This window comes from Ambystoma mexicanum, chromosome 1p (assembly GCF_040938575.1).
Source record: "Ambystoma mexicanum isolate Mex_15411 chromosome 1p, UKY_AmexF1_1, whole genome shotgun sequence".
NCBI lineage: Eukaryota > Metazoa > Chordata > Amphibia > Caudata > Ambystomatidae > Ambystoma > Ambystoma mexicanum.
Genome location: NC_090921.1, coordinates 609,848,405 through 609,920,493, shown reverse-complemented (window position 1 = coordinate 609,920,493; position 72,089 = coordinate 609,848,405).

Sequence of the window (72,089 nt, the reverse complement as noted above, 5' to 3'; positions counted from 1 at the left end):
CATCTAGATCAAGGGGGGTGGCCATTCTGATTCGCATAAGCTTCCGATTAAAATCCTGAGAAAATGTGCTGACAAAGACGGAAGAATGATAGCTTTATTGGTTGAGATCAGGGGGAGTAGATGACTCTTTGTAATATATATGCTCCCACAGTGGATAATGGCTCTTTTTTTAGCATGGAATCCCAGACTCCCTTGGATCTGAATTCTCCTAACATCTTTTTTGGAGGGGATTTCAATACTATCATTGATCCATTGTTAGATAGGAATAGTGTCAGGAAATTAAATCGATGTGATTTACATCAGCAGGCTCTCTTGTCATTGTTGGAAGAGCACAATTTAAAAGATAATTGGTGCCTTGTCCATCCAGATAGTTGTGAATATAGTTTTTTTTTCTGGTGCTCATAATATGTATTCGCGTTTGGATATGTTACTGACGGGCGGGGCAGTGACGGAAAGTTTTGTAGTTGTGATAAAGGGAACATTTCAGTGAGTGATCATGGCCCGGTGACGATGCACTTGAAATTCAAACATCATTTTCAAAGATCATTGTCTTGGAAATTAAATACTTCCATTTTGATGAATGATGATATTTTGGAGAAGATTAAATCTGAGGCTAGTTTTTTTATTGTGGAGTACCAATCTTATGAGGTTAGTATACAGAACACATAGGAGGCTTTCAAGTGTTGTATACATGGGATTTGTTTGGGGTTATCGAGTGGGAAAAAAAGAAAGAGGAGAGTATTCGATTGGAACTTGAAAGGAAAAGTAATGCGATTTCCAGAGAATTGATGATTGACTCGTCGAATTCAGCTAAGTTGACACTATTAAAGAAGCTTAAAAGAGAAATGAATGATATGTTATCATTACGGGCGGAACGTAGCTTATTTTATTCTCATTGTACTTACTTTGAGAAAGGTGAGAAGTGCGATAGATGGTTTGCATACAGGTTGAAACAGAAAATGCCAGAGGCTGCTATTGCTTCCATCACAGATACTGATGGTGAGATTACATTTGACCCACATAAAATAAATTTGGTTTTCTTTGACTTCTATGTGGATTCATATTGCAATGAAGCAGGAATTACTGGTATTGGGAGAGATTCTTTTGGTAATCTTGATCTTCCTAAAATTTCTGATGTTGAACGTCAGCTCCTTGCAGCAGACCTTACAGTCGATGAAGTGTAAAAAGCAATTTTTAAATTGAACATTGGTAAATCTCCTGGTCCTGACGGACTTCATCGTGAATTTTATAAGATTCTTCCAGAATCAGCCCTCAAACGTTTACGGGATATGTTCATTGCTAGTAAATCGTCAGGGATGCTGCCTAACTGCAACAGACATGCCTCTGTATCTGAGTTTTTGAAGAAGGGGAAAGATGACAACTCTCCGACGAACTACCGCCCAATCAGTCTCATCAATACTGATAGTAAAGTATTGGCTAAAGTTTTGGCTTTGCGATTGGAAACATTTCTTCCAAAATTGATAGGTATAGAACAATCTGGTTTTATGAGGAATAGACGCACGTCGGGTAATATTAGACAATTGTTTCACACTTTGGAGAGAGCTACTGAGATGGATTGTGATGCAGCTGTCTTCTCCCTTTGACGCAGATAAAGCGTTTGATCGGCTTAATTGGAATTATTTGTTTTCGTTTTGAAAGAAATTAATCTGGCGGTGGAGTTTATCTCGTGGATTGAGCTTTTATACTCCAATCCGACGTCTGATATCAATACAAATGGGATTAAGTCTGAAAGCTTTGTTTTTGGAAAGGGGAACTCGCCAGGGATGTCAATTTTCTCTGCTTTTATTTATTCTGGCAATTGATCAATTGTCTGTCTCTCTGAAAAATGATCCTGGTTTGGATGGAGTGAGTTGTTGGGGTTTATTACACAGAAAACATGGTTTTACGCGGATGATCTTTTGTTGGTTCTTAGGAATTTTTATGATTCCCTCCCATGTTTGATGCGTATTTTGCGGAAGTTGTATGCATCCTCTGGATTCAAAGTAAACTCGCTAAAATCCGAGGTTTTGTCACTTTCATTTTGTTGTAATAAATCTTTGGTGACCAGATTAGGATTTAAGTGGTGTGATTTATGGCTGCGGTATTTAGGCATTAGGTTGACATCCTCAGATGTGAGTGTTGTTGATGAAAATATGTGTGAAATTACTCGAGAATGTAGGATGACACTTGAAAGGTGGACTCTTCTTAATTTGTCATTATGGGGGAAGGTTAACGCCCTTAAGATGAATTTGGCTCCTAAGGTTAATTATGTGACTAATATGCTGCTTTTGAAAATCAGTAATCGCTATTGGAAAGATTTAGACCGTCTCATACAAAAGTTTGTGTGGGACAAGAAACCCCCGAGACTTAGCATTTGGAAACTAAAACTTCCAGTTCAAGAAGGTGGATTGGGGGTTCCAAATTTCAAGGCTTATCATTTAGCCTTTTCTTCACATTCATTCATTCCCTTTTTGAGTGCAAACCCTGATCGCTGGGCTTTGGCAGAATATAATGCCTTCGGTCCACTTGGACTGGAGGCGTTGTTGACCACCAATTCTAAAGATAAAGGTTACTGATCATTTGTAACAGCATCTTTACGCTCGGCTTGGAGTGAGCTGTTGGCGCTTTTGGGTAGGGATGCTTTCAACTGCTTATGAGCATCCGTTTGGCTGAATCCTAGGATTAGGGAAAACAACAAACCCATTTTTTGGCCTGATTGGTTTTATGCTGGTATTAAAATGATTGGTGATCTTGGGAAGGATGGTAGATGGATGTCTGCAAATGAGTTGAGGGAGAAATGGGATTTTTGCGACCTGACGCATTCGGCCTATAGACGTTTGAAGAGGTCAATAGGCGACGTTGATTGGACTAGTACATTAGAATTGGATATTTTTCTTGAAAAGCCTGAGAAGAATGGAGGTGGTATGGCGAGTAGAATGTATAAATTGATTGTGTCAAACTATCATAATAATGATGCACTGCTGAGTGTTTGGAGTTTGAGAATTGGCTCTGAAATATTTGTAGGAATATTTTCCTGTGCTCTTTGAACTTAGGCGAAAGGACACGTCAACTCAAAATTCTTAATCGTGTTTATTGGTGCCCAGAGTAGCTAAAAATGAGAGGTATGGTGGATAGTGATGAATGTTGGGGTTGTATGCAGGCAGCTGGTTCATTGGAACATATGTTGTGGAGTTGTGTCAGGGTTTCTGGATTCTGGTCTGAAGTGACGCTTGTATTAGGATTTCCGGTGGGGATCCAAATTTGGATTTCAAGACAATGATATTAGGTGATGACTCCGAGATTTGTGATGTCAGCTCTTCCCAAAAAAATATTCTATTTAGGGGAGCCATCATTGCCAAACGCTTGATATTGCGGGGGTGGAACATCAGGATTCCTCCTTCATTTGATGATTGGACAGAAGAAATGCACAAACCCTCTAGAACTGAAAAGTTGATTTATAAACTGAAATGCAAATTGTCTTTTTATGACAAGATATGGGGAAAGTTTAATGATCTTTTTTGAACGTGTTGGTTTATTTTATTTTTTAATTTTTTTTCTCTCTTTTTCATTTGTTTTCATTGAGTGAACTTGTATATATGCAGTAATGAATTTATGTGATGTTTTTTGTAAATTGTAAATATTCTGTAAATAAATATTTTTTTAAAAAACTTTTTAAAATCTTAACCATAACTACACGGCCGCTCCGCGGGCCATGTAATATATATATATATATGTATACATGTATATATATATGTATATCTTCTTCCCACCAGTGTCTTCGCACAGGAAATCGAGTTGCACTCCCAGCCAGAAGGCTGTATCTATCCTATATATATTCACCACAGTCCAGTTAAACATTAAAACATACATCATTATTTGCTTTTCATAAAATCTGCAATCGCAGAATTTCACCAGAAGTTATGGCGGCATGAAATTGTTTGAGTTAAAGTGCGTTGTACGATGCTAATTCGTGGCAATAGATGTGATCAGCGAAGGCCTTGTTCTTCAACAAATTAATCCGCTGAGCAAGGTGCAAAGTCTTTAAACTTGCATAGCTGGGAACATTCCCTAGCAGCATCAGTTCTGGCTGATAAGTATTGTGTACTGTACTATCCAAATATCTGCCTTCAGTATGATGTGCAAAAGTGCCAGAAACTGCAAAGTGCTGTAAGCTCAGTTACGGCGGATGAATCCCTACCAGCATATGTCCCGGTAAACAAGGTGCAAAGTGCTGTAAGCTTACACATGGGGAAAATACCCTACAAGCATTAGTTCTAGCTGGTCTGTATAGCATACTGTCCTATGCAAATACCTGTCTGCAGTATAAAGTGCAAGAGTGCCTGGAACTGCAAAGTGCTGTAAACTCAATTAAGGGGTGGTAGGTATATATCCTATTACCTGCCAATGTACCCACTGATGCAAATACCTGTCCTTTGCAAATATCTGTCTGCTGTATAAAGTCCCGGGAACTGAAAAGTGCTGTAAATTCAATTAATGCGGATATGTCCATAACAGCATATATCCTATTACCTGCTGACATACTCACCGATAGTTGAGATGTTTTGCTATTCATGTACATAAATGTGGGTAATGCTATATGCTCAGTTTTATTGAGAAAGTACCTAGCAACTAATAGCCTGCTGCTAAATCATGTTCTGCTGGGCAAATGGCAGTACTGGGTGCTGTGCAGGTGCAGAGCACTCAACAAATACTATTGAAGACCATGCACATAATAAGTGTATCCACTAAATAAAGTGTAAAGTGCTGCAAGCTTGCAAAGGTGTCAGTCCATGGCAGCTTCAAGTCTCAAACATACTGTGGAGTGTGGATATCACATATACCTTGCGGCAGCTCGGCAATGGACCACTAATGCTAGCTGTAAATAGGTCCTATGTGTGAATAACTGGACACTGTCCTTTGACCTGCACCAATCAATAACAATCATAACCAAATCACGATATCACAACCGTATTCGCAACTAAAGTGCATATAATAAAATATTATCTGTAAAGAACATATAGAAAAGAACACATTAAAATCACATAGAAAAGAAAAACATTGAAAGAAAGTGAGAAGAACAAAACAAATACAGTAATGTGAAATGCAAAGAACGAAACGTAGAATAAGACGTTGGTCTACTAACTGCAAAGGTGTTTCAGTAAACAATAGTATAGAAGCATAATGTCTCATTTATTACAGAGCAATGGCAAGCACCTTAGAGTGGCTGGAAGAAAATTCCCCTCATGATGCAATGACTTACACCAATAACCCCATTGGAACGCACAGTACTGTGAAGCGTACATTATGTAATACATATTGCTATATGTACAGCAAACACATTTTCTTTTCTGTGAGAGAACATATTGGAAAGGAAAGCAAGGCAGCACAAGTGGCAACCCTTCCACAACAGCATACGGCCATATCAAAGAAAAGAAACTCTGTGCATAGCAAAAAGGACAGGCTGGAAGCCAAAGTGGAAAAATTGGTGAACAATTGTGCTGGCTGAAAGGTTGCGTACAAAGATGCATTATTGATGAAATGAAACAGCTCTAGCAGACCTGCATGTGTACCCCTTCCCCATGTCAAAGGGTGCCATCCTCTCAAAATCAGTATGATGGGAGACGGTAAGGTGATACATCAATGTCTTCCTCCCCTCACACCCAACTTGAGGAAATCCTCAATTCCCCACAATAGGTATCCACTTATGCTACCCCTTCCCTTTGCTAATGGTGTGTATGAATGTTTACAAGTAAACGTTAATAAGTGAAAGGTATTTGCGTGTATATGTAATATGTTTTTTTTTGTTGAAATGCCGTTCTCACTCAGCGGCACACAGTCCTCATTGGAATGACCGCAATTAAGGAAAAGGTAAGTGACCCATGGACACCGTAGTTGCCCAGTCTATCCACAATGACAATGGAGCATCCGAATGACGGCAGGATGCTCTGCATGTACGCATGTTGTCCTCCACCTACGATGACGTGTGGGAGGGGACATTTGGTCATTGGGCAAGTACACGCATGTGTATCTGTTCCTCTGTGTCCTGGTAACACTGCCACTGTGCAGCATATGCAAACAAATTTTAATTAGTTCGCTGCGCCCACCCACGTCCTACAGGAACCTACACAGATAAACATCGCACCTGCTATACCCTATAAAAAGCCAGCATCTCCCAAAATGCTCAGCACACGTATGGCACCCTATTATTCAGTATAGAAGTGGCAACGGTATGCACATGCACACAACATATTCTGCCCAAAACGCGTCCTGCGGACAGCAGTTCGAAAGCAGAACAGTGGCAACGTCACCATGCGACTGCACCCACCCTGTGTGGGCCCTTAATTCGGTGGCACGATCCAGACCCATGGATAGTGGCAAAGTACAGTGTTGAGGAACATAGGGAGTGTTTTCGGAACGAACATGCTTACAAACACACCATAATGGGCCGTTGTACATGTATGTAGGTTTTTGAACATTGTATACTTTTTGACAATTCTGTTGACCACTGTGATTATATGTCATACATGTAACGTTCGACTAACATATGCGCCCGGGTGCCCTTGGGCCTGGTCTGCGCTATACAAATAAAACAAATACAAATACAAATACAAATGTAGGCCTGTTTTCTGGGTGCAAGTTTTCTACAGCAGCCCTACAAAAGGCCGCACCCCAGACCTGCTCTGCAATCTATTTGCAGCTTTTCAGAACACAGTAGTAGGCCACATAGGTTTGGCGTGTGAGTGATGTTGGACCAAATGGGCTGTGCTACATTGCATTTGCAAGGAATTGCAACCATGTCAGTCCAGCTCAGTGTGTACAATAATGTAGAAAATTAGGAACGGCTCTTCCTATTACCCACACCCGCAGGTGTGATAGTCCCCACTATCCCAATGTCATGAGTAGCAAGCTGAAACTGGGAGTATGTGCATGTGTGTTTCCCCATGGAGAGCAAGGGCTGTGCCCCAATAAAGCAGAAGCATTCCTTCTTCCCTTTCTACTGTCTTCTTTCCAGCACGCTGTCATTGTGTACTGTTAAAAAGTTCCACACACTTCCACCAATAACATTGAAGAGCTCCCCATGTAACAGTATCAGTTCTGTTCAACATTCCTCTGCGTACACACCACACCCAGAAACGTTATTGTGCAAACCCTCTGCCTCCACAGTCCCATTTCCATTAACGCCATCCTGAAAGTCCCAGGATGTGGATTTCATGGTGCGTGTGGGCATTTGGGAATACATTGTAACAAGGGTAGGTGGAATTTGTTGTAAGGGGCAGCTCTGAAAAGAGCTTTTTTTTGGTAGATTCTTCTAGAGAAACAACTTTTTTCCGTTTTAATTAATTTTGTTTTTTTTATGCTCACATTATTACAGTAAACTCTTCGGCGCATCCTGTAGACGAGCAAAGAAAACTGCATTACCTACGGACGACAACAAAATGCCATTTGCGTGGAACAACTCTGCAACAACTGATGGCGTCATTGTTGCAGAGGAACATCCCACAAATGGACAAAAAAGTATACATGCTTCTGTTGATGCGACCCCTTCTGACCGCTAGCTGGTGACAGCAATAATTGGAATAGGTGCATAGTAATCTTGGTGGTATTCATGAGAAAAGCACCTTGGCAGCAATATAAAGCTGGGTAGAGGATTGGGTCGTCCACCGTAGATGTATAAAGTTTTTTTTTTTTTAAGTGCGTGCGAGCAACTTTTTTTGTTTTTTCTCTTTATAGGCATTTCTGTTAACCTCTCCTCACATTTTTACCACATTCTGGTCAATGTTTATTGCACAGTGTAAGAGAAAAACGGCATTGCCAATGGCGCTCAGATAAATGCCATTTTTTTGGAACCACAGCATATTCTGCGACCTCTCCATCTCGACCAACCTCACGACACAGTATTGGGAAGCAATGGCAACGCCCCTTCTGTCAACCACACCTAATTGCCTATTTTCCCACAATTCTATTTCCATGGCCACCATGCTCATAATGGCAGGATGTGGCACGTGTGCTTTCCCATCTATAGTGAGGGCAACAGCCCAGTAAAGCAGACAACATACTTCTTTCCTTTGCACTGGCATTTTTGCTGCACTCCCTCATTGGGTGCTGTCAAATTTTCAAACACGCATGCAGCAATCACATACAAAACCGTTGCATTGCACATTATCATTTCTGTACACCACTCAATATATACTGTTAAACAGTGCGCGGTCCATTTCATTCCAAAGCCCCTCCAACAAAAACTTCTGCTAAAGAATGCACGATTGCAACATCCACAAAAATCCTGAGGTGCACCCAGCACACCCTTGGCCTTGCACACAACAGTGCAGCCCTTGCCCACACCCACCACAACACTATGGATCAATGCATGCGACCATGTGGGCAGCTAACATTATGCACAAACGTAATATACGTAGCTGCACTTCAACCCAATTCCCCCACACCATAAATCACATATTCATGAAAACGTGTCACAATTAGCAGAATCCACAAACATACCACACCCTGCACCACTCCTACCCACTGCCCTTCACAAAATATTGTGTCACTGGCAACCTAAGCACAACATCTTCACAACATTGGGCCTACTTCAATAAATCTGCACACAGCAGAGTAACCAAGCTTCTATAAGCTGCACTTCAACCATACCCTCTTAAATACTCACATTATGTAAACATTGCAACGTGTGGCCACACTGCACAACTTCTCACTGCATCATCTACTGCCGTACACCAAATACTGTAGCATGCTGCAACTGTCACCACAACCATGGTACGCACAATACATGCTTTTCAACACACTTGTGCTGCTGTAGCACATCTACAATGTGATCCACACCAATTCTCCAAAGATCACCACCCTCTTACTATAAGCTGCACTTCAACCATACCTTCTTCCATACTGACATTATATAAACACTGCACCCTGTGGTCACACTGCACAACTTCTCACTGCACCATCTCCTGCCGTACACCAAATACTGTAGCATGTTGGAACTATCACCACAACCATGGAACGCACAAGACACACTTTTGAACTCACTTGTGCTGCTGTAGCAAGTCTGCAATGTGCTCCACACCCATTCTCCAAATATCACTAACCCTGTGCCTGATGCACTGTCAAACCTGCATTGCTGCAGTGGGTGTGCTCCTTGCACACATTCCCCACACCGTAATGCAACCATGCATGTCAGCATATCACCAATTGCCACTGTGCACATACGCACCACTGGCACCAGCACTCCGACCCAACCTCTGCACTACAATGGAGCTATACAGAGTAAAATGCAACAGTTACCATAATCTACAAACATTACATTGTCTCCAGCAACTCTATGCACTTTCATTCACATGACTTGCCCACTTCCACTCAGAAAGTTTTGCATCACTGACAACCTAACCACAAAATGTTCACAACATTGCCCCTACTCCAAGCAATCTGCACACAGCACACTATCCAAGCTCACCTCTGCTGCTCTATTGGATCTAAAATGTGCTCCACAACCATTCTGTACAAGTCACCATCCTCTAACTTATGCAGAGTCAAAAAAGCATTACTACCGTGGGTGTGCTGAAGCCCTAGGCTCTTGAGGGCATGGCCTACGGCCTACGGCCTTTGGCCATGCACCCAATAGTCTAGGCTTTGAACACACCCACTGCATTGTAGAGCCACCATGTCACCAACTACAACAATTCACATACACACCACTGCCACCAGCACTCCTACCCAACCTGCACACTGTCATGGAGCTGTGCAGAAATAAATTACAACAATTACCATACTTGGTGCAAAAAGTCAGACCCGGCCATATACTTTTTTTTGCAAAGTTTGGTGACAATTCCTCCAGTGTGGAAGTTATAAGCTGCCGAAAAAAGCGGTCTTCCTATGAGTTTAGCAACTTAACCATAACTACAGATTTTCTTTTTTATGTTTATCTTACATTCACTAGGCTGAATGGTCTGTATGGTTTTGACCGTTCTATCATTGGTTTCATTATTTTTGTTTTTTGTTTTTCATTTGTGTTTATGTTTTTCACACTGATTGTGACATGATGGCCTTAAAGACAACTGGTATGGCTAATGAGAACTTTTGTGTCGTTTCTTGGAATGTCAATGGGATTAATATAAGAAAGAAAGTGTTTGCAATTCTGAATGATTTGAAAACTGATTTTTGTTTCATGCAAGAAACACATTTTCTGTCTGATGAAATCTCGAAGTTAGAGAAGGAGTGGGTTGGTTTGGCATTTGGCTCATCATTCTCATCTAGATCAAGGGGGGTGGCCATTCTGATTCGCATAAGCTTCTGATTAAAATACTGAGAAAATGTGCTGACAAAGACGGAAGAATGATAGCTTTATTGGTTGAGATCGGGGGAGCAGATGACTCTTTGTAATATATATGCAGCCACAGTGGATAATGGCTCTTTTTTTAGCATGGAATCCCAGACTCCCTTGGAACCATCTTTCTTGGAGGGGATTTCAATACTATCATTGATCCATTGTTAGATAGGAATAGTGTCAGGAAATTAAATCGATGTGATTTACATCATCAGGCTCTCTTGTCATTGTTGGAAGAGCACAATTTGAAAGATAATTGGTGCCTTGTCCATCCAGATAGTTGTGAATATAGTTTTTTTTTCTGGTGCTCATAATATGTATTCGCGTTTGGATATGTTACTGACGGGCGGGGCAGTCAGGGAAAGTTTTGTAGTCTGTGATATAGGGAACATTTCAGTGAGTGATCATGGCCCAGTGACGATGCACTTGAGATTCAAACATCATTTTCAAAGATCATTGTCTTGGAAATTAAATACTTCCATTTTGATGAATGATGATATTTTGGAGAAGATTAAATCTGAGGCTAGTTTTTTTATTGTGGAGTACCAATCTTATGAGGTTAGTATACAGAATACATAGGAGGCTTTCAAGTGTTGTATACATGGGATTTGTTTGGGGTTATCGAGTGGGAAAAAAAAGAAAGAGGAGAGTATTCGATTGGAACTTGAAAGGAAAAGTAATGCGATTTCCAGAGAATTGATGATTGACTCGTCGAATTCAGCTAAGTTGACACTATTGAAGAAGCTTAAAAGAGAAATGAATGATATGTTATCATTACGGGCGGAACGTAGCTTATTTTATTCTCATTGTACTTACTTTGAGAAAGGTGAGAAGTGCAATAGATGGTTTGCATACAGGTTGAAACAGAAAATGCAAGAGGCTGCTATTGCTTCCATCACAGATACTGATGGTGAGATTACATTTGACCCACATGAAATAAATTTGGTTTTCTTTGACTTCTATGTGGATTCATATTGCAATGAGTCAGGAATTACTGGTATTGGGAGAGATTCTTTTGGTAATCTTGATCTTCCTAAAATTTCTGATGTTGAACGTCATCTCCTTGCAGCAGACCTTACAGTCGATGAAGTAAAAACAGCAATTTCTAAATTGAACATTGGTAAATCTCCTGACAGACTTCCTTGTGAATTTTATAAGATTCTTCCAGAATCAGCCCTCAAACTTTTACGGGATATGTTCATTGCTAGTAAATCGTCAGGGATGCTGCCTAACTGCACCAGACATGCCTCTGTATCTGAGTTTTTGAAGAAGGGCAAAGATGACAACCCTCTGGCGAACTACCGCCCAATCAGTCTCATCAATACTGATAGTAAAGTATTGGCTAAAGTTTTGGCTTTGCGATTGGAAACATTTCTTCCAAAATTTATAGGTATAGAACAATCTGGTTTTTATGAGGAATAGACGCACGTCGAGTAATATTAGACAATTGTTTCACACTATGGAGAGAGCTACTGAGATGGATTGTGATGCAGCTGTCTTATCCCTTTGACGCAGAGAAAGCGTTTGATTGGCTTAATTGGAATTATTTGTTTTCCGTTTTAAATTAATCTGGGGGTGGAGTTTATCTCGTGGATTGAGCTTTTATACTCCAATCTGACGTCTGATATCAATACAAATGGGATTAAGTCTGAAAGCTTTGTTTTTGGAAAGGGGAACTCGCCAGGGATGTCCATTTTCTCTGCTTTTATTTATTCTGGCAATTGAGCAATTGGCTGTCTCTCTGAAAAATGATCCTGGTTTGGATGGAGTGAGTTGTTGGGGTATTACACAGAAAACATGGTTTTACGTGGATGATCTTTTGTTGGTTCTTAGGAATTTGGATGATTCCCTCCCATGTTTGATGTGTATTTTGCGGAAGTTTTATGCATCCTCTGGATTCAAAGTAAACTCACTAAAATCCGAGGTTTTGTCACTTTCATTTTGTTGTAATAAATCTTTGTTGACCGGATTAGGATTTAAGTGGTGTGATTTATGGCTGCGGTATTTAGGCATCAGGTTGAAAGGTGGACTCTTCTTAATTTGTCATTATGGGGGAAGGTTAACGCCCTTAAGATGAATTTGGCTCCTAAGGTTAATTATGTGACTAGTATGCTGCCTTTGAAAATCAGTAATCGCTATTGGAAAGATTTAGACCGTCTCATACAAAAGTTTTTGTGGGACAAGAAACCCCCGAGACTTAGCATTTGGAAACTAAAATTTCAGTTTCAAGAAGGTGGATTGGATTGGGGGTTCCAAATTTCAAGGCTTATCATTTAGCCTTTTCTTCACATTCATTCATTCCCTTTTTGAGTGCAAACTCAGATCGCTGGGCTTTGGCAGAATATAATGCCTTCGGTCCACTTGGACTGGAGGCGTTGTTGACCACCAATTATAAAGATAAAGGTTACTGATCATTTGTAACAGCATCTTTACGCTCAGCTTGGAGTGAGCTGTTGGCGCTTTTGGGTAGGGATGCTTTCAACTGCTTACGAGCATCCGTTTGGCTGAATCCTATGATTAGGGACAACAACAAACCCATTTTTTGGCCTGATTGGTTTTTTGCTGGTATTAAAATGATTGGTGATCTTGGGAAGGATGGTAGATGGATGTCTGCAAATGAGTTGAGGGAGAAATGGGATTTTTGCGACCTGACGGATTCGGCCTATAGACGTTTGAAGAGGTCAATAGGCGACGTTGATTGGACTAGTACATTAGAATTGGATATTTTTCTTGAAAAGCCTGAGAAGAATGGAGGTGGTATGGCGAGTAGAATGTATAAATTGATTGTGTCAAACTATCATAATAATGATGCACTGCTGAGTGTCTGGAGTTTGAGAATCGGCTCTGAAATCACACCTGATTGCTGGCAAAATATTTGTAGGAATGTTTTCCTGTGAACTTAGGCGAAAGGACACGTCAACTCAAAATTCTTAATCGTGTTTAATGGTGCCCAGAGAAGCTAAAAATGAGAGGTATGGTGGATAGTGATGAATGTTGGGGTTGTATGCAGGCAGTTGGTTCATTGGAACATATGTTGTGGAGTTGTGTCAGGGTTTCTGGATTCTGGTGTGAAGTGACGCTTGTATTAGGATTTCCGGTGGGGATCCAAATTTGGATTTCAAGACAATGATATTAGGTGATGACTCTGAGATTTGTGATCTCAGCTCTTCCCACAAAAAATTTCTATTTAGGGGAGCCATCATTGCCAAACGCTTGATATTGCGGGGGTGGAACATCAGGATTCCTCCTTCATTTGATGATTGGACAGAAGAAATGCACAAACTCTCTAGAACTGAAAAGTTGATTTATAAACTGAAATGCAAATTGTCTTTTTATGACAAGATATGGGGAAAGTTTAATGATCTTTTTTGAACGGGTTGGTTTATTTTATTTTTTTATTTTTTTTCTCTCTCTTTTTCATTTGTTTTCATTGAGTGAACTTGTATATATGCAGTTATGAATTTATGTGATGTTTTTTGTAAATTGTAAATATTCTGTAAATAAATATTTTTTTTAAAAAAACTTAACCATAACTACACAGCCGCTCCGCGAGCCATGTAATATATATATATATACATGTATACATGTATATATATATATATATTTATATCTTCTTCCCACCAGTGTCTTCGCACAGGAAATCGAGTTGCACTTCCAGCCAGAAGGCTGTATCTATCCTATATATATTCGCAACAGTTCAGCTAAACATTAAAACATACATCATTATTTGCTTTTCATAAAATCTGCAATCCCAGAATTTCACCAGAAGTTATGGCGGCATGAAATTGTTTGAGTTAAAGTGCGTTGTACGATGCTAATTCGTGGCAATAGATGTGATCAGCGAAGGCCATGTTCTTCAACAATATATCCGCTGAGCAAGGTGCAAAGTCTGTAAACTTGCATAGCTGGGAACATTCCCTAGCAGCATCAGTTCTGGCTGATAAGTATTGTGTACTATCCCAATATCTGCCTTCGGTATAAATTGCAAAAGTGCCAGAAACTGCATAGTGCTGTAAGCTCAGTTACGGGTATAAATCCCTACCAGCATATGTCCCAGTAAACAAGGTGCAAAGTGCTGTAAGCTTACACATGGGGAAAATACCCTACAAGCATTAGTTCTAGCTGGTCTGTATAGCATACTGTCCTATGCAAATACCTGTCTGCTGTATAAAGTGCAAGAGTGCCTTGAACTGCAAAGTGCTTTAAACTCAATTAAGGGGGATGGGCATATATCCTATTACCTGCCGATGTACCCACTGATGCAAATACCTGTCCTTTGCAAATATCTGCCTGCTGTATAAAGTCCTGGGAACTGAAACGTGCTGTAAATTCAATTAATGCGGATATGTGCATAACAGCATATATCCGATTACCTGCTGACATACTCACCGATAGTTGAGATGTTTTGCTATTCATGTACATAAATGTGGGTAATGCTATATGCTCAGTTTTATTGAGGAAGTACCTAGCAACTAATAGCCTGCTGCTAAATGATGGTCTGCTGGGCAAATGGCAGTACTGGGTGCTGTGCAGGTGCAGAGCACTCAACAAATACTATTGAAGACCATGCATATAATAAGTGTATCCACTAAATAAAGTGCAAAGTGCTGCAAGCTCACAAAGGTGTCAGTCCATGGCAGCTTCAAGTCTCAAACATACTGTGGAGTGTGGATATCACATATACCTTGCGGCAGCTCGGCAATGGACCACTAATGCTAGCTGTAAATAGGTCCTATGTGTGAATAACTGGACACTGTCCTTTGACCTGCACCAATCAATAACAATCATAACCAAATCACGATATCACAACCGTATTCGCAACTCATCTGTGTGAAAAGTGCATATAATAAAATATTATCTGTAAAGAACATATAGAAAAGAACACATTCAAATTACATAGAAAAGAAAAACATCGAAAGAAAGTGAGAAGAACAAAACAAATACAGTAATGTCAAATGCAAAGAAGGAAACGTAGAATAAGAAAAAAGGCTTTGTTGCCTATTAATTTATTCAACAATGTACATGCAATGTTGCCAAAGCCTGTCACATGTTTCACTAAACAGCTACCCAAAGATGTTACCAAGAGAATTAAAACCATAAAGACCTATACTCATATCCAAATTCGGTTGATTACATTACAGTCCGCAAATAGTGCAAATTTATCATAGTGAATACAAAATAGTCCAATGATATGATCCTAAAAGGTATACAATTCTTCATCAATATTGTGTCCTGTAGGATTTTTTGTTTCAATATCTGTAATTTATTGTGTCTCTTTTTGACGTAATAGATGTTCTTTAGCCCCTCCTTCTGGTCTAGTCTCAATTTTGTGGAGGCCAAAAAATTTGAAACCATTGGGATTACCTCCATGGAGTGCTGCAAAATGTTTGGTCAGAAGATAAGCAGTATCATTCATTTTGATTGCACTTAGGTGCTGCAAGATAGACTTTTAATTTACATTTGGTACTACCACTTGTTACAAGGGCGTTGAGAACATAGACCCCAAAGTCAGAGTCGCAAGAAATCTTGTTGTTAATCTTGATGGATGGCCCAGTATAGGATGTAGGTATGCTGTACAGTTGTGTGCGCACTTACAAATCTTACATCTAGTACATTTAAAAAAGCCCTGTCCACAATTGTCTATCCACTTATTGGATTTGCTGCCATCATATATATGTTATGCCTTAACGCTACCGCAAGGCATGAATACGTTTAAGAAGAAGTTACCATGGAGTTTCAGGAAATGGCTTTTCTTAATAACCTATGTACGTGTACATGAAAAGTTCTGGAAATATGCTAGAGTAATATTTGAGGCAGGTGACTTAGTAATGTACAGAAATGTACATTAATGGCTGCATAGTTTGCAAATGTTTTGCTTTGATCAGGGTTTGAATTGCTTTTAACAGCTGAAACATACGTAAAAATTGGCCACTTCAATGTTTGCATGACCTTAGATTTCATCTGGAATTGGTGTACTGAAAAAAACATTGAAAATCGACTAAGCCAATTTTTAGATATTATCGATGTAAGATTTATCTTATGTGACACATGTGCAATGACAACAATGTTTGTGACTGACAAAAATACAAACACAGTACAAAATACATGCCAACCACATGAACAGCAAACACACCAACCATAGGCGCAACAGCTGTAACCACATACAATACATCATTTTAACATTATCATGACCTCATAGAGCCTACGTACTCAACATCACTGCATACCATTTCGAACATACACTAAAACAATGAAATACATGACCAAACACAACATTTGCACTCACCCCATATGAGGTCACCCCCATTGTGTAGACATGGCAACACAAGCTTGTCTACACACAACATACACACTCACCTCCACTGCATACCCATTCCAAACATACACTAAATCAAGGAAATACATAATTCAAGCAAAAACATACAGCCAACATAATCATGCTAACTCACCCACTGTGTGTACACTTACAACATATAATAAAGCAAGGACTCACCTCCACTGCATACACATGGCAACATATGCACTCACCCCGACTGCGTAAACATCACAGCATACACTAAAAAAGGAAATATATAATTGAAGCAACAATATGCAACCAACATTTTCATTAAGACACACTGCATAAAAACTCCCTCCACTGTGTACACATGTCAACATACACTGAGGCAAGGAAATACATAATACAAGCAACAACATGCAGCCAAGATTATCATGACCACACACAAAATAGACACTCACTCCCACTGCATACGCATTGCAACATACACGAAAGCAAGGAAATACAGATTTCCAGCATTATCATCACCTCACACAACATATGCACTCACCCCCTCTGCATACACATTGCAACATACACTAAAGCAAGAAAGCAAGAAAGCACACACAACATACGCACCCACTACCACTGGGTACCCATTGCAATATACACTAACTGCATGCATATTACAACCTACACTAATGCAACACAATTCAGGCACCCATATGCAGCCAATATGATAATGATCACACACCATATACGCACTGCCCCCACATTATAGGCAATCATTACAACATATACTAGAAGCAAGGAAATACATAATTATGTCAACAATATGCAGCCAATTATGACCACACATTATGTCCACTGACCTCCACTAGGTAAACATCACAATATACACTAAGGCAACATCACTTAAGCAACATAATGCAGTAAACATTAACATGACCACACAAAAGATACACAGTCGCCCATACCATGTATGCATTGCAACCAAAACTAAAGCAACATAATTCAGGCAAAAATATGCAGCCAACATTATCATGACCATACACAACATACGCACACACACCCATTGTGTATACATTACAGCATACACAAAATAAATCAAATACATAACAATTTATTGAGAAAAATAATATACTGTACACAAAAGAAAAAGTAAAGTAGCTCATTACTGCAAAACATAACACAGTCCTTCAATCATATTGCTTAAAAATAAACTATTCCCCTCATTACTCAAATGAACTCCACCCACCCTTAAGAAACTGTCAATGCGACTTTTAATGTTCTGGTGAAAAATAAAATGTAGGCCATATTGAACTGAAAAGGTATATACATATCTATTTACATTTGCGTTTGTTCGATTGATTTTATGATGCTTCCAGTGCCACACATTCATATTGTACGTGCTGCCAAACATGAAAAGATAATTTTTGTTTCTGGAAATAATCCTGCTAAGCGTACCAAATCAGTATGAATGTCAAACATATTTCAGTTCCTCTTCAGTAGCCCACATCCTTCTCCCCAGCAATTATTAAAATTGAATACATTTTTTCCCACTGTCACAACAGACAACACGTTTGTAAATTATGTCTTGCCATTTGCTAGGCTAGGCATAGCAAATCAGTTAGAATTTCCAAACATATTTCAATTCCTCTTCGGTAGCCAAGTCATTCCCCTCAGCATGTACTCAAATAATTAAATCTGTTTTTTACCACTGTTATAATAGACAAGTTTGTCAATAATTTCTTGCCATTTTACACTGAGACAGCATGCAATTACACATTCATGTTACCAAATGGTGAAGTATTTAGCACTCCACTCATGTAATGTTGCAGCCAAGGGTTTCCCAACATTTAAAGAAAAAAGAAAGCACTTGCAATCACCATATTTACATGCAAAAATACATATACAAAGGAATGCATAATGAAAGATATATGCAAAAAAATACAGAGGCCAGCATGCAATATGTGAACTATAATAAAGTACATGTATAAGTGCATGCATAATGAAAGATACGTGCATAAAAATATATAGGCAACAATGCAAAACATGAACTACTATGATTTGCTTTACAAAATAGCATATGTGCACACACATGCCTAACAAAGATTACGCATAATTTGATATACACGCATTGTACACTTGAATACTATAATAACACCACACCAGTATGGAATGACACTGCAACACTACGAATATACATGCATGTGTAATGCTTGATACACTTATATTGCAGATGTATGAAATGATTTACTTACAAAACTTTGAAAACTTAATATACATTACAATATAAAGAACTACACCTAATACATCCACACCACATTTACTTATAAACTTATTTGTTGTTCCATTTTTTAAAAACTGCAATGTCAATTTCGTATCCAATAAACACTCCTTTATGCAAAAATACACGTGCAAATAATTACAAACTGTGCATGCGTAATGTAAACTAGTTCTATGTTGCTATAGTAATAACCAACCAACATACAGAAACACTCCACCAAATGTATTTTACAACAAACGCATGTGCCGTTTGTGCTTTAAACTAGCTCCAACACAGACATTTTCCAACCACGCTTATTAACAATATTAAAGATTTCAATTGAAGACAGTGACCAGTGCGGATGCAAAGTATGCACCCTTTTCAAGCTTATGTATTTTTTGATAAACAGAGCCACTAGTATTATAAATAATGTTAAACTTGTAATTTTCTAATTTCAAACTTTAAAATTATTCATGTATACTTAATTTACTGTATCAAATTTGAAAATGTCACCCACAACAACACCTTTATAGCCTTTTTAACAGAGCTAGGTTTGTAAAATAATAATTTTAAAATTGACATATACCAGTGAATGCAACAATTCACTTTTCAATTCAATATATGAAAATTTCTCAACCATAAAACCTACCCTTTTAGTTAGATATTTAATAATGCACTATCACAATAAAGGTGAACTACAAGTAGGTTACTATTTAGATGTTCAACAATGTAAACTGCATGGCTTCAACAAATCTTTATGCTAAAATCAATTACTATTGATGAAATGCTAATACAAATCTTTGCAGTAGTGTACTATTTATAGCACTAGGTATGAAATCCTAATACACAAACAATATACTGAAACCGGTCGCTATTCTATATCCAAAGGGAGAGAAACCACGTATTTGGGAAAGAAAACTAGGGCGAGCAGCTAAGAATTCAATAGTCACTCCATGCTGATGAAAATTACAAATATTTAATATGGGGAATGTTCACTAAGTACAGTATCAAAAATATTAATCTAGTTTAAAAACAGTATCCAATGATCGAACAAAATCACAATCTGGAAAAATAAATAGTTTATCTTTACCCTGTCACGGTTGCCAAGCACCTGCCACTTAACGCAGACTAAATAATCAAACAGTTCTTCATACTCAAAGGTTCATCAATGGAGCATGGAACACAAAACATTATAATTGTACCAATTCTTTTTTTACATACACCTCACATTAACACAAATGCAATTAGCCATATAGAAGAGCCATATTAATAGAACTCTGTATTACCCAACATGTTTCTTTCCCTAACAATTACAACTATTTCTTGGGAAATTATTCTGGGGTATTAGTACTGGATGGCAGTGTCTCTGCTGTTATTTCTGAACAGAGAAGTCCGAATTGTCCCAATTTGTGGATAAAAGCAACCGATTAGTTGTTGCTTCTAGGCTGATGATAAATCTTAATAAGTTTTAATAAGTTCTTAATACACTTACCGATAGTGATCAATGACCAATGGTTACAGGTGCATGTGGGTTTCAATCCACCGAGCCAGCTATACCATGTGAGGGTGCAATGAGAGAGTCCAGTAATTAGTGACAATATGTCACTAATCTATATTGTAAAACGGCTAGTGTGCTCCATTAGAAACTGGATAGACAATAGTGCATCCTATTCAAAAGTAAAAAGGAAGTCTATCTGAAGCTAGGGATTTTATCACGACTTACTTCATGTCTGTAGTTATTCTCGCACAATGTGTAGTTATCCACTCAGGGTGAAATGTTGTCTACCAAGGTGGAGAGATGTAATTTCATGGAAGTTGGGTGAAGACTTCAGACCCATGGTAAACCTGTCAAGTTGTGAAGTTGCAGAAAGTGGTCAAAATTTGGTATGAATGTCGGTGGGAATATGTGTCAGATGGCGTAATGACCAAACATATACATTGAATACGTGATTCTCTATGTGACTGAGACTGGCTATTTAGAGAAGTGCTCACTGACTCGCCCATATAGTGGGAGTGTATACGAATTCGTCCATCCATACTCACTGGATTGGTAAGTGCCGGAGGAATCAGATATAATTGTTCAATAGTGTCACTGGGACGGACACCAAACACACCCGGAGGTTTGGTCGTCCTCTCTATAATGGCCCTGTCTGGAACAGATTCCGGGCATTGGTGTTCTGTGGGGGAAAATAGACTTTTTTTCCAGTCAATTTAAAATACAATTGGCCCAAATTAACTAACTACGTCTTTTTTGTCCATAATTTACAACAGAGACAAATATGCCCAGAAATACCCCATATAAGTTCCGTCGGCGGAACTTATTTACGCCAGTGTAAATTAACATGTCAATGAAAACTGAAGTCAAACATGACAAACATGTGCACATACAACCCGCAAAGATTTTTCCTGTGCACCCACACACTTTTGCCAAACATCCCTACTGCCACCACCAACAACATGGTTTAACCTATGACACTTCAGACACATTTTTCAAGATCTGCTTTCGCTTAGTAAATACCTTCATACTTACACTCTTTGTACATCTCACCCATTGCAACTTACTCTTCCCCCGACACGCCCAACAAAACACGAGCACACACACCCACACACCCACGAATGAAAGGACATTTTCAACATCACACCCACCAAAAATAGGCACACATACACCAACACGCCCGCAATTCATTTGACACACCCTCAGGAACACCCATACCACATTGCCAGGAAAGAGAGAATGAAGTCGGAAAGTATGCCATCAAAACGTGCACATTACATGCCAGAGATACCAACTCTGACATTATGCCACAGAATGGCAGAACATTTGCCATATGCCACGTATCTACCAGGACCACTTTGACTATGTCAACATAGTCAACACAATGCAAGATCGACACAGCACCCACAGGACAAACACATCACACTGGACAAACTCATACACATTCCAACACATACCAATACACAAACATACCAAACACACAAAGCGAGCTGAAAATACATGTGACAGCATCAATACCTCATTGCTCCCCAATCAGCAAACAAGGTGCACACTAGAAGAATTAACCATCCCTGGCCACTTGACAGTCACACAACCTGCACACACATCCAATGCACACACCCTAATCAAAAACCTTACCTACACCCTACACAATCAATAAATACCATCAGACAAGTGGCCCGAATCGCTGCATATGTGATGGTGTTCAGTAAGATGGAAGCTGCAAAGGAGGTCCAGTGCAAAATTAACTTCATCTAAGGTTAGGTTGACCTAATGGTGGAGTTCATCCATAGCCACCAGACCAGCATGCTCCGGATGCCTGGAATTTGCTCCACACAGAGCCAGTGACACGCACACAAGCTCATATCAATGCCCTGGGCATCGAGCAATCCACCTGGGGTGAAAAAATAAAGAAGTGGCTGGACGAGAAGCAGAGGGTCAAATTGAAGTACAACCAGTTCTATGTAGCCCAAGCTTCCAGGGGAGAACCACCAGGCCTCGGGTTGCGACTGATGCCCAGGGAAGAAAAGATGCTGAGCCTGATTTCGGAGGAGGTGAGCACTGGCCTATGAGGCTCAGCAACAGGTATAGTCTTCCGTGGTAAACACATCAACTTTGCGCACCCAACCACACCCACGGTTCAGACAGCCATGCAGCACTTGAACAATCAATACAACTGGCTCAAAAGGAACATGCCATGGACGCACACAGGCCATGACTCATACCCATTGCTAGTAAACCACATTGACCGACAGCAGAAAGGGCACAGCATAGCACACACATCTCATAAGGACCTGGATGCACATGTCCACAGAACACACAAAAGTTGGCATACCCCATGGTAGATGACACCACCACTGACACATGCACCCCAGACTCCACAGAAAACACACACCCCAGTCACGTGTAAACCTTACTTACAGATAAAGTGAGCATACCACCACACCACGTGTACCACCTGTGCACTGCCAACAAGCAACATATTCCACACCACCTGTACATGAGCACCAACATCCCCAATTACACGTCAAGCCACATGGACATAGGAGATACAACTACCGCATGCAACACAACATCACCCGCATGAATAGCAATGAAGCAATCATGGGGCTGCCATCCTAACAACACACACAAATACCTGACACATCCTCACCTTGGTCAGACATGCACCACTCATCGTCAATGGCAGCACCAATACGTTTATGGGGTTCCTGCATACATGGGCGACAACAGTAGGTCAATGGTGCAATGGAACGATGCATGAGGGTCACATGCATGCCAATGTATGGCAAAATGTGACCACAGTAATGTCACAGATTTGCACACATTCTGTCTATGCCATGGACTGACATGTCTCCTTTACTTTCTACTTTGCTGCCATACTGACGGAGGAAGGATCCCCTGTGGAAAGCTGGACAGCAGTGAGGAGGGAGAACAAGGCCTGGCTGTCTGGAGCTCATGGAGTGAGGAGGTCTTCGGGCTGTGCTCCGGCCGAGAGCCTGTACACTGATTATAAAACTATGTTCAAACATACTAACTGCAGCAGAAACTGTCTCAGAGAACGGGGGAAGCGTTTCTCTGAACCCCCATAAGCAGCCCGATGAAAAATGGAGCCGGGACATCGCAGTAGTGTCCCTCTGAAGACAACTCACTAGGGTGGAGAAGATGGCAGAGACCGAGAGGCACCCAATCAATGGTGAGGGGGAAGGGCAGGGGGGTTCACTAACAACGAAGACGAACCAGCCCTGGAAGAGGAGTCTGACTCTCTCCATTGTCGCAGGGACACAGACCATCATTGCAGAGACTGGTGTGGTGAGGAGCTAAATAAACGTCAAGAACCGCTGATCGAGGTACAGTGCACATGCACTGGCGGGCCATATAGCAGAGGAGCTGATACGCGCCGTCGGAAAAGACGAAATCTGGTGCAGGAGAGGGACCCCCGTTGAAAGGAGTAGATCGCAATACAGAGCTGCCGCACTGCCCTCGGTGCAAGATGAGGGATTCCCAGTCGATTGCGATCCGAGGGAGAATGCTGGTCCTGCAGAGCACCGAGGCCGTACGATGAATACTGAAACTCCTGACAGATGAAGAATCAAGGTAGGACGTGCTGCACCCAAGCTCTGGGGTACGCTATAATCTGCTAACCTGAACTGGGAACACTAGCACTCCTGCTGAAGCAACCCTATACAATGAGCAGAAATACGAGCAAGGGGAACTGGCGTTACAGCGCCACGGAGGGCTGCAGCTTATTCCAAGGGCTGTGAGGCAGCCATTGAGGAACACGGCGTATTCGAATGGGGGTCCGTGACTGCAGCTGAGTTACTGAAGCGTCAACGGATGTAAGGAAGTCCCCACACAAGTGGGGGTGAAGGGCAATTACCTAGAACCCACTGTTACCGGCAGGACCCACCCCACAAGTCGGGCACTGGGTGAGAAGGGCAGAACAGAGGCAGGGTACAGCAATACCAGCAGTGCCTGCAGCATAAATGCAGGATGGCACTGGAAGCAGGGCCACTCCTGCAACACTGAGCTAACACTTGAGGAACGCGTGTAAGCTAGAAAGCCTGTTGGCCATCCTGGGTGATTCCCAAAACACACATTTGCCATCGGGGGCACGCAGTCTCACTGAAGGTGCCAGTGGACTCTCAAACTCGAGGGGGCATGAGATACTATTCAGAAGAGTGCTGTGGAGCCTGTGCGACCAGGGTGTTGAGATGGGATTGCTCTGGAGGTGATGCAAGGAAAAGGGAACAAACAACCACTCCTGAGACTGCACACTAACCAGACTGTGCCAGAAGTGCGAGACCGATACATGTGAAACCCTTAATGTCAGAGAGCAGGATGCACAAACAATTAACATTAACACATCTTTAACACTTCAGTTTGCACTAGCTCAACAACGACCCCACTTCCCGAGAGGCGGACAAAAAGGAAGGTCTGTGAAGTCACTGAGCTTGGCTGAAGTCCACCCTGCATACTGGCTAAGTGGCCATGTCTGCGTCCAAAAACAAAGCCAAAACGTCGATCATGGACTCGCATGTAACGGTAAAAACACGAGTACCAGCGCAAGAAGGCACTAATGCACTCAATGAACAGGCAACTCCGGATGAAGCAACCCGAGAAGGACCCGTATTAGAAGCCATAGCTGCACTGCGGTCGTTCATTGACACCAAAATTGCCGAAGTCAAGACGGACATGCAGTTGATGTGACAAGACGCACGTAACTTGGCGGAAAGGGTAACCATCACTGAGGCCGGGCTACAGGAATCAACTGAGAACACGATAGATTTAAAGGCTAAGGTGCAAGAACTGGAGAAAAGAGTGGCAACACTGGAAGCAAGGTCAGAGGATGCTGAAGGGCGGGCTAGACGCAACAACGTTCGCTTGCTGCGGGTCCCGGAAGGAATGGAAGGCCAAGACCAGACTGGGTTTGTGGAGACACTGATATAGCAAGAGGTCGGTGTAGGTCGACTATCATAAGGTTTTGCAGTGGAAAGGGCCCACAGATCCCTGCAGAAGAGACCCCCACCGGGAACGTACTCTCGCCCAATGATCGCCAAAATCCTAAACTTTCTTGACAGGGAGATCATACTTAAGCATTCCAGAGAAGGCGGGGAAATAACAAGGGACAACTCATAAATAGCCATTTACCCGGACTACACACCCGCAGTTCAACGTGCAAGAAACTCCTTCATCCCGATCAAAGCTAGGCTGAGGCAGCTGAACTTAAAGTACATGCTGATGTACCCATCCAGGTTGAAGGTGATTTACAAGGGGCGAGCTGTGTTTCTGGACACTCCGGCTGCAGCCATCATGTGGCTGAAGCACAACAACTTGGCCAATGAGGAGGAAGCAGTCACTTGAATGACCTGGAGCTGAAGGAAGGGGAGGCTGCTGGGGAAACAGAGTCGCCTACCAGTGTGAGTGGTGGGTCGACCACAATCAGCTTGACGTTTGTTGTAGAGTTGTTATATAATTGAATCGGTTGGCGGTCCACTTGGCCACTTGACCTGAGCTTTGAGGCCTAACCCACAAAACGATCAGTGCAGGCCTGTTGCCAGCACAATGACACTCGCACTCAGCAGTCTGGATGTGCCCAAAAAGTGTGGGGGCGCCCGAGCACTGCTGGATCAAGACAGAAGCTGGGAGTGTTTGTTTGGTTTGTTTAATGTTTTTAATGTTATAAGGTCTTCAAGCAAATTGCTATTGATTAGTGAAAAGTCATGTACAGGATTGAGAGGCGATGGGAGGGCTGGACACGTGGGGTAGGAGGTTAGCCCTGTGCTACGCTCAGCCACAATGTTCGAATTGGATGAGGTGGAGGTTGTGGGGAACAACTTCACTTGATTATGGCAGCACAAATTAAGCTACTGTCGTGGAATGTAAGGGGAATGGGCACTTATCTGCAAAGGAACCGGGTCAAATCCTATCTGAGCAGGAAAAAGATATCTATTGCCCTGCTGCAAGAGACCCATCTCACAGAGGAGGCTATGTCTAAATTGAAGGAGGGCTGGGGGTAGGGAGGGTAAGGATATGGAGCAACCTACTCTGAATATGCAAGGGGTGTGTTTACCTGGATAAATCCTGGAGTACCCTTCCGACTGTTGGGGGTGGAATCGGATAAAAAAGGGCAGGTACCCGATATTGTGGGGTTCTATTGAACAAACACAGGTGTGTATAGTCAATCTTATTTCCCCAATCACGGTATCCCTGCGCACCTCAACATGGTATGTGCTAAAGTAACACACCACAGAGACGGCTTCTTCATCTGGGGGGGAGATTTCAATTTTGTGAGAGATCCAAATTTAGACAGATCTGTACCACCACCAAATAGGGCAACTACTCCCTCTCTGGCTCTAAATACAACCTTAACCCAACTCGATTTGGCGGATGTTTGGAGAGAGCTACACCCCACAGACAGAGGATACTCTTACTACTCCTCATTGCATGGCCTATACACCAGGATAGATTACAGGTTTGTGGGCAGGGCCCACCTCCCACAAATTGAATCGGCACAATACCTGGGCATATTGAGTTCTGACCACTCACCACTGCTTGTGGTTTGGACAATACTGGGCCCCAGACCTCCTATGCCATTATGGCGAATGCCTACGGAGACGCTAACAGATCAGGCCTTTAGAGAAGACCTCAGAAACAAATTACAGGAGTTTGTTGAAATTAACCAGGGCAGTGTGGAACACTGGGGCACAATGTGGGAAGCTTTAAAAATAGTGGGCTGGGGGCATCAGAAGAACGCTACAGATGGAATTGGGGAGGTTGGAGGAGGAAATCAAGTTAAAAGAAGCTAATATACAAGGGACCAAGGAAGAGAAACTGGGCCTGTCTGAAGCTAGGCAAGCCTGCCAGGAGGCATGGGGGAGCAGGGGAGTTGCAAGATCTGGAAAAGACCCGGGGCTACGCTGATGTTGGAACTGTTGGGACTGGGGGCTAGCTAGTCTTTTGGCTGTAGCTCCTGAGATTCTATCCGGGGCTACAACCAAAAGATCAGGGGCTATAGCCCCATTAGCCCCCCCTAGCAACGTTCCTGTGGGGGAGGCTCTCCAAGTTTGATTATATAGTTAAAACCATCAGGGTGCACAAAGAGGGGGACGAACTGGGTAGACTGTTGTCGTGGTTGTGTAGGCGGGAGTATCCGAGACACTTGACGACTGCGCTTAGGGATGAGGAATGTAACATTCATAGGACACAACAGTCGATCAATGACACTTTTTCATCCTATTACTCCCGTCAATATGCAAACGACATTTCAGTGCGGGGGGACGAAATGCGGGATACTCTAGAAGAGATAGGACTTCCCAAACTAGACAGTGCGCACTGTGAGACATTGGACAGTGACATCTCTGCGGATGATGTAACTGAGGCAATTATATCCTTGGCCACCAATAAAACCCCCGGTAGCGATGGGCTCGCCCCGGAGTTCTACAAGATGTATGAGTCTACCTTGACCCCACTACTTCACAAAGTGTTTGAAGAGGCGTATGACGTAGGGTCACTACCGAATATCATGAGGGAAACATTGGTGGTCCTGATTCCTAAACCTACCAAACCCACAGATTAATATGATTCATATCGCCCCCTGGCGATGTTAAACTATGACATTAAAATATTGACCACCATTCTCGCCAAGTGGTTATCCAGAGTGGTGGGGGGACTGGTACATGGCGACCAAAACAGATTGCAACATATCGTAGCACAAACAGGGGCAGATAGTGGGCATCTTGCGTTAGATTCACTCGACGCCATTAAAGTGTTCGATTCCATATATTGGGAGTGGCTGATAGAAGTGCTAAGAGAATTTGGGTTCGGTGAAAGGTTCATAAGGTGGATAAGGGTGCTATACATCGCACTGGTAGCAAGAGTGAAAACTTGGAGGATTGTGTAGTCGGACTGGGACATACAAACGGGTACTATACAAGGCTGCCCATTGTCACCCATGCTGTATGATATGATATGATATGATAGGTTATTTATAATGTGCTTAATACGCAGAGTTTTCTAGCGCGGACCCGGGGATCGAACCTGTGGTGCTCCATGTCGTCTTGTTTCCACGGCGAGCACGTTGCCCCTGAGCTATCCTCCCGAGACTGTATATCCTAGGACTTGAACCAATTGCAATATACTTCAGGAAACAGTTTTTTGATGAGGGCATCCGGGTCGCAGGGAAGTTTCATGTGATTTTGTTATATGCCGACAATGGGCCTCATTACACGGTAGGCGGTGGACCAAGGTGCTATTAGCACCTTGGTCCATGCCGGTAAAATACCGGCACCACCTTGGAGGAAAGGGGAATTACCGCCCTATTCCAAGGTTGGCGGGGCGGTAATTCCCCCTTCCCCCATTGCCCTTCCTCATTCCCATTTTTGCCCCATAGGGCATAATGGGAATGGGGAAGGTGCTAATTACGGTACCGAAAATTGCAGTACCGTAATTAGCACCCTGGTCCCTTTGCGGGTTGGTTTTTAACGCCTGCTAAAAAGCAGGCGTTAAAGTACTAACCCGCAAAGGGACCTCGTAGTAAGGCGGTAAGGGTTAACGGTCACCGGTACCATTTCCGGTGACCGTTAGCCCTTACCGCCTTCCGTGTAATGAGGCCCAATGTCCTTTTGTGTATGAGAGACCCAACATGGCAGGACATGACATGGCTCCAACGATGCTGGAAGTGTTGGATAATTATGCGAGGGTCTCCGGGATATGCTTTAGTAGACAGAAGTCTTGTATATTCCCACTGGCAGGCCTGAGGGGCAGGGATATTTTCAGATGAAGTCACTATTGAGGTTGAACTATTACAATGCTTGGTCGCCCCAGCAACTTAAAAGAAATTCTGTGGGTTCCCCATAGTTGCTTGGGAAGTAACCCCATGATTGTAACACTAGGCAGGCAGGTATGGCACAGGACCAAGGCACTGCTCCGCCTTGAACACCCCTACTCACCTGAAGTCCCAATTGTTGCAGAAGTAGGCAAGAGGAGCACTGACCTAACGACAGCAAGGTACTGGGAGGGATGGGGTATATACACATGGGGGACCTGTATGAGGAGGGGGTCTTTCGAGAATTTGATTTGCTACGCGAGAAGGAAGGACTGTCAGAAGGGCAGTTTCTGTGGTATTGGAGAACCAGACATGTAGCCAAAGGGAAATGCGCAAAATGGCCAGAGGAACCAATAGTAAATCCTTTGTTGGCGGTAATGTACAACCTGAGTGATCGGTGGAAACCGGTTTCCAGGCTGTATGAGCAATTGAACGACAGGCCTAACTCCCGAAGCACAGCACTTAGGGAGAGATGGGTGACAGACTCAGGAATGAGGTTGACTGAAAAGGAATGGGAAAGAGTGTTAGCTTACCCCAAGGAGGTCTCCAGGAACCCCAGATTTAGACTGATTCAGTTGAATGTCCTATACCTCACCTACATGACTCCGAAGAGGGTGGTTGGATTCAGCAAGCAGGCTCAACTAGGGTGCCCTTTGTGCGGCACGGGGGAGGTGGGTATGTTGCACATGTTTTGGGTATGTGTGAAAGCACAGAGTTTTTGGGCCAAGATTGAGCAAGCCTGTAGGAGTGCTGGTATAGTCCGGTATGACTGGTCCTTAAAAGAATGCCTTCTCAGCGCCTATCCTGGGCTGAGCAAGTTCAAACACGTAGTAAAATCCATGGACATGGCTTGCATCCTAGCTAAGAGAGCCATTGCAATGACATGGAAGTCCACTTGGGGCCCTCAATACAAACTGTGGCTCAAGGAATTTGAGCGATGGACAGAGGCGGAGACTAAGATACGGTGGGAGGGAGTCTCCAGGGGTGGAGAGGAGCTGAGTGTGTCGTTTGAGGCCTGGAAAGCACTACTGTGGGACATGTTCCACCCCTTTGACGATAAACCCCCTTGAAAATATGATTTGTATGAAACTACTACAGTGGCCCAATACGTAGGATTGAAAGGAGAGGTCAATCCACCTAAATGCCCCTGTGATGAGTTGTGGCACACGGCACTCCATACCCTCACAAATCTGTGCCCAACTGTACTGAAGGAACATGTAAGAAGACAGTTAATGTTAATTGTTCTTCTGTTTAGTTTGTTGTTAATTGTTACATTGGAAACATACAATATTGAGTATTGCCAAATGATAATTGCTGACCAATGCGATTTTACAAATGCCAATAAAAACATTTAAAAATGAAATGGTGGGGGCGCTGTTGAGCAGCCTGCAAAATGACTGCTTAGCTTGGGAGCTCCGTGGACCAACAACAAACATCTGACAAAAGCGGCAGAATCCCTCGTCGTGGACCCCTGAAACTGTGTGCAGACACTGACTTGGGTGCAGGGAGTGTCTGTCTCTGATCCCAAAGAAAATTGCAGGTCCAGGGCCGAGATATAGCTACTTGTGGCTGGAGACGGCTGCTACTACGTTGGCCTGCCTATGCGGGCTGCGCGAGCCCGGGCTCGTACCAGACCTCGCTGACCACCCCCAACGTGTGTGGAATCCCCCCTACGGCGGGGAACCTCATCCGAGGTATCTGCGGCTGCTGCCGACCGGGGATCACGCCTGATGCTGGCGAGGTGCTTGGGGGATAAGATAAGCTGTGGGAGGAGCGGCTGAGGCATCCCTGGCGGAACTTCCTGCGGTGTGAGGCCGCGGGCCCAGTGAGCGGCGGATCTTGCAGGCGAATCAGAGCCGGCTGGCCTGTGCTCCCCGTGGGTGGAAACTCAAGAAATTAAGCCCCAGGTGAGCGGACATGGGAGGGAGATGCCACTGCCTGCTACCATGGCTGGCCGCGGCTGTCTGGGCCCCCGTCTGCTCCTCCCCAGAGCACAGGACGTGCGGGAGCCCTAGATGGTGGAAGCCTGCGGGGAGGATCACTGACACTCACCCGCTCCCCTGCTGCTGGCCGGTCATGGCCCCAGCTCCTCCCTCACTGCCCAGGCCTGGGGCCCAGACAAAGACATTCCCCGGCCTGCAGGCCTTTGCTGCTGAGCGGCCCTGCTCTCCTCCGCTGCAGGCGCCTGTCCCTGGCTAGCTGGGGCCGGCCACGCATTGGATCAAAAACGCTCTAATCTGGGCTGTGCCATCCATGGCCCTGTAGCACCGCACTTCCTCCACGTGCCCAAGCTGCACACTATGCTGTGGACCATCCTGCTACTCCGTGAACTGCAGAGACACCATACATCCCGTGCCTCTGACACCCCGGCCGGGCCCCATCTACACATCTCCGCCCAGCTGATACTCCTTCAGTGGCCCGGCAAATATACCGGCTAAGCCACTATTTGAGAAGACACCACCACTCTACTGCTGGACCGGCCCCCCGCGGGAGCCAGCCTGCTCTACTGGTCCCCACCTGCAACCACATCCCAAGTGACAACATTACACGGAGGGCCTGCATACCCCCTGCATTGCTGTGCTGAAAGCGATCATTCTCCCCACATTTTCTTGCTGTGGTGGCTATCCCGGACACGTCTGGTCCCCCTGGCTTTTCTTTGACGCACCTGCTCCACGGCAAACTGCCTAAATATCCACAATGAGCCAGAATACCCAAGCACTGCTCCTCAATTGCTAGACTGCGGCCCAGCAGGTGCAGTCCTACCCCGTGACCCCATACTCGGCACCATTATCTAGAGCACTAGGAGTTGCAGACAACAAAGCCGGCTCTTGGTCCTGCTGCAATACCTTAACCTGTCTGCCTTGGCTGCCCTGATCCCAGGGGCGAGACCCAGGAGAAGCTGCGGGGTCCTCCGGACAGATGAACACAGGAGACCCTCATTCAAGTGCTCTCTCGGGTAGGACACCCCCTCATGAGCGCTGCCATCATCCACACAGATGATACTGTACCACTTTATCACCTGGTACAAGGCACGAGTGTAGAGAAGGCTTGATCCCCTAGATGCACAGGCAGCAATTGACTGCTCCAGCCTACATAACCATCCACCTCCAGGATGTCGAACAGATCTCGTGGGGCCAACAAGGTCAGGACCATGGACAAGCTCACCAAGGTGACACCCAGACCTGAGCAGGGGGGCAACTCCACGGGCCAGGAAGATATGGATCTACCGCCAGATCTCCCTCAACCCGACCTAACGGTGATGATGGAGTCCATGGCTAAGAACTTTGCATCCTTCCATGAGAAGCTTGATGACATAAATGTGAACGTGGCCTCGCTGAGTACCAAACTCGACCAACACGGGACTAGGATAGCTGAAAAGGAAACCAAAATTGGGGCCAACGAGGATGGAATACACGCCCTACAAACCAGGGTCACAGAGCTAGTATGCAACATGAAGCACGTCAAGGCCAAGTGCAAAGACTTAGAGTCTAGATCACACAGGAACAACATCCGCATCTGCATCGTGGGTGTTCCTGAGTCTGCACTTAAGGGCCGGATGGAACTGGCAGTCGAAAATCTCCTCAAGGACCTACTTGATAATCCTCAACTCTCCCCGTTCTTCGCAGTTGAGCAAGCACACCACGCACTAGCCCCCCGCCCTAAACCGGGCAACTTCCCCAGACCAATAATTGCAAATATCCTAAAATACAGAGATAGAGATCATATACTACCTCTAGCATGAGAGAAAGGGAATTAAGGCTAGACTCGCAAATCATTAGAACCTTCCCGGACTTCTCCACAGAGGTCCAGATGGAGCGCCGACAATTCAGTGGAGTGAAGAAAATGCTCAAGGAAAGGAAAATTGAATATGCAATGCTCTTTCCCGCCCGCCTGAAATTCAACCATCGCAACAAACTATTTCTTTACGGTCCAGATGAAGCAGTGAAATTCATTGAAACACAGATCCCGCTTAGAGATCCAGCGGATGACCTTATGGACAATGACTGAGGCTGATGACACTTGCCACTTGCAGAGGGGCCTCTCGGGTGAGACCTGGCTCACTGCCACATGGCCCCCCCTTCCCCCGGATTGGCACCATGATGCGCCAGCTGACCCCTGAAGATACTAGCCTCAGGCCATCCTCACCCGAGGCAAGAGACACCCCTGATCCTCGCTATCACCATTACACGCATCAAAGTGGTGCCTCTGCCTGCCCAACTCATCCGCAGGCCCCTAACACTTATGCCTCAACTGTTCCAATTTTTTTTTTCGTTATGCATTATATGACTTCTCTTGAAACCTTGAGCATCTATTGCTGTTAAGTGAATTATGGTGTCTGTTGCTGTGTATGTTCGAAGTTGTGCCTCGGTTGGGCTTGCGGACTGGTGCTGCTAAACTGGGAATGGCATGCTGGCGCCCGCTTTCTGGGTGGGGATCAAAACACTGCTAGTTGGGGGTGGGCAGTGAGGGTGGGGGGTGGCAAAGTTGGGGAATGTTATAAGGAAAAAGGCAAGAAAGCGGTGGCTGAGGCTGGGATGTGGTATGATTGTGCCACACTGGTACACACAGTGCTGAATTGTGACGGATCCCACCGCTGGGATGTTCGATAATGCTACGTCATGACCGTTAAACTGATGACATAGAACGTCCGGGGTTAAGTTATTTCACAAAAGCCCGCAGAATCACTGCATACGCCCAGAGACACAGAATCAAAATACTCCTCCTGCAAGAAACACATGCCTTGGGACACCTTGCATCTTACTTGGCACCGACCTGGGGCCCTAACAGGTTTTATACAAAATACTCCACTCAGTCCAGAGGAGTGCTAACTCTGATCAACAAATCAGTGGAATTCTCACTGCGTACGAGTTATATTGACTCAGGGGGCAGATATGTAATCCATCATTGTTTGTTAGCCAATATGGAATGCCTGCTTGTGAACACATATGCCCCGAATATTGATGCCCCTGAGTTCTTTGACAAAGTGACCACCCTGCTCATGAGGTATATTGGAGTCCCAATTATATGGGTGCGGGGGACTTGAACCTGATCTTAGATAATGACATTGACAGAACTGGTACAACCCACAGAGCCATGTCATGTGCTGCCGGTCGCTTACGCACACACATAGACTCATTGGGCCTATGCGATACATGGAGGGCACTCTACCCACACACGAGAGAATACACCTATTATTCGTCGGTACATGACAGTTCATCCAGGATAGATCTGTTCCTCACATCGAGCATGTTGATGGACAAGACCATAGATACCCATATACTAGCGCGCACACTTTCAGACCACTCCCCAGTAACGCTACAGATCAAGCTGGGGCCCGGCCCACCAACCCGCTCTGCCTGGCGCTTTAAATCAGAGGCACTACGGGATATAGTCTTCAAGGCAGAGATTCTGGCCGACATAAACACCTTCTTTAACTGCAACAAACAACACAATACACTCGAGCGGACCCGCTGGGAGGCATTCTACGTCTATATTAGAGGAATATGTATTTCGAGGGAAGCAAGGGTACTGAAGGTCATAAAGCATGATCTACAATGCTCTGAAACCAAACTTAAGGAGCTTGAGCGTGAATACGCCACTGCACCCACCCCAGCCGAACTTGCACAGATAAGGTTGAGCTGAAAATTGTTGAATCCCATGCCCTTAGAGAGGTACAGTATTACACCTGACCCCTGGTGGCACGGAAGTATGGTGAGGGGGACAGACCAGGGAGAACCCTGGCCAGACTGGTGCGCACGGAGGTGTGTAACACCCACATTGACAGCATCAGAGATGCAAGGGGTACTCAACACTGGTCCGACCAGCATATCCTGGACACCTTCACCGGATTCTATGCTGCTTTGTATGAACCCCAGCAGGAGCACACCGCCCAGGACATAAATCATCTACTTGACCATATCCCCATGAACTTCATCTCCCGAGCCACCAGAGAGCAGCTGGATGCCCCAATCTCTCTTGACGAAATAGACAAGGCCATCTCAGACTTCCCGAAGGGCAAGGCCCCTGGACCAGATGGGCTCACCCCAGAATTCTACCAGGAACATGTTTGGCACCGAAACTACATGGAGTTTGGACTGAGTCACTCCGCTTGGCCACCCTCCCCCAATCCCTTCGGGAAGCTCTCATAACTGTTCTCCCCAAGCCAGGTAAGCCTCGAGATGAATGTGGACACTACAGGCCCCTGTCACTTATAAATACAGATATCAAAATATATGCCAAGGTAATCTCAAGTAGATTCCTCCCCATAATGTCGCACCTGGTCCACCCAGACCAAAGCGGCCTTGTCCCCGGTCGCTCAACAGCCCTCAATATCCGCCGGCTCTTTTATGTAATGTCCAGAATTGATCCAAAAGCCAATGCGGTCACGGTTACACTAGATGCTCAAAAGGCATTTGACATGGTGTCCTGGCAATATATGTGGGCAGTATTGGAGAAAATGGGGATCGGACCAAGCATGATATCCTATATTAAACTACTATACACAGATCCTGTGGCTAAAGTCCTGGTCAACTCCCTAACGTTTTTACCCTTCACGCTCCACAGGGGCACTCTCCAGGGTTGCCCATTTTCCCCTGTCCTATTTGCGCTAGCCATTGAGCCCATGGCTGATAACGTCAGAGATAGACACACCCGCAAGATCATACGACTGCTGGTCACACCAGAAATAATATCACTATACGTTAACTGTACTCCTTTACATTAGAGACCCATCTGTACATCTAGACCCGATTATCCGCGACATAACAAAAATAGGCACATTCTCGGGCTTCACCATAAACTACTCCAAATCTGAGATATTGCCTCTCCCTGCAGCAACCCAACAGTCATCATGCGAATTCCCTCTCCGTTGGTCCCCAGGTGGCATCAAATATCTGGGGGTGCAGGTATCACTATCCAGATCCTCCTTGCTGGCCGACAACTACACTGCTACAGCGCAACTCGTCCCGGAGTCCAAACTTCCCACTTTCCTTATCAGGTAAACGGTCCCTAATTAAAATAATAGTGGTCCCCAAGCTCCTGTATATCTTCGCGAACATTCCGATCTGGCCTGGGAAGCAATACTTTAGGAAACTACACTCTGCATGCGCCCAATTCCTGTGGCACTCTGGTGCGGTTCGCAAGAAGTGGCAACATATGACTCTCCCTTACAAGAGAGGGGGCTTCACGGCCCCTGATCTAACCCGGTACTGGATTGCGGCACAGGCCCAACATGCTACACATTGGTACAAAAACCCGGACACACCCCCCCATGTGAAACTTGAAAAGCTAGCAAGTGAGGAGGTAAATATTATGTCCCTAATCCTCTGCCGCACATACCACACGGATGCTCCAGCGGATCCCGTGGCAACCACGACTATGGCATGGAATCGACTACTGCAATCCCAGCCCGAGCATCGGCCATACTATAACCGGCTACCCATTTGGCACTTCCCGTGCCTCACCCCAGCCATGATAAACTCCTCATGCGACACTGGCTAGACCTGGGGTTTCAGGCTCTGTCAGACCTATATCCCAACGGTAAATTCATCACCCCGCAGACACAGTGCCCTGGTCACTCGGGCTCGGCGCTAGAGCTGTTGCAATACTTCAGACTAAGAGCAGCAGTTCGTGCCATGTGGCCCACTTATCCAGATGAGCCCCCTGATTCACCCGAGATCCACTACATAGCCAATTCACCTGGCAGTAGGGGTATAACATCCTCTCTGTACAAGATACTGCAGGAAAAATCGGAGGATGCACCTTCGAAACCACGGGACGAGTGGAGTGAGGAACTGGGCCTAGCAATCACAGATGATATTTGGAGCAAAATGTGCTTGCACACAGGCAAAGTCTCCCTTAACTCCAGATTTAGATGTATGCAATATAAGCTCCTTAACCGATTATACAAGACACCTCACAGGGTGGGGAAATTTGCACAGAACCTGACCCACACATGCCTGAGATGCAAATCTGAGGAAGCGGACCACACACACATGTTTTGGTGCTGTAGAACGCTTGGCGCATTCTGGAAAGCAGTGACTGAAGCCCTATCAGAGAAAGTCAGGACCCCAGTGGGCCTCGATCCATTGGCTATTCTGTTCGGGTTGTGGGCTGGGGCTGAGGTGAAGAAAATGTGTACATTTCTGAATGTCGGTGCTATGGTGGACAAAAAATGTATACTGCAATGCTGGAAGCGCTGCTCCCCCCCTTCATTTGAGATGTGGTTGAAGGCTCTCACCGGGACACAGATGTGCGAGGAGGGATACATCAGTTCCCTCCCTATGAATTCTCGCCCAAAAAATGTGTGGACAGACTTCTGTAGTTACCTGAACAACAAAGATGACATAGAACCATTCCCCCCCCCCACCGCCAGATGCACGAGTTGAACCAAGACCTTGAACTCTGGAAAGTGTAAAGGGCTGTTAACCCACCCCCTCCGAACACCCATTCTATGTACTGCAAAACCCAAATGTATGATAGCAACTGTTTATGCACTGTGTTGTATGCCTGCTGCTACTTGCCAATAAAGAAAAGTTTTAAAAAAATAATTAAATAAATAAAATGGTAGTGACATAGCACGCTCTGGATTGGCTGTGCATTTTGTTTTCCCAGGCCCCGGGAGCCGGCAGATGAAAGCTGCCCCCCAGCACGAAGGCCCACACAAAGGCCACTGTTTGAGGCTCCATTCCTTCTTTTGCTTCCTATTAGGTGGAGGTGGCTTCCTTGCCTTGCTCCCCCATGCTGCCTACAAGATTGTGTGGCCTACAATGATGATGCTGAATTGTACTGCTGCAGCTGATCGCACTGCAGGTAAGCCTTCTGGGCCTCCAGAGGCACTTTCAGGTGCTGCTAATAATCTTTCATCTACCAGCTGAAGAACACAAGGGTGAGCGGACAATTTATTATTTGCGGGTCGTACTTTCATCATTTAAAGTTAAAAGTAAAATCACGTGTGGCTTCTTTCTGGTGAACAGCACGGTTTCTCTCATCTAACATGGCCACCCTCATTTCCTTTGGAGCGTTGCTGTGGTAGCGATTAAGAACGATCCAGATTGTCTGTGCAGTTTGTTTTCTCCGCCTATCGTGAGCGGCCGGTGAGAGCCAGCCCCCAGCACAAAGGCCCACACAAAGGCCCATGTCTGAGCATGTCTGAAGTTGGCTGGAGCACTTCTCACAGTAAACACATTTTCGGCATCACTCATAAAGGATTTCAAAGGACTTGATACATGCACGCTCTTACCACAAACATTCATGGCTCTACCTGCCCTGGTAAGCAACTATGGATTGCACGTCTCCACCCACCTTCCTACATACTGTAACTGCTCAACAGCTTCCTGCTCATTTCCCTGCCTACCTTTAACCTGTAGTCTCAGCACCACCAGTTGTATCCTTCATAATGTGCCTCACAAAGACTTCTCCTATACTGCTCTCTAAACTCCCTGCTCCTAAATGAAAAAGATAATCAATAACTGACCTTTTATCCATTCTCTCTGCTTCCAACTGTGCAGCCATTCTATTTTGTACTGCTTCTGAGTGTTTTCTGATAAATTCGAATTTAGGTGTACATTCTAGCTGTGCAACCAATTCTTTTTGTACTGCTTTTGAGTGCTTTCTGCTAAATTCAAATTTAGGTATGTTTAAAAACTTGTCAATGATCTGCAAATTTGGGTATTTCCTGTGTACCCACTGATTTCAGTCTGCTTGGCCGCCTGGTGTGACTCTACTGTTGCATAGTGCCTCTGATCCTCTCCCCTTCTATCCTCTGACTCCCCCCTTTTGTCTCTGTCCCCATGGTGCTCTCCGCCTCCCCTATCTTTTCTAACTGCTTCACCATCTCCTATCCTCCCTCTCTCACAAAGTCTGGAACGAAGAAACTAAAAAGGGCGCTCCTGAAATCCAACCCTGGTCTGCCCATCGCAGACACCTACATCAATGCTTCTTCCAGACAGACTATCACTGGCATTCTTTTTGCTTTCCCTTCGTTTAACCGATGGATCCCCCATATGGCCTCTGCCCTCTCTCCTTTCTCCTCCTCATACTTGGCACTAGATGGGAAGTGTTCTTGGCACACTTCAATCTTCCAAATGCACCATAAATGTCCACCATAATTGCACTGTCATGGCCCAGAGCTCTCAGCCCAACCTTCTCCTTCTTAACAGCTGTCTTGCTTTCTCTCTTCAACTTCCCACCCTCTCCTGCCACCCTCCTTCCCTCATACCCTCTCTCCTACATCCCCCACTGGTGGCACTGCACCTCTGTATCCAAATGGCACATTTTCCAATGGGGCCACCAGCTTCACTCAGCTATCCTCAATTCTCACTCTGCTATCAAACACTCCTCGGACATGTGTCACCTCCTTGAAGACCTTGTCCTTGATGTCCCTGCCCTCCCTGAGACATGATTCAATGCCAGCTCTGTCACTGCTTTTGACACACTTCTTCCTGAGAGCTATAAGATTCTGTCCAACTCCAGACCCTCCCAGTCTGGTGCTGGAGTGGCTCTGATCTTCCCTGAGTGAGTTCCTGCCTCCATCATCCCCACTCAAACCTACTCATCCTTTGAAAGATTAGTCTACAAACTGCCTCACCTTCTTTCTCTGTTACTCTCACTACCTTCTGCAGACCCCCTGGACCTACCTCCCTCTTCCTCTCTGACTGGGCTGGCCTCTCTGCCTCTCTTCTTGCCTCCTCCCCCAAACGTATCTTCCCTGGGGATCTCACCATCCATCTCGGCACCCCTGATGTGGCCACTGCTCTCTTCTGTGACCTCTGTGACACTCTCTCTCACATTATCATTCCCTCTGGCCCAACCCACTTGTCCGGGCACACCTAGAACAGATTTCCCTCTCTCCAACCCTCTCACTACCCCTCTCTCCTGGTCTGACCACTCTCTCCTCTCTTTCTTCCTTAACCACCCATTTCCCCATACTCCTCCCCCCACACTGTCAATCTCCTTCTCTGTCATTCGACCGACGAAGTGTGTGTCAGTCATTGATTTTTACTTCTCTGTTATCCCTCCACCGCCCCCGTCATTGGACTCTCCTTCTGACTCTGTTGTAACTAAAATTAATCTCTCTACCACTAACACCCTGGACATCCTTGCCCCTGTCATGAAGATACGCATGAAGCCTGCCTCCAAATGCAACTCTTGGTATGACTCTGACCTAGCTGCTTTGAAACGGATGTGCAAAGTGGCATAGTGGAAGTGGCAGTCATCTAGCTCATCTCCTGACAAACTGGCCTGCTGTCTCCTCCAAAGGCAATACAGTCCCTCCATCTGTTCCAAGAAGAGAGCTCATGTCCAAGCCCACATCTCTGGAGCCCCCAATAACACAGCTCAACTCTTTAAAATCTGCAAGGGACTTACCAATCCAACCACAGTCTCTTCTTCTCCTCCCCCACCATCTTTCACCTCTTTTGGTCCACCTATCACCCTCCCATGCTCTCCTACCTCTCTCCCATAGCACCTGGGATATCTAGAGTTGTCCGCTCTATGAAAGTCTCCTCTAAACAGGTGCTCCCCTGCTCCTCCAGAACCATCAAGGACAACAATACCACCCTCGCCCCTGCCTTGGCTGGCATCTGCAACCACTCCTTTGCCACATGGTCTTTACCTCAACCCCTTAAGCACTCTCTTGTGCACTCTCTCCTAAAAAAGCCATCTGCTGACCCCTCTTGCCCGACAGACTATGGCCCTATCTCTATCACCCCTTTCTTGGGAAAACTCATGGAAAAGCTGGTCATCCTCCAACAGACCCTTCAAACTGAAATGGCTGGTTGTCTCCATGACCACCAGGCTGGCTGTAGGGCAGCCAGAACTATGGAACCTGTTCTCCTGAACACCTGTGAAGACTTACTCTATAACTTGGACTCTAACACTCCCTCAGTTCTGACCCTTCTCGATTGTTCTCCTGCTTTTGACACAGATAGCCTTGGCATCACAGGCAGGGCACTGGCATGGCTGACCTTCTTCCTCTCTAACAGACCCTCCAAAGGGAAAATCGGCTGTCTGTTTTCTCTCCTGCACCTCACTCCCTACCTGTGCCATCCCTCACGGCTCTATCCTATCTCTATGGCTCTTCAACATCTACCTGGCCCCTCTGGCCCACCTGATTTCCACTTTCTCTCCTCATTAACAGTGTTATGCAGATGACACACAGCTGTCTTTCTTGCTGCCCTCACCTACCTCCACCTCCACCTCTTCCTCCCTCATACCTGACTGTCTGACTGCTTTTCAGGTATGGTGTTCTGCCAATGATCTCTACATGAATGCCATTAACACAGAGATCCTTCTCATTGGAACACCTGCTCCTGTTTCCCCCGCCCCCACTCTCGGGCAGACTCCTTGGGTCCCATCCCCTCACCCAGCTGTGAGGCAAAAAACCTTGTGATCATCTTTGACTCCTCTCTCTCTTTCTCTCCACACGTCACAAATCTTGCTAAGAAGTCGAATTTTGAGCTTCATCTCTTCAGGGACGTTATACCTTTCCTCACCTTCCCCCAGATGCTCAATGTCTCCAGAGACCTGGTTCTCTCTAGGCATGACTACTGCAATAACCTCTTCCTCAACCTACCTCTTTCCCCCCTTCGTCCCTCCAACTAATCCAGAATATGACTGCAAGACTTATCCTTGGCCACAAGCCCAGGGATCACATATCTTTAGCCCTAAAATCTCTCCAATGGCTCCCGGTAACTGCAAGGATCAAATTCAAAACCCTTTGCATCATCCACAAGTCTGTCTGGGGCCTGGGACCTCTCTACATTCAGCTTTCTCTCCCGAAATACCTCCCACCAAGAGTCCTTTCGGTCTTCTGGCTTCAACTCTCTGCAGGTCAAACGTTTCTCCAAGCAGAGAGTGGTCCCTTTAGAGACATACAGGGGTCAGACCACCCCCACCAGTCCCTTCCAACACCCATTGCCAGCACTTCAACTCAGGCTACTGTTCCCAGACAATCCCAACGTAGTCCTCCCTGTCCACTGCACTCTTCCTCCCCTCCCCCCTATCTTTTCCTCTGGCACTTGCTGCCTTGGCCCGACAAGCTCTTGCCTGTCCCCACCCACGAGGGTGCCCCACCCCCCTTTGCACTTATCACCTTGTCATGCACTTGCACGGTATGATTGTCACAAGGCCAATATAACCGTTCTTTGTTTATTCTTATGTTTTCACTTGTCCCCCCCATCTTGCCTTGTGGCACCTGGAAACACTTGTGTATAGGCGCCATACAAATGTCCAATAAATAAATAAACACAGTGCCTCACCTGTGTCACACTCAAGTTCCTGGGCCTGAACCGCTGCTTCCATCACAGGCTTCTTGACAATCAGAGGTGGAGCAACCCGAGTGGCTTTGCGAGTTTCTGCAGCAGCTGCTGCTCATGGTTCACACCGTGAATGAGGTCGGGTGCAATATCACATGAGAGATCACAGGTGTGTCTAGCCGTCGATAAGACATACAAAGACATTAACCAGAAAACTTATGGGCTGGGCACCATCATGGAAACCACGACTGAGGCACACCTGGAAGTGTTGGGGAGATTTGAGCCACTACTGACCATGCAGGGTGTATCCATGAGGAGACCCTAGATGGTGGATAGGACCATGCAGGACATTTGCACCCTGCCTCGTGTGCCACAACCTGCACGCAGGCCAGTCACTCACCAGAGTGACACTCAGTCTGGAGGCAGCCAAGCCATTGGGGAGGAGTACAGCTTGCCCTCCCCAGCATCCCAGGCTGTCACAGGCCAAAAGGCAGCATGGGATGCCCAGGAAGTGGCCCCTGACTACCACCCAGGACTCATCTCATTTCTCTCCTCCTCCTCCCCCTCACCACCACCCCAACCTCCCTGCCACACATGCCACCAAATCCCAAACACCCCTCCAGCATGGCACCATCACATATACCACTGCACAGTCCCATTGCCCCCTGTACAGCAACACACACTTGCACGTTAAATCTTTATGTACTGCACAAAATAAAGAAAAACATCCCAGTCGTTACTTGCAGGGTGCAGATTTATGGCCTGCCTAAGTATGGAATGAAGTTGTGACTGTGTACGTGGAGGTCTGGGGTGAGACACATTGTGAACACGTCGCCACATTCACACATGTACATTGCACACACAACATTACTACACACATCGCCCTGCACAAAGGCATCAGTATACCGTTCATCCAGCATACACAAAACTGTATTAGACACTTAGGCTGAGCAAGGTACATGTCTCATGCAGGAGTGACCCAACAGTGTCTAGGTATACCACAAGCAAGGCAGCACAGCACACAATCAACAGTCACATTCCACATTTTTCACCCGCACCTGTTACTGGACAATGATGCATGTGCATACATGGGGATGCAGGTTATACCATACATAATAGGCACATATCGGACACAAATAGCAGCACAGTCACACAAACATGTATCATACACACAAAGACAGAGCCACAAGGTGTGCAGACCACACACACAGACATTCAGCAGCCCAGGCCTCAGCAGACACCTGAACACCTGATATCACACAATGGAAATGTCATAATTCCGAACATAAATGAGTCTGTCTGTGTCACATAGCCATCATGTGCATGACATTCACAGTCAAAGCCAACACACTCAGTCAATACCAACAGTAAGCCCTGTGAGTGGATACTATGCCAATCATGGCAGGCATGCAAACCAGCGGACCATGTCTGTTGAACAAAACACATCAAGGACAGGTGACACATGATGTCATGACTCATAGGCACTCATGGCTAATGCAGAAACATGTAATTAACAGCATATCACACAGGAACCCATGCGTGTACATTGCATTACACTCTTAAGTGACAGGGTCGAGCTGTCCCCAGCATGTGCACAGATCACCTAATAAAGGGCACTGTCCTGTCTGTTCAATGTGTGCAACATCATCCACAAACTCCCAGTAGAAGTGGCAAATACGGTGTCCAGTCATAATTTCGAATGAAACATTTCGAAAGACAAAAAAGTCGAATCAAAAATGTCGAATTATTTTTTTTTTCGATATTTTTTTTTGGCTTTAGTTTATATATAAAAAAATAGGTAAAAACAAAAAAAAAAGGGGGGGAACGTCATAAAAAAAAATCGACATTTTTTTGTGACTTTTTTTTGACTTTTTGACTTTTGAGATTTTTGTATTCGAAATTATGTCTATAAACCGGCAAATACATCTGCGACACAGACCTGCCAACATGGGTATGGGTGCCCTTGACAATCCGCATGGGTGTTCATGTCTATGGCACTGTCCTTGCATCGGAGCTTCTATGCACCCTGCATGCACCACTCCTGGTACTGGTGTGTAAGCTGTGATGGCACCCAGCCAGATGCAAATTGCTTGACAACACGTGGCATAACTTGCGACTCTATCTGGTACGATGGCAGCACTGAGCGTGCTTAGCAACCATACGCCTCTCTCGTCATATACAGGCCGACAGTGCCAGTACACGTGGCCACCATCTGACATGGAAAGAAACAAAATGCTGTGGAGGCAAGGCAGGCACAGGACCACAGGAAGGACCCTTTGTTCTCTACGAGAGGGTCACGAGGAGCAAGGCAGGAAGCCCACCGTAGTGGACGCAGGGGCTCTACCATCAGAGACGTTGTGAGGATGGTGCACCACGGGCAAGCAGGGCACCACCAGGCCCACCGTCACTTGTGAACCTTGTCATGAGCAACTGACACACTGCCAAAACCGAGGAAAACGCGTTTCACCCACACACAATCTCACCTGCTCCAGAGGAGGAAGAGGGGGGGGGGGGGTGGGGACCTCCAGCCACATCGAACCAGTGGAGTGGCCAAATGGGGTGGAAGCCCCTGCCTCACCACCAACCATGACTGCTCCCACCATGCAGTCTGCAATTACCACTGGCACAACACAGCTGGAGGCTTCCCCACTGTCCAGGAACAGCTCTTCCTTTCCACCACCTTGTTGCAAAATCCCACCTTCACCCACCAAGAGGTGGAGGTCCTGGGGGCAGAAGTACTCGTAGCCCCTGAGCATGTCCTGGGGAACAGTGTCTTATGCTCTGGGCTCGTGTATTCAATTAAATAATGGGGCTCTGGGGCTGTGTTGCTGCCTCTGAGCGTGTCCAGCGGTGCAGTGTCCATGTCCTGGGGGGGCAGTGTCTCATGCTCTGGGCTTGTGCAGTATATTGGATATGAATGCCTCTACCAGGCTGCCATATTTCAGATAGCTCCTGGTTGCAGCACCAGTGTGTATCTAGGGTCTGGTGACGGCACCCCTCTTTCTCCTCAGCCCCAGAAACTCACCCTTCAGCTGCAGGAAATCACAGCTGAGAGCAGAAAGGCCCAGCAGCTCCTGATCAGAGTGAAACCTACTTCCCTTGTCCTCCTATAAATCCACGAGCATGCATGCTCCTGTGTGCGCGCTCCTGCAAGAGTGCCTTGCCGAGTGCTGTTCATCTGAGGGAAGCTGCCGGATTGACTCCTGTGACTGCGCCCGTATCACATCACAATCTATTACTGTGAGCCCATTCTTCTAAACCAAGTGGTATGTTATCTACTGACCTCGTTTGACCTTTCTCAAACAGTTTTTATGATTGCAACGTTGCTCTAAATGAAGATATTTATATTCCAAAGTGAAATTCTGCCTACTTTTCTTGTCCTCCTATAAATCCACGAGCATGCACGCTCCTGTGCGAGCGCTCCTGCAAGAGTGCTTTTGCTGAGTGCTGTTCGGCTGTTCAGCTGGACAGCTGACAGCCTACACCCCCATGCAAAACCTTACACTCTGTGAATTTCATTGCGCATGCTGAAGTCTAATTAATTTCACCAACTGCTCCATGAATGTGTATACCCTCAAGCCTAACATGCCCTTGAATTGTGGACAAATGGGTGCTGGTGGTAAACATATAATCCCTGAGATATAGAATGGTTCAACAATGGGGATACAAAATATAAAACAAAACCAAAAATTAACATGTACAACTTCTCTTACATCCGATGAGCGGCAACTATGGCTCCCCGCAATCTCTTAACAAACTAATAAGACTACACTTACTGAAAGTATATCAAAAGTCTGTTCTTTAGCTGAGGAAGCATTACCATCTGCTGATCTGAAATCTTTCTTATTTGTTAACCCAGAAGCTTCCGTCACTGATGAGGAAATCCTCTGTTGAAATCCCCAAGTCAGACAGACACAAATATCGAGCATGTAGCGAAAATTTGCCACTGGGCAACAACAACCTTGAATAACAACAAACAAGAACCGCCTTGCACAGGAAAAATATTTAAAAGCATACCATTACATTCTGAAATAATAAAAACAAATTCCTCAAATCCAATGAAAGTAGACTGTTTGCTGTCTGATAAAGCATGCAAAGCGACGTTGTTCCCCCACAGATAAAAGAATTGCCATAATACCCTGGAGATAATCAACCTTGAAATGGAATCATGGCATTTGCTAACGCTTCGCCATTGTCGATGCAATCAAACATTTCAAAATCCTATGCACACTCAATGCAAATCTTCAATGACACACAAGCAACAAACACAATTCCAACTTATCGCAATCACCTATTTTGTACGACAACCAAAATACATTGTTTGTGAGCAGCCTTACCCACCCAGAAACCATATTCGCCAACCCGATGGCCAGACCCTCATTTGTCCTGAGACCATATCTAAACCCCTCCAATGAAATAAAGCTGAAAGCAATGAATACGGCACTTTACAGCCTTACCAAGCTATTAGAAAACCTGGACAGAAAAATGAACAAACAGAAAATTGTAACTCAGATAATATGCACTAAGCTAGAACCTTTATCAAGCATGTATTCAAGTCAAACGTCAATTGAAACAATGTTAAAAAACCAATCATCAATCAACCAAGAAGTAATTGAAAATTGCAAATAATTAGTTAACCGTTTTGGAGTTGCACCTGTAAAGAATTATCCTCTAATTGAATCAACAAAGACCAAACAAAATAAAACAACTTATTGAACCCAAACAACTTTACCTGAGACTTTAAATCTTGAAAAATCATAAATAAACCACAAAAAGACCTTCGAGACAGAGCCCTTGGTGGAATAAATTACCACAGTAGAGGAATCTACAGAGGATAACAAAACCCCAGCAGATGCTCTATATGATATGTTTAGCTGTTCCAACAAGAGGAACAGAAAGTCAATGAATGAATCAATTAAAATACAATTAATCGAACTAAAAAATAAAAGGAAAAAGGACAAATCTAAAAATCAAAAGAATTCTAAAAAGGAACATTTTGAAATGAAGCTAAAATAACTTTGTTAACAAAATACTGATGAGGAAGCAACTCATGAGATTGAGTCAAGTAATGAAACTCATAACCAATAACAATCTGGAAAAAATGCATCATTGAACTGCAAATTAAAAAAAGACTCATATAAATATAGACAACTCGCCTTCAGATAATGACCTGATGAATATGTCTACATATTCAATAAATACTATAACAGAAAATGATGAAAACAAAATCCTCTAATTTCGACAATGACAATGAATGAAGATCAAACATCTGAACATATAATACCTGCAGAGAATAGCTCAAATGAGGAAACCAATAGTTTCTTGACAGTTGAACAAAAAAGAGCTAATAGATTGAATCACGAGAAACAAAATCCAGCAGAACCTTCCATTTCATCTAAACTTTTGAGGACATCCAATTTCGAGCGCTATCAAAGAAAGACTACCACTCAGAAATTAACGACTCAAATACTGATAACAACACTGCTAAATCAAGAGGTGATAAATTGAGTCGAGCTGATACTTTGCAAATGACTATGCTCAATAGAAAATGGAGGGATCCCTTCCCTAATAGATCCACTATACTGATGAGCTTTTGGGCAACAGACGACCTGAAACGAATAAAATCTCGTGACATTGACACAATCGACATCAAAAATAATTTAAAAAAAAATACTGCAATCTTAAATATGGAACTGCAGAAAAGCCTTAATTGTTTTAGGTTTTGAAGTAACCACTAATAGATCCTATATCACCACTAGAGAAACTGAAACAAATTGTTATCCCCCCTGAAAGATACATCGAAAACAGAAATAAAAGGGAACATCAATTACGAATTCATTGTGAGGGCACCCAACGAAAATTACAAAGACAAGTGTACTCAGGACCTAACAAAGATTGAGAGAAATCAACAAAATGTTCTTGGCTCCAAGAGGCAATAGATAAAACCAACCACACAAGCGAGCAGTAGGATGATCTAAAACAAGAATAATTTAATGCCATTGTATGGTACACAAGGGTATTCTCGCATTTGCTAAGAAAAAACTAAGAATGCCCTTTAGAAAATTACAAGCTAATTTTATTACAAGAAACTTGGATTATATCACAGCCTGTAATCCCCAACTATGAAATGTATTGGAACCCTGTACAGAAAAAAAAGGAAGACCAATGGCTGGTTTATTAGCTACCCTATGCCTGGGTTCTGGAGGGAAATTAACCCCATGGATCTCACCACATCCTTGTACCCCACTATTAAAAATAGAGTTTGGAGAGGAATATCATCCATTATTAAATAACATTACGGGACTAAACTTGTACTGGAACTCTGCAATTATTGCTGATACTTGCTGATACATATATCTGATCTACTCGATATGATTGAGGAGGATCTGTTACCATACTCAGTAATTATTACTGGAGATTAAACACAAACTGTATGGCCGCAAATTGCAATTCATTACCTCTGTAAGATAAAAACAGGATGAGACTAATGAAATATACGAACTTTATCATTCTTAATGGCACTATATATCTGACATTGTGCTTAAATCCGACCTGGAAAAGGAAAGAGCCAAAAATCTATAATTGATCACACATTTATCTCAACCCAAAATCAAAATGAAATTGAATCTTTTAAGATAATTGAATCAATGAAGAGCGACCACAATATTATGGAGATAACTTGGAAATTCCCCCTGTCTCTTAAAAACACCAGATAGGCGTTGCCAAGTGCCATAGCAGATGGCCACCAAATTCCTGAGCTCAAGGGCTGGCACAAATACTAAATCTTTTCTGTGTAGCAACCTGATTATTTATTTTAAAAATAACTCACAAATGAGATTGCATGTCACAGCAAAAGGTTTGTGAGGCTCAGTGGTTGTCTGCAAACACTGTTGGGGAAGTTCCAGGAAGCTGTATGGGTGAGAAGGTGAGGCATATCAATCAGCGGAGGCCGTGCTGATAAGAAGCTGTCAAGTGCTGTCACTGTTCGGCTAGTGCAAAAGAAAGACTGCAGTGTCGTTGGAAAGCATGTTGGCTTCACAACACAGTCAGTTTCTTCACGAAAGTAAAATCCAAGAAAATAACAAATGTTTTAATGCATACGCTTGGGGTATTTTGCAGGCAATGACTTTACAAATGAATATCTATATTTTTTAAGGCTCAGAAAGAGAAAAAGGACCTCTCGTATTATAATGAACTCTTTTTGAGTAAAAGCAAACACAGAAAATGAACAAGAATATTTAATACTGAGGGATTTTGGCACATGGGAAATATATCTTAAAACAAAACTGTTAATCCTTCTACTTGATAGCTCTTCAAATAATCAAGTACTAGAGTGCAAATTATTTGAAATGAAAATAACAAACCCTAAATACCTCTGGTTTATCATTATTGGTGTATATAATGTAATGCCTCATTCTGCCTTGCCTCTGCCTAATTTGTGAGAAATTAAAGCGGATGCTAAACTATAAGAGACACCCTATACTACTAACACAAAAAACTAAAACAACCTTATTTCGTGTACATCATATCAAAACTCTAAGGAAAGGAGCGGCACATTGAAAATAAGCACGTACACTTGGGCACATTGGAAAATAGGTCCACACAACTGAGTAAATTGTAAAATAAGTGCTCACAACTGAGCACATTGTAAAATAAGTGTGCACAACTGAGCCCTTTGGAAGATAAGTGTATACGACTGGGCACATTGGAAAATAAGTGCGCACTACCGGAGCACACTGGAAAATAAGTGTGCATGACTGGGCACATTGGAAAATAAGTGCACACAACAAGGTGTATTGGAAAATAAGTGTGTACAACTGGAGACATTGGAAAACAAGTGCACACAACCGGGCGTATTGGAAAATAAGTGTGCATGACTAGGCACATTGGAAAATAAGCATGCACAACAAGAGATATTGGGAAATAAGTTTGTTAAGCAAGGTACATTTTACAATAAGTGTGCACAACTGAGCATTTTGGAAATTAAGTGTGTACAACTAGGCTTGTCGCTATAATATCTATTGTAAAGCACTTTCCAATTCAGTGATACTTACCCTGTTTTAAAATGTCTTCAGAAAAGGGACAACCCAAAGAAATACCAGCTACACCCATCAGTAACGCCCCCAAGAGTAAAAAAAGTGACTCTCCTACACCTAAGGAAGATACGAAGATCCTGTCATGCATGCTATCCTAATGTAGATTAAATCTCTTAAACCATTTATGGAAGCCACAACTGCCAAATTGCAGATGCTCGATGATAAGTGGTCCACATTTAAATCTAGGATAACGGAAGTGGAAAGAAGTGTGAGTGGTTCGGAGGATGTTGTGGGTAGAGTACAATTGTTGGAAAATACAGTCATATCTCTACAGACGCAGACAGAAAATTTTGAAACAGGAACAGAAGGAACAATATACATATTGTTGGTCTTCCTGGGAACATTGTAAACGACAACCCTACTCAATTCCTTTATCACATGCTCACCACACTATTGGATCTTACCACACCTCCACTGTTCACTATTCAAAGAGCCCACCTAATAGAGCCTATAAATCCCTCCCGTAATGCTCTAAGAACTATGATCTTCGCTCTACTGGATTGTACTCACATTATGCTCATTTTGGATAAGGCAAAACAGAAGAAAATTATTGTATGGGAAAGCTCCAGAATCTTCATAACTCAGGATGTATCCAACACCACAGCAGCAAGAAGGAAGAACTATTGGCATTTAGACCTGTACTGAGAGAGCTTAATGCTAGATGTGGGATCATACATCCAGCATCCCTAAAAGTCACTCTTAATGGCCCTATGGATACTTTTCAAGACCCAAAAGATCTGCGCAGCTTTATACAAGGTCACAGAAGAAAAGAAATTGACATATCCAAACCGCACATATGAATTAAATATTAGACACAGAAAGTTGCCATCTGCATCCGTCTCTCGACCCCCTACCCATTATTGACTGTATAAGAACATGGTTTGGAGTGGCTGTATTCAGTTAGCCACTACTCATTCACATACAAGTCTAGTGTTACGTAAACTGCAAAATTCCATGTTCTTTCTGTTTGTCCTCCCATCCTCCCTTTGTCTCCCTACCTTGTGTGTACATTACGCTATCAATTTAAACCTTATGAGTACTTATATTCTTCTGAATGTCCTCCACGTCACTTAACATAACTTTGTGGAATGTCAAAGACCTTCACAATCCAGTTAAGCAGCAAACGTTTCTTTCCCATCTTAATAAGACTAAACCAGTATAGCATGCATGCAAGAATCACATCTCTCAATTGGAATCTACCAAACTAAAACGTTTATGGGTAGGGAAGGTTTTTGCTAGCACAGCTTGTGGAAGGGAAAAACAGAGTAATCACCCTTATTAGTAAACATCTTCAATGCAAAGTTATATCAACAGAGTCTGATGACGTAGGCAGATGGGTGTTAATCAAGCTTCTCATTCAATCTGTCGAATATTCCATTCTAAATGTTTATGGTCCTACTAATGCTGACCCCACTTTTTGGACTCATCTAAGAAACCATATATGTAAATCTAACCCAACTAATCTTATAGAATGCAGAGATTGCACCAAGAGTGCAGACCCTCTTCTTGATATAAAATCTAATGTACATTTTAAAAACACGAATTCCCATGTACAATTCATCAATTTTGTATCTGAACTAGGGCTTATTGATGCCTGGCATCTAGTTCATCCTACAGTCCTTGAATATACTTTCTACTCTCAACCACACAACTCTTTTTCAAGAGTTGACTATGTTTTAATCTCCAAATCAATGACTAATAGATTGTTAGATACTACAATAGAACCCATAATGATGTCTGACCATGCCCTGGTCCATGTTCAATTATCAAATTTACATAACATGCACCAACAAAATAGGTGGAGATTTAAATCGACCATTTTAAAAGATAATTTATTCACTGATTTTATCCAACAACAACACACCAACTTTTTTACAGAAAATCTAAATGATGATACCTCCATCCATAACAACTGGGACTTTTATAAAGCTGTATTAAGAGGCCAAATCATATCTTATGTAGCTCAAAAAAAGAAAAGACTTAAACAAGAATCTTATGATATCTTCAAAATTATTAAACACTTAGAAGCAGAGTATATTCGCACTAATACTAATTCTATTCTCACGCAAATAACCAAGTTAAAAATTCAATATAACAATCTGATTACGCAATACTCCTGTGCCACCCTCCTAAAGTATAAATAAAAAATGTACCAATTCTCCAGCAAATCAAGTAAATCATTAGCTTCATACCTTAAATTTAAAAAGGATAGAGCCAAAATTACGGTCATAAAAGATCAAAATGGAAATAGAGTTCTTAAAGATGAGGAAATTGTTCAAGCCTTCTCCAAATTGTATCAGAAATGATATTCTTCAGAATCATTACCCAACAACACTCATGCTGCTGACTTTCTCAGAAATATACATTGTGATTCATACACCACCATTAATTTCCAAACCTTAAATGAACCGATACAAGTTAATGAAATGTATCAAGCTATAAAAGATCTTAAAAATGGAAAAGCCCCAGGACCAGATGGATTCCCGATAGACTTTTTTGCTCACTTTGAAGATCTCCTGACTCCGAAAATCCATGAACTCTATTCCCCCTTCATCTCTAATGAAAAATCTATGGGCTCGTTTTCTGAAGCAATGTTAATTGTCTTTTCCAAACCAAATAAGGACCCTGAATCAGTTCAGAATTATAGACCTATTTCCCTAATCAATACCGATTGTAAAATCCTAGCCAAAATGCTAGCTAATAGATTAAATCCCTTTCTCCCAAACTTAATTAAAAATGACCAAGTAGGTTATGTAAGGGAAGATTATCTTCCACGAATATTAGACTTTTCACAAATGTCACCAACATAATTAAGACTTCCACTAATCCTTATGCAGCTATAGCACTTGATGCTGAGAAAGTTTTTGACAGGGTGGAGTGGGATGTTATGTTCAAAGCTCTTCAATGACATGATATCCCTGATTCCTTTATTTCAATAGTAAAAATGTTATATTCCAACCCCAAGACAGCAGTTTTTGGAAATGGACATATAACCTCCTTTTTTCCTCTTAGCAGAGGAACCCGCCAAAGCTGCCCACTATCCCCTCTTCTCTTCATCCTGGCTACACAACCATTCCTAGAGGCAATCAGACAAAACGAAAACATCATTGGAATCCAACATGATCACATCCATGTCAAAACTGCAGCGTATGCAGATGATGCTTTAATTCTATTACAGATTACAAATTCTTGTCTTGATTATTTACTCAGTACCATCTCGCAATTTTCCTTAGCATCCGGCTACAAACTTCATATTGAAAAATCAGAAATCCTACCACTGAATATATATTGTACCAGACACCACTGCTCCAATCTAGGAATTAAATGGTGTCCCACAGGGATTAAATATGTGGGTATCATAGTCATATCGTTAATTAAAGATACTATAAAACAAAACACCATGAAGATCCTTAATAGAGTCGAAGATCTCACCAACTCATGGTCTCCTTTGTTTTTGTCATGGTGGGGAAGGTTGGAATCCATCAAAATGTCCATTGCTCCAATTGTCTTTTATTTACTATACATTCTCCCCATCTCCCTTCCTGCTACGTTCCTTAAATCCCTGGATACATACATTCTTAATTTCTTTTGGGGAAAGAAGAAACACAGAATTGCAGCTAATAAACTTAAAATCCCCTAGGACATATGGTGGAGTTGGTCATCTTGATTAAAAAAAATATCACATAGCCTTTGTTCCACGTCAAGCTCAACTATGGTTTGCACACAATTTGTTGAGTCCACCAAATTGGTTTCTTCTTGAGAGAGCGATAGTTTCCCCTCATATCCTAGTGGATTGCCCATACATCAAACGATCCAATAGATTTATAGCCAGTAGTAGTGTTAACACTACCATTATTTATCTTAGAGTATATATACTGCCATATGCCTCTAAAACATCACAATTTGTATCCCCATATATTTGGATAAATCTGCTAATTAAGATCAATAAAAAAACGATATGCTGGAGACCATGGCTCTCTCATGGCATTAGATTTATGGGACAACTTTTTAGTAATGGAATACCTCTTACTTTTAATGAAATGATAATCAAATATCATATTCTCAACACTTTCATGCCTCAATACTTAAATTTGGTTGATGCGATTGTAGGTTATTATGATGTCCTAATTCATTGTCATGATATGTATCAAGATGACAAAATGCAACATTTGCTCAATCAAAATACTTATTTCTGTGCCAGAGAATACAGCTCCATGGAAAAGCCAATTGGATTGGAAAATAGATTGCTCGTTGGTGGATTCTCAATCAGGAAAGACATTTATAAAGTTATTGTAGCAGCAGGTTTGCTCCAAACTCTATATTTCTTTCACCACAGGGCCTTTATAACTCCATCTATTCTATTCAAAGGAAGTTTCTCACAAGATGAACATTGTTGGAGCTGCCTATGTACAATAGGATCTTTCAAACATCTAATATATGACTGTTTTCATGTAAAAACATTTTGGAAAGCTGTATGGATTGTGTTAAAATCCATTTTTCACTTGCAACAAGAATTTTGCATTTCATTTCTATACCTACGAAGCACAGCCATTAGGCCAGCTATTTGTAAAAACAAGGGGTTCTTGTTTGATATTTTTCTTGCAATAGCTATTTAAACTATTACCTCTCGAATTGGAAAGACCTTAAACAACTGCACTGTAAAATATAGTGGAACTCTATTTGTAATATTCATAGAATGGAGAAATGCAATGCTGCATCCCCACTTCTAATAAGCAAACACGAATTGAAATGGAGGTCATTCACAGAATATTTACAACATACAGTATCTAGCCCTTGAACTGTAATAGCAAGTCGATAATGTCCCATCTCTTCCCACCCCCTCATTTCTGTCCTTCCTGTTTGTCCTGCTTGTCCTTCATGTTTTTAACTTTCAATAATATACACAATATATACCTACTAGTTTATCTTGAAAATATTGCATAAATGTTTCATTTATTCATTACAACATATCTTGTTTGATTCTGCAAGCCAGGCCTTTATAAAATTATCAATTTATATCTTAAAAAAATGTTTTTATTATGAGATATTAACATTGAATTGATATTTTTATGTTCAAAGGAGCCCTGTATGCCAATGTATCTCATAATACATATTTTTTATTTTTTTAAAACACCAGATAACTGGGCAATCTATCATTAAACATTGACTGAAATAGGTTCAAGTGGACCTCTGTAAAGCTCGACCTATTATTGACAAAGGTTACCCAGGAAAAGAACCAAATAATCAATAACCAAAGGTCATCAGATGTAATTCCTTATAACCACTTCTTAGCACTCCTTTACGAAGAAACTCATTCTGATCAAAGACCCCATGTTGTGCACAAACATGTATCAGAGCATGACATCAAAATATTAAAAACAGAAATGAGACAAAAACTGAGGAAATCAAAAAAACTCCCAATTGAATTACACATAAAGAAATCAAGGAAAATAAAGATGAAATACAAAAACAATATTAAACAAATATTAACAAAAACAAACAAGTTTTCCTGGCTATACATCCTGGCTATACATCCTGGCTATACAACCATTCCTAGAGGCAATCAGACAAAATGAAAACATCATTAGAATCCAACATGATCACATCCATGTAAGAACTGCAGTTCTAAATCTAGTGCATGCATATATCATCTATTAAAAAATACACACAAGAATGGAAACAAGACATTACTTTTAAATGCAATAAGTAAACCAAGTGAATTGATCACTATAACATATTATTCAATTAAACCGAAATGATTAAGAACAAGTCTGAGCCATCAGACTTTCATGAATTATGTATAGATCGATTAGATATTCTCTTAAAAATTAAGAAATTAAGTACTTTACAAGCCCCAGGGCCTGATGGCATTTCTAACGCCATCATAAAACAACAACCTGAGAAATGGACCAAAGTGTTATACAATATATACAAGACAGTGATTATAACTGGATTAATGCCACCTATATTGAAAGAGTCTACTTTCATACCAATATTCGAAAAAGGAGACAGAAGCAATCCAGTGAATTACAGACCCCTTGAACTTCTTGACACCGCTAGGAACATTTTCGCAAGATTCTTGTTAAGAGACATGAAAAGATGGCTCAAAAAAGCCAACCTAACCGATCCTTATCAATCTGGCTTTATCACAGGCATTGGAACCAGTCCTAACTTGCTGATAATCTCAGCTTTAAAAGAACAAGCAAACAAATATGGGACCCCACTATATATTGCCTTTGTGGACTTCCGCCAGGCATTTGATTCCCTAAGTAGAACAAAACTATGGGAGAAACTAAAAAAAGCAGCATGTCCAAACTACATAGTAAATGCAATAAGACAACTCTATACAGACATCACCATTAGAATTAAACTGGATAAAAATGGACTGTTATCTGAACCAATAGCAACATCAAAAGGATTTAAAAAAACAGGGCTGCATACTTGCAGCGTCACTCTTATACTTTTACATTCATGATATAAGCCTACAGCGGAAGAAAATTAAATCTTACCCTCTGAAAATTGGAAAACTTATAATATCATACTTACTTTATGCAGACGACGTGATATCAATTGATCAGATGTCCATTGAACTGCAGCGACAACTAATGGCACTATAGAAATATACACTAACAAATAAGCTTGAGATAAATATTGACAAAACTAACATCATGTGCCTATTTAACAAAAAAGGTCCTTCCAGACTCTGTGGATTCAATTGGATTCTCAGTAAAGCGCAGCTTGACGTTGTTTCAGAATATAGATACCTTTGAGTAAGTTTCAACAGCAATAATTGTGACACTCCTTACAAAATCAAAATCCAAGCCAAAATGAAATCATTATCATTGCAAGGCAGGATAATCCAATCAATATATGGAAAAAGTTCAATAATGCCATCAATCATTTTCTACAATCAGAAGGTGATGCCAACGGTGATATACAGATCAGAATCAACCCCCCTGCCCTCCAATATCAGCTGAAATGGGACTACATTGAGGGCCTTTTTTGGAAAACAGTATTGCCTGTACCTACTAGTTTTCCTATTGTGATAAGGCACAAACTTGGATTAATTCTGATGCCAGTAATCCGAGATTCTCCTCATCGGCATACCTGCTCCCTCCTTTCCTGTCACTCTAGGGCCAGCCTCTCTTGGCCTTCTTCCTGCTCCCACCTGTGAGGCTGAAAACTTTGGGGTAATCTTTGACTCCACACTCTCCGTCTCTCCTCACATCTCTGACGTCTCTAAGTAGTCACACTACCAGCTGCACCTCCTCAGAGGTATTCTTCCTTTCCTCTCCTTCCCCCAAAAGCTCACTGTCTCTAGAGCTCTGGTTCTCTCTAGACTGGCCAGCTGCAACAGCCTCTTTCTAAATCTGCCTGCTTCTAATCTCCGCCTTCTGAAACTCATCCAGAACAGGACTGTGAGACTTGTCCTTGGCCTCAAGCCCAGGGATCATACCTCTCCCGGACTGAAATCTCTGCCCTGGCTCCCAGTGGCTGTGAGGATTAAATTCAAAACCCTCTGCATTGTCCACAAGTCATTCTGGGGCCTGTGGCCCCAATACCTTCAACTCTCTCTTCCTAAATATCTTCCTTCTCCACTCATACGCTCTTCGCTCATACGCCTCCACCTCCCTCAGGCTCAGTCACTTCTTCAAGCAACGAGTTGGTGGGAGACCTCTTTCTTCTGCTGGGGTCTCCCTCAGGAACAGCCTCCCTGCTGCTCTGACACTTGAGGAGAACCATCTCCGATTCCGGAAGCACCTCATTGCTTCTGATTTCTTTCCTCCTCTCCCCTGCTGATCTGAAACTGCACTGGTTACCTGACTACCCCCTGATCTGAAACTGCACTGGTTACCTGACTACCCCCTAATCTACCCCCTGATTTCAGGCCCAGGTACCCTCCCCACCAGTTGCACACCTGCACTGCCTCCCTGGCAATCCTTGCACTTGGAGGCTGTTTCTGTATGCCTACAGCCCCCTACAAGCACTTGACACCGGAAATCTGCACTTACCTTTGCACTTGTCACCAGGTGGCTGCACTTTCAATTTATTATTTTATTTAGTTTTACTGTTATCCTATCTACTGCACAGCCCCCTCACCCTTTCTCCCTGCACATTCTCCTTCCCCTGCACTTGCACGATCTCAGTGTCACCTGGCCTCGTAAGATAGTTGTCTCTGTCTTCCCTCTGTTCCCCCTATGTTCCCTCTCCCTTGCCTCGTCACGCCTTGAAACACTTGTGTATAGGCACGCTATGAATGCCATATCATTAACATCATTAAAAAGCAGAGTTTGGTGGTATATGATATCCCTCTACAGAAAATGCCTAATGCCAAATGTATACAAATCAACTATAATCCCGATAAAACCTGATTCTGTCATGTCTGAAACTTGCACACGTCTAGAAAATTGGAAGAACTACTGCAACATGCTGTTGGAAAAAGCCTATATATCAATCCAATAACTAACCCGGGCGGTGCAACAACAACAAAAACTATGGGAATATGACTGGTCTTTGACCTTAACTGAATCCAGAGGTTACAAGATCTGCACAATTTCCAATTTTCCTTTGAAGAAAGGGCGTGATACCGAAATATTTACAAACATTTCTAGATCCTCGATACCGAGCACAATTAATGCGATTAAGATTTGATCTTTGGCGAACCAGAAAGGTTCTAGCACACCAACAAAGAGATTTGGATTTTTGCATAAAATGTAGATTTTGCAATGGCACTGAAATCATTGAAACATTCAAACATCTACTGATTGAATGTGAAACCTTGGCTGAACCTCGCAAAGTACACTTTTAATATATATTTTTTTAAATACAGAATGTTGACCAACTGATAATGTGGAATATAATGATTAAGGCAGAATCAATATCTTTGAACATTAACACAATAAGATTTCCTGATGGTCTCAAATTGTTTCTGTAAAATCATTCACTACATATCGCTGTAATTTTAAACCTGAACACAGTAATAGTTTGAGTAATGCTGAACAACATGGTAAGAGAGATGCATCATATATCACTGAAAGTTGACTATATATACAGTACTAAGATGGATATTGATGAGAAACATGAGAAGTGAGATGTATCCTTAGCATGACCTCGATTTTTATTTGAGATGTACTGCTGTAGATCATGTACTGGAGTGGTTTTATTTGGAAAATTATGAATGTTTTATATCATTGATGAATGTTAAAGCATGCAAAAATTGTATTATTACTCTGAACTAAGATGAAAAGTTTACAATAAATATGTGAAAGGCTAAATTTAAACCAAATCACTGAAACACTGAACACAATGAACACCCCACCTCGCTGCACACCGAGGTGATAGCATGGGCCAATTCCTGGGCCAAGAATGCAAGGCACATCAGCACGCTTGGGTTCTACCAGTGCAAAGTATACACCGCTCACCTTGTTATTGAGTATGAATTAGAATTTGAGATTATATTTAATCACTAGTAATATTCTTCAGGTGCAGGAGAGAAAATATGATCCTGGCACATGTATCGTGAAATATGCAAATACACAGAAAAGTTCCCTTAGTGGGGAAACTCCTGTCCCCTGCACATTGTCACTGGCTGAAAAAGCCAAGAATTAGGAGCATATTCTGAGAACATGTGCCTCTGAAGATTCTGCAAGGCAGGTGAGTAATATCACCAGCTATTACATATTGCAGAGTTTGAGTTTTAAATTCATGTAAGACAGTGTCAGCTCTCATCTCGTCTCACTGTCCTTGTACCTAAATCTGGGAAAGAATCAAAGCGTGACTAGTCTTTATGTATATTCCTAAATAAGTGGTGGGTATGGGTAGACATTCTCTTAAAATTACTTGTGTGTCTTTCGAGGCACCCATTGCCTGTGCACCTATCGACAATTTTTATCAGGTCCATGGTAACGTGTCCTGCGTTTCACTCGCTTTTAAGAGCTGCAAGATCGAATATCTCTCAGCAAAGAATGATCTGTGTTTAGACCACCTAATAATGTAAAAGTCATTTAAGGAGTCAGTGATACAGCCGACAGCACTTACCATCCATTTGATCAGCTATGCGGTCATTCCATACAACATGCTCCTGCTAGGGGCCATCCTTACCTCTAAGTTACAAAATAGTGTGGGATAATGTTCACCAGAAAATAAAGAAGTGTTCACAAAATGATAAGTCAGGATGGTATAACTGGAATCCCGCAACATTCAAGAGTCTTAATGTCTTTTTAAACAGCCGTTCACTGTGGAAATCCCTCAGCCAGGTTCACGCTTGTCGACACAATGCTTACGGGGTGATACGTTCTGCTGTAATTTGCAGGCAGGTTCATTCGCCAGGTTCACATTTGACAGTTTCACACAATTCACTTAGTTGTAACACCTTGTGGGATTCACTACCCTTAGCTTTTCTTTTAACCCCTTAGGTGCTAAAGATAAGTATGCTCATCCTATTTGCATAAACCTTTGCATAATATCCCAGCATTTAAGGGGTTAAACAATCGTTTGCAGTGGACATCCCACAGTCAGGTTCACTATTGTCAGCACAATGTTAACATGGTTTCTTTACCCCTGGATCCCCCTCAACCTGGCTGTGATCCTTCTTTACAATTGTACAAGGGGATTTACTTGACCCTTGTATGACCACTTTGACACTCTGCTTCGGGCTCTCCTAGGGCCTCCTGGTTTTTGTAGTTTCTTCAAAAGGGGACCAGCCAGAGTCTTTCGAATGAGCACCCACGTGGCGCCGGACCACTCTGCAGCTGGTCTTCCTGGACTTTTGCGAGTGTATTATAACACACACGTTCTTTGTTCATAAGTTCTTTTCAATTCATATCATGTTGCTGTTTGCAACCTTTTGATCAACACAGTTCGGTTTACTATCGGTTCTCTCTCCGACTCACTGGCTGTGCTGAACTCTCTGATGTTTCTAGTCTCTGGAGTCAAGGACGCTACCACAGTACCAGGTGCGTCTCCCCGCCTTGGGTTATCAGTGCGGGAGGGCCCTGTGCACTGTTAACATCTGTTACACAGCACACACCAGCTGTAGTTCCTGGGCATATGATTTCTTTTTCGGAGGCCTTGTGGGTCTGGGTTGAAAAGGGCAAGGGCACTTCCGTCCATGTTGTCCTCTCAGGTCTCACCGCCTTTCTCCTCTGTTTGAACTGAGTACTTGAGAAAACATCAAGAAGATTTCTCTTGCACCTCCAGAAACAGGGTTCTACTATCCCCAAGATCGGAAGAGATATGTGAGATGATGAATATTCTGTTCCCCAGAAGGGGATTGTCTACACATGACCTGGAGTGTGGATGAACACATAAAGAATGCGGGTCACCTGAGAGAGGTGGCGAAGATATGATTCCCAAGGAAAAGAAAATATGATGAGATGATAGAAGAAGATAAGGCAGGGATTGCAGGAGAAGAGGAAAATAAAGGTATGGTTGAATATTCCACCAGAGTGGGGCATGTAGAGGAGCAGGTGGATGCCTCTTCTTTATTCCCGCCCCCTCACCACTGTCTTATTTGGAATAGCAGAGCAAGAGCTACAATTGGAAACCATGTCCAAACCTCATTGATTGTATGAAAGACAATATTCATTCAGACAGCCATTCAGAAGATACCCTCACATTGAGACAGTGGAAGGAAGTTACCAAGAAGGATGTCCACTGCCAACGTGCCAGAATGCAACTATGGGAATTATGGATGAATTATAAATCCATGTTGAAACTATATGAAAATACTTAATTAAGAAAGATGATGTAACTAAAGCACGAAGAGAAACATGTACTGATAAATGAAGTAACCCTGCAAATAAGAAAATTAAGTAACTTGCTGACCAATAACTGTAAAGACGCTGTAACGCAAGGTAGAAAAAGCATATAGAAGCTTGCTAAAAAGAGGTATATACACAACATTTAGGACGGCCATTGGGAGAAAATGGTCGTCAACATACAAGCCTAGGATTCCAAATTGAAGAATTACTGAAGAAGCTGTTTTTGTGTGAAGAATAAGGGAGTACATTGGCATGAAGTCAAGGATGTTATTTCGAGAGATGTGTGCAAGGCACAAAGGGAGTCAAATGAAAAGACCATGTGCGCCAGACAAATTTCTTTTAAGATTAGAAGAGACAAGGACATTTGCAGATGCCAAGTGTTGGACAAATCCGAAGGCAAAAGCCTATGTGAGCTGGAGTGAGCAAGTCTCTAAAGGCTAGAAGGGGTAATGACCCCTGTTTAATAAAACCAAATAGCAGCAATTGAGAAGCCAAAATGGACAAAATCATGGTCTCCTAACAGGTGATGAAGAACTCAAAACAAAGACTATTCATTAGAGCTTGAGTTAAGATAGTGGTTTGCTCACACTCCCTACGAAGTCAACTACAAACGATACACCATGGCTAAGGATCAGGTCGATGAAATGCAATGGACTAATTGGAAAACAAAGACTAAGTTGACACAGCTTGAACACCTAGGTTTCGTTCTGTTCACGTGCTGCTAAGGAGCTAAAAGTCCAAGGTTGGATAGGGTTGCCAACCAATCAAAAGTCCTGCCACGCACTTTCATACACAATGTTGCAGTTATTAGCCTTCTGCCATATTCTCTGCTATAATCAGTATGTGAAGTACGTAGAAGGAGTGTCCTACAGTCAAGGGGCAGCCAATGAGATGGTAACCTGTACATAATTATATAAGTAGATATGTTCCACTGATCCAATTCCTCCCGGCGATAGGTTTTATTAAATGCCAGGTAGGGTGACATATTAAATGATGTATGTGAAAGTATATAAACTCTGTACAAGCAAAATTATGTGTGAACATTGAGCATCTAATTTGAAAGCTGTCATAGGATAGAACAGATAGAACACACTAAACGGATGAGAAGGACGAAATGGGTCTGCGGAATGGATGAAATAGACCATATGGATGTTGGGTCGAGTGGATGGAAGAGACAGAATGGACTATTAGATTAAAAAGATGTAACAGACGAAGAGGAAGGAACAGAAAGAGTAAATAAAATGGATAGAATAGATGGCACAGATGGAGTACTCGATTTCAAGCGCTTTACTGATAGCCACCATTCACACTACCACGGTTACTCTCTCCTATACACCACTACTCAACTATAACACAGCGATACTATGACACATTCAGTATAGCTGTTCTTATACTAACTCCTGCCACATACTCCTCATCATCCTAATTAAACACAGCTAGCACACACCGCTAGCTTATGCATCTCCTCAGGCATAACGCAGCCAGAAATCAATCTGAGTGTCCACCCTCCAGAATTGAACGCATACAACTGACCGCACCACCATCACACTTACCGCTAAGAAGCAGCTATCATGCAACTGCCACACCGGCTGCACACATATCGGGTGCACCCACGCACCCTATGGCTCTCTCTCTCTCTACTGACTTGAACAACATTTCCCGAGGGCGTTCAACCTACCAGGGTTTTGAGATCATACCAATGATACATAAGGCGCTATATAAATGCCAAATATCATAACATAACATATCACCCTGCTTTCTTTCACTGAAATTAAAGCAGTATTTTACCCTCTTCCTTTGGTCTGTCCGGTTATTTGGTCTGTGATATTTACTGATAATTCCATCAAGTTTCAAGGTGCTAGAGCTTAGTATTAATGTGTGGCGTATGAGTGTATGACATATGAGTGTATGAATGAGTGGTGTAAATATGTGACATGGGTGCATGGCATAAGAGTACATGGTGTAATAGTGTGTGGTCTAAGCCTGACAAATACGTATATGGCATAACACTGCATGGCAAAAGATTATATGTCATACGGATGCGTGGCATAAGAGTACATGTGTAAGCATGTATGGTGTAAGAGAGCATTGGCTTAAGAGTGTATGCAGTATGGGTGCTTGCCTTAAGAGTGTACAGTGTAAGAATGTGTTGCATAAGAGTGTGTGGCATATAAGTGTCTAGCATGTGAGCGCATGGTGTAAGTGTGTATGGAATTTCCGCATTTGGTGTACAAGTAGTGTGTGAGTGTTTTTTGTAAACTCATATGTAAGGCACATATCCAAAGTGTCTCTTATGCATATGAAAACTCACTACTGAAGGCTGACTTTAATGTGAGTTTTGTATATGTATAGGATGGTTTTAGTGGATTATCATTTCATACATATATAACATGCACATCTCCTATACATCTGAAAATGTACATCATCTACTCAAGAAATCTTTACATATAGGAGAGATAAATTAATTCAACACATGCACACGGTATAGGTAAATCGTGCATGTGTGTGTGGCATGTGACCTATGAGCGGGTGACACATGAGTGTGTGGTATATCTTGTACATTTTGAATAGGAATGAACACTCACATCAAAGTCAGTACTGACATGTAGATGATTGAAATTCAAATGTCAAGTTCGTAGTGTGAGCAGTACATAGCATGGGCATAAGTTAAGGTTAGGCAGATTGCTACAAATGCAGGTTTCTTAAATGTTTTGATTTTGCCCTGCAACTCTAGAGTCCCTTTAAGAAAGACTGGTGGTATGTGGCAGAAAGGTTGGTTGATTGATAACCGGATTTCATGATATCTGCACAAGGTTTAATAGGAACACGCCAAAATGTTACTGATGCCTGAAAACAATGAATGCGTTCTGAAGATCCTCCAATCATTACAGAGAGTTTACACAGTGTTGAAGAATGAGAAACGTCATTGCAATGTGCAAATTGCACAAGACCCAGGTCAGGCTGAAATTACAAGCCCCCCTTCTAAAGTGAACTCATTCCATGTGGCAGCTTTCCTCTTGACGGTAAGTGATGTAGAGGATGGTGGCACGTTCTTCATAATGTTCTGTGGTTGGTTCACAAGTTTTCCGGTAACAACTGCTGGTGTGACCCATTTATATACGTACGTAGGCCAAATAAACATGTTGATGTTGTAAATGAATTCAGGTGTGGCCGAACAAGGTGCACCTCGCCTAATTCACAAACGAGAAAATATGTCCCTTGTTACCAGTCCCATTGAAAATGAAGATGTACAGATTGTGACGTTTGCGTAGTCAGACTTAAATAGCAGGTGCAAAAGTGGTAGTAACCACAGGTGTGTCGAGTAAATTGCCCGATCTGCATATTCAAAAGGTTAGTGTGAAGGGAGGCTCCTTGAAACGGTCCAAAAAGTGCAACAACATTGAAAGTTCACACCGACAAAGACGCTAATGCCCCAGAGCCAGTGCTGACTCAGGAAGGAAACTGCACCCATTTTCTAGGGGATACGCCCATCTTCAATTAGACCTACACAATACAAGGGCAAATCTGAAAAGGCAAAATCTCCCTGCCATTGTTTATAAGTTGCTGCTCTTGCTGCTGCTGCCTTGGCCCTGCTGCTCGCCTAAATAATCATGTTATTTCTTATAAGTGAGAAACTAGTGGGATTTTGGGAACGACCGGAAGAACTTTATAATAACGTATATGCCACTCAAATAAGCATTGAGATCTTATCAAATCGTATAACTTTGAAGTAGGATTTATGTGAGATATTCGAAGATTCTGATAAGAAAATCAATAAGAAATTGTTGTATGGTGTGTGGAAGAAAAAGGAGGGAGATAATTGTACACCTGAAAACATAAGGTTGAGGAGTTGAAGGGGAGTTATCTCGTTCCACTGCCTGTAACCATGGATACCAAAGGAAGTGGGAGAGTGATTTAACCTCACCCACAGCCCACTGTTCATGCCCGAGGACTGGCAGTGCTGGACTTCCTGTGCATTGGCTGATTCTAAAGGCAGTCACAGAGCCGGCACCAGGGGATGCAATGTACATCCTCATGCCTAAAAGTGGTACAGTAGTTCCATATTGTTGCCCACTTTTCGTATATGGATGAGTCCAGGGGTGGACTGGTTTATAGGGGACTATGGAGATTTCCGGGTAGGCCTCTGCACTATGGGCCTCTTTTGTATGGTAACTTATTTTTATTTCCAAAGGTTCTCATAGGATAAGGGTTGGGTTTGCTGTACATGTATAACATGGGGCCACTTTGAGGGTTATTTATTTCCACCCCTGCATAAGGCTCTAGACTGCAACCCTGTGGCGTTGGCACCCCTGTGCTGGATTATAAACCCGCTCTATAAATCAGAAGCTATGGCATTCCATCAATATACCAGTCATCAGCGATGTCCCGGGCACCATCATGCATATAACTGCCACTTTCATGATTGAACACACGCTGCGTGTTCCTTTGTTCTTGCATCCCAGAGGAATGACTGGATGGAGCCACGTGCCTGATATTTGAGTAAAGTTTCTCATTATGAGAAATGTGAATGGTCAACATTGTGCTATAAAGCACAGTGCCAGTGGTTCACACTCACTTACTCCCTCCAACCCCTGTAATTGTCAGTGCATTACCACTGCCTCTGCATCCCCTGTTAACCGCAATACTGCAGCCTGAGTCGCTTCTCAATTGAGCACGACCCCGTGAACACCTCATCACCCTAAGAAAACACAGCTAGCTGAGCGCATTCCGGCTAGTTTAGGCATTCCTCAGGCTTAACGCAGCCAGAACCCAGTCTAGGTGTCCACCCACCAGACTGAACACATTCAATTGATTTCATCAGCACCACACCTATTGCTATAAAGTAGCTATCATCCAACAACCACACCAGCTGCACACATAGCTGATGCACCCATGCACCATACAACACTCTTTCTCTCTTCTGACTTGAACTACGGTTCCCGAGGGCGTTCAACCTATCAGCGCTTTGAAGTCATACCAATGATACATAAAGCGCTATATAAATGCCAAGTAACATAACATAACACACATGCTCATTAGATGCACCATTACACGAATGCTTGGCATCTCTCCATACAGTTCTCCACAGAACTTCCTCTGCCTCAGATTTAGCCAACTCAGAGCGCACACGCATTGCTCCCCTCTTCCCTCCTACCCCCTGCCTACTTACATCAGGAATTCTCGGCTTGGCACCAGGAACTCCCACACTCCCATTGCTCAGTGCATCCCATTACGACCCGCAATCCGCCTCCCAGCTGACGCTCCGCGCCATATGAGAGTTTTGCATTACCAGGCACATGGCCTCAGGCAACCAACTAGGCTGAGCATATCTAACCATGCCACTTCTACTGAGCCAAATGCCCTCAGGCCATGACCCGATATTGCGCACTTTGTGCCACAGAGTCACACAGATTGGTTTACCCCAAGGTGGCCTCATACAGCCACTGCCACCCTCCCACCTGTTGCTGCTCCCAATATGCCTCTGATTGTTGATGTCATGTCTGTATCAATGCTGCAACCTATTGTTAACTTCACTGTACCACATGCAGATGCTCCCATTAACCCGTTAAGTCTCAATGCATTACCTTCCCCTATGCTACCTCACTGTGTATATGTGGAAATTATGCTGCACTCCACTAAAGTAATGTCGAATTCCAGGCTGCAACCTACTGTTACTGCCATTGTGTCTCCTACTGCTGATGCCCAAAGTGTGCCACTAAGAGACAATGACTTGTACGCCCCGTTCTTCCCGTCTAATGTTATTGCCACAGTGTTGTCTGTTATCAGTGCCCCTAACGTACCTTTGTATCTTAATGATTTACTGCCAAATAGCATTGCCACCACTCCACCACCTGTTGGTGCACTGAATATGCCCTGTATGAACAAATGCTGCAACCTGCTGTTACCGCAAATGTGATACCCCTGCATGATGACCACAATGTGCCACTGAAACAGGATGATCTGTTTGCCCCTTCACTGCCACCATGTGGGACCACCACCATGACACCTCTTGCTCACAATGCTAAACCTAAACATGATGACTTGCCTGCACCATTTCTACCTCCTACTGCTGCTCCTATTGTGCTGCCAGTGGACATTTTCAGGGTACCACTGATGCAAAGTGTTGCCCATGCTAACTCAGATGCACCAACCCACCCGGGTTCACTTAGCTGTGCCCTAATTAACGCTCGGTCACTTCCAGCTCATGCTCTTGACATTCACGACCTCATCACAAACAGAAACTTGGATCTTTTGGTGATTACCGAGACCTGGCTCGATGAAGCTTCAGGACCAGCCCTAGCCTTAGCCCTACCCCTGTGTTGCACCATCGCTAGGCAAGACCACTCCATTTTAAAAGCTGGTGGAGTAGCCCTTATCCCTAAAGAGTCCATCGCTATCCGAAAGGTCCAAGACGAACTAGGCGCTTTAACAGTGACTATCTGCTCGTGAAGGTTCCCCTTCACCTAACTGCACCATCACCCTCCACATTTTGTACCGTCCCCCTGGACCTGCTACGGACTTTAATGCAACTCGGGCAACCTTAAGAAATCTACCAAATCTATCCTCCTGGGTGACCTTAATTTAGGCCTGAATGATCCTTCCGATTTGCATGAAGCCACCCTCAACAAAGCCCCCTCTACCTTGGGTTTTAAGCAAGCAGTCACGATGCCCACCCACATAAGAGGTTGCACCCTGGATTTGATTGCCCACCGCAACTGCAATCCTTCTATCACCTCCATCATCTCTATTTCTTGGTCTGATCACCACGCCATCCATTTTGAACTTAAGCGTACTAAAGAGCCCATGACTCCTCTGCCCTCCCTCCCACCTACCCATGCTAGAAGCTCCCGCCTTCTCACCAAGGAGAGACTACTACCTCACCTACTTGTGCCGGCCCTTCAACCACCCATCTCAACAAACCCGGATACTTTGGTGGCCAACTACATCTGTTCAATCTGCCAAGCAGTAGACGCCATAGCTCTGCTCACCCTCAGAAAGGCCAAACGTACTAAACACACTAATTCTTGGTTCCCACATGAACTCCTTGAACTACGAGCCAGGAAAAGAACAGCACTATCATCCTGGCTAGCCAAATTTAATGACGCCACCAGACTAACGTTCAAAACCTTATCAAAAGAATACAAAAATGCCACTATTAAAGCAAAATCAAACTCATTTAACACCAGGATCTCAAATGCCAAGTCTGGTTCTAAAGAGATATTTACCATCATTAGAGAACTTGAGTCACCAACTCCCACCATGCCTAGCCTCGAAAGACAAGGAATGGTGCAATAGTATCCAAGAAGCCATGTAGGACAGGCTTAACTCGCTGCAAAACAAAATCATTGATCCCCAACAAACTCTGGGAAAACGTATCTCAACTGTCCCGCGTAAACCCCTTTCTGATGTTCCTCTCTTCTCCTTTAAGGAAATGAGCGAGCTAGAAGTGACAGCACTCCTCAAATCTCTCAAACCCTCAAATTATAAAGGAGATACTTGCCCAGCCCAGCTGATTAAAGAGTGCGCAACCACCATGCCACCATTTATCACGGCCTTCATCAATGCCTCTTTCACATCTGGTCATGTCCCTGCTTGCCTTAAAGAAGCCTGGGTATGACCACTCTTAAAAAAAACGGCACTTGACCCAAACATCCCAGCAAACTACTGGCCCATCACTACGGTCCCCTTTTTACTCAAAATCCTGGACAAATCAGCTTACCTGCAGGTACACAAATTCCTAGAGTCCAACAATTTGCTGGGTCTCAGGTAGTCTGGCTTCAGACCCAGCCATGGGACGGAAACCGCTCTTCTGGACTTAAAAAAAACAGATTGATGACCTCATGGATGCTGGAAAATCAGCCCTCCTCCTGCTCCTAGACTTGTCCGCAGCATTTGACCTGGTGAACCATGATACTCTCTGCCACCACCTTTCAGCTGCGGCTAACTTCTCACCTACAGTCACAGCCTGGGCCACTTCATTTCTCGAAGGAAGAGTGATGAAAGTTTTTTCTGATCAAGCATGTGCTAACCCCAATTTCATTAAGTGTGGTGTCCCTCAAGGATCCTGCATCTCTCCTACCCTGTACAACCTACTCATGATGCCTCTCTTTAGCTTCCTGGATGCGCATGGCACCATATATACAAACTATGCTGATGACACGCAGATCTTCATCCCCCTTATGGGTGACTACGAAGCTGACAGCAAAACTCTTAGTTCCATCTATGCAGAGATAAAACCTCGATGGCGGAAAATTGGTTATGCCTCAATGGCGAAAAAACAGAGATTTTACTCTTAGGCTCACCAGGAACTCTCAAGAAACTTGATTTGAAGTACAACTCATTTTCAGTTGACAACACTCTCATCAATGTCTCACATGCTGTGAAAACCTTGGGTGTCTTTCTTGAGTCAAACCTGTCAATTAACAGACAAGTGAACGCCATCTCATCTGCTGCGGCCTACCACTCTAAACTGATCACTGCAGCCAGACTGTTCCTTACAAAACAGAATTGCCTTACCATAGCCAGAGCAATTATTGGGTCTCAGCTAGACTATTGCAATGCTCTTCTAGCTGGCTCTTCTTCCAAAAATATCAGAAAACTTTAGATGGTACAAAACAATGCACTTAGAGCAGCCACTGGAATTGCCAAACGTGACCATATATCAGCAACCACAAAACGTGTCCAATGGCTCCCCGTCAGGGAACGCATCTTGTTCAAAACCCTGGCACTCACCCACAAATGACACTGCTCCCCTGTACCTGTCACAAAGGATCGGCAAACCTTCCTGAGAATGACCTACCAAAACGGCCTACCTAAGTAGGATCATCATTCCCAAATCCCTCAGAGTTAGAGCAGAAGGAGCCAGCTTCCCCCTCATTGCAGCATCCAACTGGAACTCGTTCCCTCCACATGTAAGAAACATTGACTCATACAAAGCATTTAGAAAAGCTGTCAAAACGCTGTTGTTTGTTTAACTGCATCTTTGAAAGTTTATGTAAAAACTTCCTTACATGCCTGATTCTGTACCATGCTAGGCCTCCACTCATTGTAACCACGAGCTAAGCCTCCATATTCTTGCAACAGCGCCTCAATGCCCTTCGGTTGTAGTGCGCTTTACAAATTGAAATAAAAAATGTTGCACTCACATTTCCACAGTTGCTTGCTTTGCTCACAGGTTGCAGCAGGCAAGATCACAGTGACCTGTTGTGTGTTTCACAATATTGCCCGATATTGTAATGCAACATGCCCCCGTGTAATGTGCATTGATGTACGCCCACAGCATTGCATATTGGTTGTGTGGCAAAAAGGAATCAGGGTGTGTCTGTAAGAAATCCTTTGGGGAAAGCCTATGTCTCCTAAACACTTCATTTCTGGTGGATCTGAGTAGCTCTGACTGCTGCCAGAAGCACTGGCAGGAGTGTCTCAAGGGGTGCGTGCATGCAGTAGGATGCCCTGAAGCAGAGCTTGCGCCTTGAGGCTATACAAGCATCACTAGGAGCGCCGCCTCCAGCAATAGGATGAGGATGCCACATGCTGATGCCTCTTGAAACGCGGGTTCTGGATTACGTACAGTGCTGGACTGGCTTATAGGGAACTCTGGAAATTTCCCGGTAGGCCTCTGTACCCTGTGCCTCTTTTGTGTGGCATTTCCAAATGTTCCCATAGGAAAATGGTTGGCTTGCTGAAAATGTGTAATATGGCGCCACTTTGTAAATTATATCCAGGGCCTCTTTTGGTTCCCAGTACACCCCTGATACAGTATACCCCACTATGACCTCCCACATTATATTACAA